Here is a 72,089-nt window from a genome sequence, read left to right as displayed (position 1 = left end):
GTGTGTGCGTGGTGGGGAGGGGCAATTTGTGGATGGGGAAGTCCTAAAAGGTTGAGGAAATAAACGATGCAGCTCTGTGAACAATTGTTTGATGGTGGCAGCGGTCAACCGTGGGTTACACAAATACAGTGAATTGGCTTTAACCAGCTCTTCACTTGGCCTCCTCCAAACTTCCTCCCTGCTTGCTAACCTTCAATTAAGACATATGGGATGTCAAAAAGGTAGCTGAAACACTGAACTAATGTGCTCTTAACAGCTGCTGCCACTGCACCTGCAAAACGAACAAAGGCTTGTGTTGTCCGCATGAATATGGGTGTGCAAAGGGTGAAGGGGGACAGGGCTGACCCTAAGATTTCAAAAGCAGGGGCATCAATATTCTAGGTATGTTGCATAGTGTTGAGAGAAGTGATTACCCATAACTATCAATTTTTAAAGGAGATTTTTCTATAATGGTCAGATACCTCCTTTCAGATATTTTTTGATATGAATGTCTGGTTTCACTTAATGTAAAGATGAGTATTCTGTATTTGTCAGTTTCTTATGATGTAAATATCCTTTGTTTTGAAAGACTGAAAAAAAAGTGGTTACTTTGCTTTTGATAAGGAAACCTCCCAGTTTTATTTTGTTCTGTTTTACAAAGAAGTCAGTGATAATCTGGTGAGTTTTTCTAGGGAAGGACGGAAGTCCTTTAGTACAACTTTTCTAATCCATTCTTCCTCTGGGGACACTAAGGGTTTTATTTTCTAGGGCCGCGATCTCTCCAGAAACTCTTCTGTTGATTACTGGTCTTTGGTAATGGAAATGGGAATATTTGCTTCTGTTGCTTCTCAAGCATAGAAAGTACAGTCCCTTAGGCAGACATACTCCTAATCTGTTCATAACTAGAGTTCTGTCTAGTTCTGACAACCAGTCAGAACTAGTTGTCAGCGCATTCTCAGGGAAAGGAACTTGTACACAGACACCTACCTTTACTAGAAACAACACTGTGAGACATGTCCGATTAGTCTCATTTTATACTTGAAGATTCTAAACTCAGAGACCTGCAGAAACTCATCCAATATCAAATCACAAAAATAAATGGCAAAAATCAGGATCTAAATCCTGTTGTTTTTTTTTTAATTTAAAGAATGTATTTTTCCCTTCATTATAAGATGCCATAAAATACTATTGTTCAGAAAGGCATTATGTTTTCATACTGTTGTGGTTGGGGAGAGGCGTGTATCTTTGCTACCAGTTCAAAGATTCAATCTCTTACAGGACAAAACCAGGCTGAAAAAAATATTCTTAAAGACTGGACTTAATAGCACAGGGAACTCTACTCAATATTCTGTGATAACCAATATGAGAAAAGAATCTGAAAAAGAATGAATATATGTATATGCATTACTGAGTCATTTTGCTGTACACCTGAAAATAACACAACATTGTAAATCAACTATACTCCAATGAAATTTAAAAATAAATAAATATCATACAACATACAGGAATAGCCTCTATGACAAACAATACAGACCAAAAATGTCAATATTGCTGAGGTGGAGAAACCCTGATCTAGACTATTGAGGAATAATATTAAAATTTTTATCTAAAAAATCCCAACCAATCTCTCTTATTTTATAATTATATTGAAAATATTATCTGAAATAAATCTCAATCTTTCTCCATTAAAAAAAAAAAGACTGGATTTAAATAGTGACAATAACATACTGTTTTAAACATCTGAAATAATTTCCCTTGACAACAACAGTATAGATAGGATTCATGCTCTTTTCAATGACCTTAATTAGAATGTGACTTTCATGATCGTTCTTGGAATGTTTTTATCTTTATGTTCTCGGATCCATCCCATTCTAATGGGATATTATTTGTTTTGTTCTTCAAATTTGTGAAAGAAATCCATAAATGATTTTATTTCTTTAAGATATCCAAATAATAGTAGTAATTTTCAACAAATGTATACGATTCCCTTGACTTTCTTGTTTAGTGACTCCCATTTTCTTCACCTTGCAGGCTGTATCTCTGCATAAAGGATCAGTGATATGTGACAGACAAGGTAAGGAATGGAACACATGTCTCCTTTGGTGACTTCATTTCATATAATTCGTGTATACAATACTTCTATTTGAAAATGTCTGATGAAATCATTTTGATATTTTCCCCTGTATATCAACTTTTTTTTAAATAAAATAGTTAACAGCAAAATATAAAAAACTCTTGATTTGAAGGCACATCTCCCCAAATAACTCTACTGCATACAAGTTTTTCCAGAAACTATATAAGCAAAGCTTGAAAAGAGCTGAGTAAATACAGGTCTTGGGTAGCAGGTTAGGATCACTTTCTAGCTAGGTGAACTATTTTTATTTTCCTCCCTTATCTTTTGCTAATGCTTCTATTTTTTGTTGTTGTTGTTGTTAGCTTAGATTGATGTTAAGAAACAGCCTTATATGTTTAGAAAAACGGTCTATTCTTTATGGAAGTTGCAATCTTCTTGCTATTTTCAAATATAAAACAAAAAGTTTTATGGAAGGACCTAAAAGATACCCACTACTTCCTGAGCGCCACCAATTCCAGGACCAAAGATTTTTCAATAATAGAATGTTGCCAAAAAAATATACATCTTGAGAATCACATACGCAATCAGATTTTCTACAACAGTTATAGTCAGATCCATGATCTTTAATTAATACATTCAGTCCTACAATATACTTAGGTCCTCACAAGTCAAAATTCAGTGATTCAGATGGTAATGTTGATTTATAAAATATATAAGAAAATAAGTATGATTGTTGGTTCTAAAATTAAACTTTTAGAACCAACACCCTGATTGCACTTAAAATGTCCTAAAATGCTTTGCCTAAGAAGAATCTGGGACTTTTACATCCATGAACAGACATCATGCATGAAGATGTAAGTTTCCCCAAATCCAAGGCTCACCCAACAGATGAATGGATAAAGAAGATGTGGCACGTATATACAATGGAATATTACTCAGCCATAAAAAGAAACAAAATTGTCGTGAGGTGGATGGACCCAGAGTCTGTCATACAGAGTGAAATAAGTCAGAAAGAGAAAAACAAATACCGTATGCTAACACATATATATGGAATCTTAAAAAAAATGGTTCTGATGAACCTAGGGGAAGGACAGGAATAAAGACACAGATGTCGAGAATGGACTTGAGGACACGGGGAGGGGGAAGGGTAAGCTGGGACGAAGTGAGAGAGTGGCATGGACATATATACACTACCAAATGTAAAATAGATAGCTAGTGGGAAGCAGCCACATAGCACAGGGAGATCAGCTTGGTGCTTTGCGACCACCTAGAGGGGTGGGATAGGGAGAGTGGGAGGGAGACGCAAGAGGGAGGAGATATGGGGATATGTGTATATGTATAGCTGATTCACTTTGTTATACAGCAGAAACTAACACACCATTGTAAAGCAATTATACTCCAATAAAGATGTTAAAAAAATAAAATAAAATGGGAAGCTCATTCAAATACAAATTTATTAGACAACATAAGTATTCTGACTGGGAATGTTGATCACAGTAAGATGGCAGAACTGGTGAATGTCATCTTATCTGCACAGCTAGAGAAGTGTGTTTGCAGTCTGTACATTTTTTTCTTGCTCTATGTGATCAATTCTAGTTCCCCTTGAACTTTCTGCCTGCTAAGGGTTTCACTTTAATTTGTATAAGGTGAGAAGTCTTTTGTGGCATTCCAGGTGTCTGTCCTCACCCTGGCCTGATGGATGGTTTCCTATGGCCTGCCAGGTTACACATGCCTTCCCAGGCCCTAGACTGGGAGCCCTGATCAGGCCTCTAGGTAGGACCTGTCACCAAAACTCCTAAAGAAAATTCCCCATAGAACTTCAGAGAGGAAAAAAGAGCTTCCTGAGTCATTTTCTTCATTGTTTCTAGAAAAAATGTACACTTTAACAAATTCTTGAATTGGGAGAGGTTGAGAAAGCAAACAAGACACTTTTGAAACAGTAAAATATCATTTGTAAGAATAAGATAATGCTAATGAATTTACTAATCTAAAAAACAAGTCATCCTTATTTTTCAATAAGCCTATGAAATTTTTACATGGTGTTTAATTCTTACATATTCTGAAATGTGATTAAACATCTCTCCCACAACACACATGCAGTGGGAAAAGCCTTCTGTGTACAACTGATTAGTGGGAAATGCCCCTCATCTAAGCAACTTAATATCTGTAATTACCTAACTTCTTTCCAGATTTGGATATTCTTGGATCATAGCTTCTTTAAAAAGTGAATTCTCCATTAAATCTTTACTCTGTGTGTGTGTGTGTGTGTGTGTGTGTGTGTGTGTGTGTATGTGTGTGTAGGTGAATATACTTGTTCCATTGGTATCATTGGGATCATGTCTTAGTATTCTAACCTAAACAAGCATGCTTGTTGGAATAGTTGGAAAGAAAGATAATATTCCTGGGAATCGATGGACAGGCCGGCACTGCTATGAGGCATGGCCAACGATGGGCAAAGAATCCAAAAAGGGAAGTTCTGAGACAAGCTCAGCTCTAGGCTGGATGTCCAAAAGTCTCAAGGGAGGTGTGGCAGAAAAGGTGAAAAGGTCCTGATTAAAACCATAGAGACCTCATGAGGCTGAATTTGATACAACACAACTTCATATTTCTTTTACTGGGATGTTTGGACTAGGGGAGTGAGACTACAGAAGGAAATATGACATCACCCATTCTGGTGCATATTTTATAATGTTGAATAATAATGAGTATGCACTTATAAGTTAATCAACTTTGGCATGGCTTAAATTGACTGCTGCAGGTAATTTCCCTAGTATAGGATGCAAATCATAGCTCTTAATAATGTGATTTTGTAACTTCTAAGAGAACTTTAAATGGCAATCTGTTCATTCTCACATAGAGATATTAACAAGGAAAGTAGAATTATCACTTACATGTGAAGCATCCTCAAATTGGAAGAGCTAAGTGAGGATGGGAACCACGTCTGGATGGCAGGATAGTAGATGTTCAAGATGTATCTGATGTACAAGATCTAGCATTTGCCAAAGAATCTGGCCAAGGGAAATATCACTGAAGTTCAGATGAGAGAAAGAGTCAGGGGACTGGGGAGGATGAGGTATGCAGGGAACCACCAACTCGGGACAGGTGAGGTATAATCCCCCTTGCTTTCTGACTTCTCCAACATTCCCCTAACTGGGTTAAACAACTAGGTCTGCAAAATAGAGATCTGGTTTACTCAAAACCAAATAAAAATGTTCATCATGTAAAAGATCAATAACTTATCATTTTGCTTTATGAATTAGAAAGATTGATTCCCAAATCTAACCTCTTTTAATATGGCAGTGCTTGGACTTTTAATTATTAGGGTTTTTTCCTGAAATAAAGAGTTGTTTTTAAGAAAGTGACTTTTTGTGTATGACTGAAATTTTTGTCCTACTTAAAACACAGAATTTATCCTTTAACCCTGAAGTTTCCTAAAGGAGAAAAGAAACAAACAGGAAGAAAGAATGAGAAATTTAACACCCTGACCTAAAATGTGCATGTAATGGATCGTATAATAGTGTAAATCACGATTGCAACTTGTGAGATACATGTGATTTGTAACAGAGTATTAAGCTGGTCTGCTTTGAAGCACTGTCTTTCCTTTCCCTTCTTCAGCGTGACTGATCTAAACTTAGAAGTGGTTTTGGAGCTATGAGTTTTGTTCTTTTGAAACATTGCCTTTTTTTTTGCCCCCATCTCTCAGTTGAGTATTGAAATTGACCTTGATGTTGCTCAGATGGGAATTTCAACGAGGCAAGCCCTGCTTAACTATGACAGTTTGGGGATGCTTTCCTTCCTCTGTTGTTTACTTAGCTTATTATATAGTCTCCCTGCTGTTTAATGACCTGGTTGTAGTTCTGTTTTACCGGCTTTCTTTTTAAATGATAAAGATTAAGAACAAAAGAGGATAAATTTCCTGGGCATCAAACAAAAATATACAGAGAAATAAAAAGACATGGAACACGTAAGAAGATACCTCCATTCAGAGCAGCTGATTACAGTCCGAATTGTCTGTATTTTCATCATTGCCTCACTGGTTGTTACTGAATAAATCACACACTTCTCTCACCTTGTTGTGGACTAAGATTGTGTCTCCTTTTACACCTTAGATAATGCATAGTGAAGTCACTGACTTAAAAATTAATAATATGTTAACACACAAAATGCTTTATCCGCCTCTTCCCCTACCCCCCACCCAATTTTTTTGTTCACTATTTTTTTCTTGATTTCTACCATTGTAGTCTCTGGCACACGTATGGTTAAATAGAATGCCAGGTGCCGTTCAATATATATGCTAAAAAACTTTCAAAACCCCAAACCAGGAAACCTAGTGCATCTCAAAATGAGTTAGAGCTGGAGTAGTAATATAATTTATCCTTTCAGAAAAGGGTCATGTAAGTGAGTCTGTATTGGCTTGTGACCATGTTTCCATTGAATGAATCAGATGAGATAGGTTAGCAAAAGTTTGGCGCATGGGAGAAAATACCGCTGATTGATGGACTGAAATGGGTTACCCAGAAATGCTTTGTTTAGTGGGGTTTTTTTTTGGAGGAGGGTGACAGGGGAGGTGTGGATAAACATTTTTTAGGGGGAAAAGGTATTAATAAAATGTACTTAATATCAGTTGCTGTTCTAAAACATTAATAGCACCCTGTGTTATGTGACATTGATGCATTAAAAAAAAAACTAATGAAATGCCAGAATAAGATTTATGCAATAGTTACAAAACTAAAACTGTCTCATGAATTAAAGTTTGTATAGAAAAAAATTAGCAATGAAAAATACATGAATAAAATCAATTTTCAAGGCTTAAACTTTCAAATGCTCACTTTTATCTAAATGCAGAAAAAACTGGGAGAAATTTTTGGTACAGAACAACAAGAAGAAATATACTAACTTTCTTGAACAAGATCCCGCTGTAGCCAATTCTACCCCACTGTCTCGGCTAGTTACCTCAATCTGAATAAGAATCGCTGTTAAATTTAACAAAGAACATCTGTTTTTCATTTGAGGTGCATTCAAGTGTTCATTAAAGTGTCCTAACTGCTCTTTTCTTTTTCTATTTCACAATGGCTTTCCTTTCTAATACTATTGCAAGTTCAGCATGTGACTTAAAAAACCTCAGAGTCATTGTGGCATTTCCTTTGAAATATGCCAGGAGAAACAAGGGAGAAAGCTGAAATCTCTAAGTTTAATAACATTTTACTACCATTCACCTTTTCCATACTTCCTAGGGGTGTTTATTTTCTGCAATTATTCAACTAGGCTTCACTGAACCTGAATACCCCAGAGGCCTTCAACTCCCGTCTGCAGGGAGGCCCAGGAAAACTGAGCTTGAAAGTGAGTTACTGGTATTAGCCCCTTTGATGGAAGTATTTGGTCACCTTCTATAGGAGGAGAAATCAGTTCAAAATAATTTAAACGCAATGCCTCAGACTGCTTTATTCTGCCAAATTCATTTGAATATATAATTTATCCTGAATGTCAAAGTCATTATTTTTCAAACATTTCCTTTGTTTTCTAGAAGGTGTTAGCCCACTGAAATTAACAAATGAACTTGGATACTTATTTCCTTGAAGAAACAAAATATTTTATGGACTTATAGGGCAGACGCATCAGATTTTAACCAATAAACTGCATGTGAATATAACCCAAATTACTTTCATCTTAGTAAATGATTAAAGATGTTTCATCACTGAAGTACACATCTGGGTTGATTTGGAAAAAAAAGTATATTTTTAATCACACTTTAAAAATATTGCTAAATACATCTCTGTAATAAAAATCTTTGTATTCTAAATAATTTAAGTCAAATTATAATAATATACTACATTGGTAAGCGCCTGGTAATAGGAGAAATGTAGAATTATCTTGTGGTTGAAAAAGCAGCACAGAAATCGTCGATCCCAGTATGAAATAGATCTTTGTCAAAGATCACTTATCTAATATGATGAATTGTTCAAAATGTTATAGATGGAAAAACGAAGCCTGACTCATAATAAGCTCTCAATAAACATTGGGCGCTCACAAATGTTTATCGAATAGAGAGGTAGAGGGGACAAGCCAAGAATCTATCATCATTCTATTTCATGGAAAAGGGACTCATGCTATTTCCTGATAGCACTTCTAATTCCTTGCCCAATTTTTGAAATAATTTTTTTCCAGCTGTATTGAGATGTAACTGACATACAATATTGTCTAAGTTTAAGGTATACAATGTGATGATTTGATACAAAGATATGTTGTGAGTGGGACATTTTGTATAGAAGGGATAGGATGGTTCTCATATTACCACTGCTGCTATACTAGTCCTACTGATTAAAAAGGTGAACTATATGGGACTTTCCTGGCAGTCCAGTGGTTAAGACTCTGCCCTTCCACTGCAGGGGCCGTGGGTTCGGGAATTAAAATCCCACATGCCGCCCAGTGTGGCCAAAAAAAAAAAAAAAAAAAAGGTGAACTATAAATTAGCAATTATTAAGACTTTCCAAATTAAGTTTTTTAGATCATTTGGGCAAAAACCACCCTGTAATTTAATTTTGACATTATCAATATAATCAAGTACTCTATGGAAATTAGTTATGAAAATTGGCTGATTGATATATATATATATATGGCTTTAAAATGCAAGTAAGTTAGTGCTAGTAAAAATAACAAATACTCATGAAGCAATGTTTTGTTGGTATGGCCTGAGTCACTGTATAAATTTGAAAGAAATAAATATATTTTACTTAAAATATATTAATCCTATAATAAAAACCTTACTTCACAGGTTTTATCTTCTCTGAGAGGTTCAATAATAACTAGGCTTTATTGAACAACTTACGTGCCAGCAGCTTTGCTACATCCTTTACAGGTATTATCTCTTTTCCTATAATCATCAGGGAGATAGCATTAAGATAAGATAATTTTTATCCTCATGTTACAGCTTCAGGAGAGTGATGTTCAGAGAGGTTAATACAATGCCCAGAGTCACATACAACCAGTTCACGGTAGGGCTGTAAGCCTTAATTTGCAACCTGCTAACTATACCTGAGTACAAAAATTACCCTGAGAAATCAGTAGAGCAATGGAATAAATTAGGTAAATGAATACTGGGAAACCTATATTAAAATCTTGAAATAGGGGAGATATGAATAAGATGGAAGTCATGAATCAGTACTGTTTGGAATCGTGCCCTGCATCATCAACCCTGATTTGGGCTAAGAACATCCAGTTGAGTCAAGCCTAGAAATAACCCGTGGTAAATAATTAATTCCCTTAGGAGAGGCTGGAGCCAGCCCATCTGGGATGCTGGCCAAGGGGTTGTTATCCCTGAAACCAACTGGGGTGGGAGCTGTAAAGGTTCTTTAAGCAGCCAGAAATAGAGAAGCCAAAGGATAAAAACAGAGTCCTTGTAGAGTGCCGAGTCAAAAGCTACCTAAGTCATTTTCAGATCCAGCCCAAAAAGTGAAGTGGGAGAAGATAAGGAACAACCATAAAGCTGGAAGAGAACAGGAAGCTGAAACAAAACCTGCAGAGCCTAAGAACAAAGGACAAGAGACTTTGGCTTTTATTAAGTGGATAAAGCCTTTGCAGAGTCAAGGTAGATACCCTAAAACCCACAGGATATTAAGAGGAATTTTAGTCTAGCTTTGATAGATATGGATAGCTTAACATATGATGTCTAAATAGTCTTCCCTCTAATATTAACTCAAATACTGGACAAGAAATCTATTACTACCTATTTGTTGTATATGGATCATGTTCTCAGTCCTCTGTTAAGTGCAAAGACAAAGAGAAAGGAAATAAGATACAATCCTTGTCCCTTGGCCTTACATTCTGGCTGGGAAGAGAGGAATAACCTCCCTGCCTCTCTTCCTCCAAACTTTATAATCACTCAGTGAGCATCTCTCTCACTTGACCCACAGAGAGATCATGTCAACGCACTCTGCCTTTGAAATGTCTCTTGAACCCAATACTTTCTTTTACTTTCCCTTTTCCACCACTCCAGTCTGGGCCCACAAGCCTAGACTAGCAATTCCTAACGTTGCTCTCCTGTGGATGACTAATTCCATAGGATATTTAGAGGCATTACTCTGCCAACTACAACAACAACAAAGTTTCAGGGGTAGAAAAGTGTAGGAAACACAGGGTTAAACATAATTAAACAGGTGTCTTTACTGAGGAACTGCTTTGGGCCTTTAAAATATGCTAACTAGCTTTGAACATCCCCAAGAATACACTACAGATGGTCCCAACTTATGATGGTTCGAGTCACAATTTTTCAACTTCATGATGGTGCGAAAGTGATACTCATTCAGTAGAAACTGTCCTTTGAATTTTGATCTTTTCTTCGGCTAGTGATATCTGTACAATACTTTCTTGTGATGCTGGGCAGTGCAGTGAGCTGCAGCTCCCGGTCAGTCACAGGATCACAAGGGTAAACAACTGATAACACTTACAACCATTCTGGACCCAGACAATCTTTCTGCTTCTCACTTTCACACAATATTCAATAAATTACATGAGATAATCAACACTTTATAATAAAATAGGCTTTGTGTTAGAGACTTTGCCCAACTGCTGGCTAATGTAGGTGTCCTGAGCACGTCTAAGGCAGGCTAGGCTCAGCTATGATGCTCTGTAAGTTAGGCGTATTAAATGCATTTTCAACTTATGATATTTTCAATTTACCATGGGTTTATCAGGATGAAACCCCATTGGAAGTCGAGGAAGATCTCTGTGTGACTTAACCACGAGTCCCTTCTTTTGAGGAAAATTTTCTTCTGAGGAAATGCAGGATAACACTTTGGGAAGCATTAGTCTGTATGACTGAAATAGATTCCAAGGAGTGTCCTCCTCACTCCCCTCCCCAAAACGATTGCACACATTTCCACCATGTTTTTCCAAAGGTATTATTTTGGATATATCAGCTACCTAATCACAAATTTCAGAGGCTCCTCTCTGACTACTTAATGAAGTCCAAATTTGGCAACTGGTCAAGATAGGTCCCCTCCATTCAACTCATATTTCCTAGATTATTCCAGCTTCCACATACTTGTGTGTTATTTATATTTCATGGAGTAGAATTATGCCTGCTCCACTAGTCTTGGTCTTGCAAAGTTTTTAAGATTTTGCTTACGTATCATTGGAGTTTCTCATAGTTGCTTCCTTCTTTGAGTTTTTTCCATACTTATTTTAGGAACTACATACATTCTGTTTTCCCTAAATAGATGATAAGCCTCTCATGGTTAAGAAACATATTTGTTTTTTGTTTCATTTTGTGTTGTTTATATCTCAAGGACCTAGAAAAATGCTCTCTACACATAGATGTAAAAGATGACAATATAAGAAAAATAATAAACATAAACTATTATATTTTAGAACCCAGCACAGCTCCTTGCCAAACATCTGCCTAACAAGAAGGCTGATGCAGTGTGCTTTCAGAATGCCTCACCTAGAAGGGCTTGTGGCCATTATATATCCGAATCCAGCATTCATCAATAGGATGTTATATTAGTTTTCTAGGGCCATCATGACAAAATGTCAGAGATTGCAGAGACTTAAACAACAGAAATTTATTTTCTTACAGTTCTGGAGCTAGAAGTTCAAGATCAAGGTGACTTTGCTTCTTCTAAGGCTTCTCTCTTTGGCTTGCAGTTGGCTGCCTTCTTGCTCTGTCCTTGCATGGTCCTCCTGTGTGCAGGTCTGTGTCTTAATCTCCTCTTCTTATCAGGACACCAGTTAAATTGGATTAGGGCCCACACATATGAGCTCATTGTACCTTCATTACCTCTCTAAAGGTCTATCTCCAAATACAGTGCAGTCAAATTTTGAGGTGCTAGGGGGTTAAGACTTCAACATATAAATTCTGGGGGGACAAAAATCAGCTCATAATAGATGCCTTTGAAAAATGGATTCAGATGAGTGGAACCAACCAGACTGAGAGATTGAACAAAGACTAAAAGAAGACAATTAGACATTGGAAGAACCACCACAGTACTACTCAAATTTTCATTTTTGAATTGCCTTAGTTTTCTGTTAACTTATATTATTCTTTACTCCAGAATAATGCCTGGTGTCTGGTCATAAAGCTTTTGAAACTAAAAGTGATTACCTTCTCTGTTTCAGGAAACATATAAGCTAATGTCATAGTTAAAGAGACACAGACTATTGCTAGGATTGATCAGCCATGTGGTCGAATACCAAACTGCCCACACTCGGGAACCCTACACAGAGGAAGCCCATCTTTAGTCCCAACTACTGTAGCATCTGGAAGCATGGAAGGGATATATTTGGAAATTTTTCCTTAGAATTTCACATTTTTTTTAGAGCTCTGGTATCTAGAAAATAATAGTATATTGTATATATGAAAAGGTAGGGAGAAAGATTTGAGGAAGAAAAAAAGAATATGAAAATTTCAGGGCTTTTTAGTTTCTTCTAAGACTTCTTAGATTATTTCAATATGAGGAATTAAATAAGGACAAGAATATACTCCAATGTCACATGAATAGTTTAAAATAAAACAGAGAAAACTCCCTCTCTCATGGAGCTTACCTTCAAATAGGGAGAAAGGCACAAAAGAAACAAGGGAAATACCTAGTACATTATTCTAGTGCAATAGAAACAATAGTTCCCCGCTGGAACTGAGAAAGTTGCAATTAAAATGGGGACTGGGGCAAGTAAAGTTTCATGAAGAAAGTGCCATGTGAGCAAAGGCCAGAGACTGGAGAGGGAACAAACTGTGGGGATGGTAGGGAGAGAGAACATTCTAGAGTATGGGAACAGCACATGCAAAGGCCCTGAGTGGGAGTGTGCTTGGTGGGTCTGGGGAACAATAGAGAGGCCAGTGTGGTTGAAGTAGAGTTAGTGAGAGATTGTGAAGGGCAGGCAGTGATGTTGGAGAGTACCTGGGGACCAGATCATTCAGCGCCTGAAGGCCGTTGTCTATTCCTCTGAGTGATGTGAGAAACCATGGAGGATTCTGAGGAGAGGAGTCACAAGAGGAGACTTGCATTTTAGGTGGGACACCTCTGGCTATGGAGAACAGACTAAAGCAGATGGAACAGGCAATTAAGAGGCTATTTTAATACTCCAGCTGGGAAATGGTGGTGGCTTGTTCCAGAGTCATAGCAGTGAAGTTGCTGAGAAGTGGTCAATTCTTGACTTTTGTAGGTAGACCCAACTGATTTTGCTAATGGACTGGATATGGGGTGTGAAGGGAAAAGCAGAATCAATCACAACTCCAAGATTCAGGGGCCAAATCACCTGAAGGATGGAGTAGCCATTAAATGTACATTTAAATATTTGCACTCCTATGACTCACTCCCAATGATAGTAATAATTTTTTCAGATATTATTTAAGTTGCAAGTTGATACTTTGAGAAATGACATGCTTTAGCACCTAGCACACAATTTCACACATAGAGGCACTCCAAAGTTTCCTTGGTAAATACAATAATAAAATATGTGTAAGTAAGAGCAAAAAGCATTTCAGTTCTCTGTAAACCTGTCTTTCAAAGGACATTCTTTGCACATTACCTCAGTGATAAGAGGATTCTTGCAGCAGGAAAAGTTTTATATAATTGGATAAGTTATGGCATTAATTCAACCTGAAAAGCTATTCACGTTGGTTCTTTTGGTGAAAGATGAGTGGAATAACACAGACTTCTTACAAAAAGAAAAATTAGAGGTTACTTAGAAAGTTGAAGAAGGTTGCCAAGGAAACGAGGTCTTTTAGAAATCTGGTGACAATGCCTCACCATGAATGCTATACATTCTAACTGTGAAGCTGTTCAGCTTCTAACTAAATACAGGTAGATGTGAGTTCTTAGGGATAGTTAGAGGTGAATTAACTCAGCAGCCATATATATAGAGAAAAAACACTGTATGGTGATCAAAGTTTTATTAAATTTGAATAATAAACCAAAACAGAAGAGTTGAGTATAATTTCTAGAAAAAGTATGTGTGCAATTAAAAGCCTAAATGTATTTAAAGAGGCAATTCAAGCTTTCTCAAAGCGATTTTACCAAAGCAAGCGCTATTTAAGTAAAAAAAATTTTGTGTGTATATACACACACACACACACACACACACACACACACACGTATATGTTTTACTCAATAGTATGCATATATATATACACAAACATACACAGACAATACATGCCCATGTAGTTTCTCTTTCATAGAATCATAAAAAACTTCACAGTTCTGAAAATGTGGCAAATTCACCTTTCAAGTAAGCAAAGTCAGTTTCTCCAGATTTATGCTTTCATCTATCTAATTCTTATCTATCATTCAAGGCTCTGGGAAGCCTTCTTAGATTTTTCCAACCCACAAAGGTTCTTCTCTGAACTCACTCTATATGATTCCACTAGCATGATCCGTAATCACATGCTCATGATATCTCTTGTATTGCAAGACTATACTTTTAATGTGCTTTTTTTGTTTGTCATTTTGGTGTTTAACCTGTGCTACCCAAATGAATTGTGAGCTTCCTGAGGGCAGAGTACATGTGGCTTATTCCTTATTAGATAATTATGTAGTGGTATATAGGGGCATTATGATGCTTTAATTGAATATTTAAATTGATTCACATATAGTTGGTAATAGACTCTTTTTCTTCCTTTTAATTTTTAAAATTATCTATGGGAATGTAGGCTTAATAAAAGTCAGCCTCAAAATAAAGGTTTATCTTAGGGATAAAAATGTATATGGAAATGATCCAAACACTTAAATAAGAATTCTGAGGGATAAAAAGCTAATATTAAGTTAACCAGAAGACTATTTAGACTCTTTTCTATGTTTTCCTATCCACATTTATGGTATTTTCCATGCTGCTTAAATCTCAAACATATATTACTAGATATAACCATAATTAAAAATAATATATTTAGTGTTATCCTATAAAGGGGATTTACTGAATTCTATGGAGAGGATCTCTAGTCATTGCTTTTAGTATCAGTCCCTAAGAAAATCTCCTGACTCAGAGCCTTCTCTCAGCAACATTCAACCCACCTCAATAGGGCATGGATTCAAATACAGCAAGAGTCTAGAGGCAGTAGTCTGTAATGCCAGTTTAGGAACTGTCTCTCCACTCCATGGTTAAGAGTTTCCACTAAACTTAGACATGATGGATTTTCAAGTATCTAAATATAGAAATATATTTCTCCCGTATCACTAAGGTCATTTTAACTTTAGTCCTCTAAATCTTTTGCTCCGTATTGTCAAGAGTATTGACACTCAACAAAGCATTTTTTAAATTGTAGTGCCATAAAATTGCAGAGCTGTAGGAATCTTCTGACAAAACAATGGGAACACCTGACTATTCCAACATCTTGACAATAGAACCTAAACATCTTAAATGATGTGAAATAATGTACATGAGAATAGCTTATAAACCATTAAACTTTATGGAAACTCAAGTTCAGATGACAGAGCCCACAGACTACCCAATGCAAGATTTACATTTCATTCATGGGTAGTTACAGTAAGTAAAACTAAAAAAAAAAAAAAAAAAAGTTTAAAATACCCCATTGCAAGGAACATACCCTAAGAGGGAACCATTATTTATTTGCCTGATGTATATATGGTACACTTACACCACGCCATTGCTCTTCCCCAATAGTACCATTTAGTACAAACAGAGAAATAATTTGTTTAGCTATATAATCAGGAGAGGCTGCACACAATAAAAGAAAGCATTCTGGTTTTTAAATGAATAAAAATTGACTGTGTCCCTATAAAAACGAAATTGGCAGAGCGCTAACTGCATTTCACATAAACATCAGTAGCAGGCTGCGCCTCTCCGCTGTGCTGTAATGCAATATGGGACGCAGGAATAAATGCATCCTCCAGATGAGTTCAGTGAGATTTTCTAAAAGCGCCTGATAAGATTGTAAAAATCGGATTAGCCGGGACTGCTAATGACACTTAAAACAAAGGGAAATCTTTCAACAAAATTATTTTGCACTTCTCTCTTGATAAATTATATGCAAATTAGTGTTGATTGAAAAATGTTTGCCTTGAAGGTAAATTCACAGTAATAAAGGAGAGGTCATCCTGCCTCCAACACAGTACCTCTCATCAGGGGGACTTTAAAATTAACCATGTGATGTCCTTTCTGTAAACTATTTCGAGAAACAGTGTGATGATGTTAGAGACATTTATGTTTTATCTTCAGTGCATTCCTGAGTATTATAATCATAATATGCACGATTTTACATGATGTTTAATTCCAGGTGTGTGTATTATGTGCATGTGTTTCAGTTTTTGTGTGTATACACTTTATATATAGTATAAGCATATATCCATATATATATGTATATACACGCTATATATATTATATATATGAATATATACATATACATATATGCTTTTAAGCTAACAAAGTTTTCCATTTTGTTCAGTCCATTAGTTGGAGAAAAAGCTGTTGTTTCAGGATTTCTTAGATTTCTGGATAGTTTCATTCTTGGCACAATTTTTTTAAAATTCAGTCCTGATGGTTCAAGTAAATATTTTTATGTCATTTATCCCCTCTACTAAAATATCAGTGGATTGTGTTAGAAAGAGCAGAGTTCAAATTCTAGCTCTCCCTGTGCCAGACTTAAAACCAAGAACATATTTATGAAGGAGCATCTTTATAACCAGAAACCTGAGACATCCTTGAAGCCTCAGTTTCTCCACCTTGAAAATATGTAAGATAAGATATAGGTCTTTAAAATGGGTAAGATTATGCATTTCTCATAACCAACTCACTTGATCATAATCAAATGGTCTTTGGTGGATTAAATAAAGTAATTTACATAATATATTTGTGTATAATAAACAACTTAAATCAAGAAATGACGTAAGTAAATTCAGACATTTACTACTATATACATAGCAGTGTTGCTGGGCTCTGAAGAACGCCAGAGACATAAGCCACACTCTTGTCCTCAAAGATCATCAAATTGCATGGAAGAATTACAGACACTTAAAATAGTTAATAAGATGAAAGTGAGTGATACAGGCAGGAAGTGCTGTTAGGGTTGATCAATGCAGAGAGATGAGGGGTGATGACTTCCTGAAGGATGTGAGGGTTGTTAGAGTGATGCCTGGAATGTGGAGGGTGTACACAGGTGGAGAGAAAGGAGGGGGCATCCAAGTGGAGGGCCCAAAAGGAGCTGCGGTATGCACGGAGCACGCAGGGATGTGGCTGAGACTGGCTTAGCCACAGTGAGATCTCCAGGCAGAAGGAGAAGAGCAGGAGACAGATCTCTAGCTGCAGCTTATCTGATGACGTAGCAAAACTTGCAAGGAAGGGCCAAGTCTGTGTATTAAGATTTGAAGAATGTCTTCATTCATCTTACAGATCCATGCAGTTAATAAACTAGAAGGAAAACCTTGAGGGAGAAAGGATTGGCCTAAACAGGCAAAGAGTCAAACTCAAACAGCCAGGCTACACTGGATCAGTTGGGCTTCGAGGAGCCAGCTAAGCAGGGAACCAAAGACAAGGTCAGAGATTTTTCATACAAGGATATTCAGTCATTGAAACAGTGAAGCCAGTGAAGGCCTAGACAACTCTGTAAGTCCAGACCTCAGAAAGGTTAACATGTCTTTCCACGCTCACGATAGGAGGTGGCACCAAAGCTAAGGCTAGGACGCAGAATGCTTAACCGCCTGTTCATAGCTCTTTCCCAAGGACCACCTCTCAAGTCCCCTGCTCCCCTGCACTTAGCCGCTTCACATTTTGAGCTTGTTTGGTCTCCAATGAACGGAAAGGATTGTGACCAGGTAGTTACTCCAGCTACTATAAGCCGGAGAAGGGGATATGTGATACACTTAGGAGTGCCTGCTCTAAGCTGAAGTTTGACAGTCATGAATTAGTTAGGATACTGGTCATCCAATTTGTCTCCCAGGAAAACCCTTGATGCTGTTAAATGTCTTTTCCATTAGACCACGATTCTGGAACACGTACTTCAGGGTAGATTCATATTTTCCAATTAATTCACTCAATAAATACTCATTGGGTTCCTCCATCACTCCTTGACTTCATGGAATTACTTGGCTTACCATTCATTCCGGTGTCAGTGGCATGGAGGTAGCATTGTAAAGCGTGATGGCTGTGTAAATCCTTCCCATAACGATACTCAGTTGCAAGAACATTTGTTAATTTATTCATTCCACAAATATTCGCTAAGCACCTATGAGTACTACGGGAAGTATGGTGAGTAGCATTTTGTTTAATGAGCAGGCAAATTCTCAGTTCCTCCACTATACTAGCTATGTGCCTTAGTTCTGTTAGGAACACGTTCATCTCATAGGGTAATTACGAGGACTAAGTGGGTTCAGACATGTAACATGCCTAGAACATGGCCTGGCACATATTACTTCTCAATAAATGTTAGTTATTATGATTACTATTTTTAGAGACTGGGTAAGCCACATCAAAGACGTTTTCTGGAGGTGGAGACACTTGTGTAGAACTTTGAGGTGTTTGTAGGCATTTTCTATTTAGAAGAAATAAGAGAAGGTCATTTGAGGCAGATTAAAATTGACTGTGAAAATAATAGAGGTGTGAGGCCCTAAGATAGGGACTGATCATTCTGCCTGGAGACAAAAGATATGGAAATAGAAGCCAATTGCAAAGGCCCTGGATGCTAAGCTAAGGAGGTTGAGTTTTCTATTTAAAGCTGTAGGAAACCATTGGAAGATTTTTTGATGGGGATATGACATGACCTGTTTTGTGCTCTAGAAAGATCGTTCTGGCAGTGGTGACAAAAACAATCATTCTGGAAGATCTTTGAGAAAAAAGGGCAGGAAGTGGCAAGGGCCCGAGATAAGGGAGGGCTGGTGAAAATGAAGACAAGGGACACAATCAAGAGGAGTTTTGGAGGAAGTCTTTATATGACTTGATAACTAATTAGACCTGGGAAATGGATGAGAGAGAAGTAACAGGATGACAAAAGTTCCAACTCTTGGGCAAGTAGGTCAGGGATGGGCCATTTTCTGAGATGGGCAAGACTAAACATGTGACAGATTTAGGGGTGTAATGATGAGTTCAGGTTCAGACCTGCTGAGTCTAAAATGTGGGACATGCAGGTGAGGATGTGCAGTAGGTACCTGGATATGAACTTGGAGCTCATACATCAAGTTCCTATTGGTCATCTCTACCTGGATGTCACTAAAGATATAAACTTTTGAGTTCTGAGTTTCTAAATTGTAGTTAACACATAATACGGATAAAGTTGCCTAGGAAGTGTATATAGAAAATAAAGGAATGTATAAATGAGAAAGAAAGAAGAAGACCCAAGTTCACGAGATGGATCTCCTACTAAGATCCCTAAAAGTGGAAAGAACAAATTAAGATTGCCCTCCTAGGGACACACACATGCTTAGGAAGAAGCCCACTTAAATCCACATGTGGACCATTTTACAGAGCAGGTTATACTGATTATGAAAGTCAACCTTTTTCTGGCATTCATTGAAACCACTAGTAAGTCCAAAAACAGACCCAGGTACATATGCACGAAGGAGAGGAAAAAAACGGAAAGGAACTTCAAAGATTTGGGGCCTGAGTGACAGGCCCCATATCACAGTCATAACCAGGAGTTTTCATAAGATGTTAATATTGTATATAAACAGCAGAGAGCAGTAAAGAGAGATACACCCGTAATGTGCTTTGGATTTACCTACATATTGAAGACAGTTAAAACCACCCAAATCAGACTGAAAGGCTAATCTCTATGTGTTTCCCATAGAAACAATACTGTAAGAGCAATGGGGGCAAATCTAGTGTTCAAACAGCCCACACTACAGCTTTCTATCAATGGACTTGAAGCAACACAGTACGGTATCTACACAGAGAATGAGAAAAAATATTGGCTTATAAATTGGGTATTTCTGGCTTCAAAATCCAAACCTCTTCTTACTAACAATGTGACTAAGGACATGTTAATGAATTTGTCCAAGTACCATTTTTCTAATACTTAATTCAATCTAATAATATAGTCCACTTATAGTTTGTTGTGCATGAGGATAAAGTTAGATAAATTATAACAGTTAATATTTATTTAGCTCTCAGTATGAGTAAGGCAAAGTGCTAACACCTTTACATGTACCATCTTTTTTAAAATTTTATTTTATTGAAGTACAGTTGATTTACAATGTTGTGTTCATTTCTGGTGTATAGCAAAGTGATTCAGCTATACATGTATATAATAGTTTGCATTGTACCATCTTTTTAATTCTTACAACAGCTCTCTGAAGGAATGGACTGAACCGTTAATCAATGGGTCTCATGGGAAAAAGACATTTCCTTTCAAAGACATTTTCATCCTGAGGCAACTGAACGGCTTCCTAGATAACAAGATTCCTAGATAACGGAATCTTATTTTGTGTTTTTACAAGCTATCATAACATATGTGCACGTGACCTTCTCCAAGTTTAAATAGAAAGTGATTAAGATAGAAGCCTGTATCTCAGAAGTTCTATAAGATGTATGCAACTTCTGGTTCTGCCTCTTGACCAGAGGGTGGCCGTAATACAGTGTGGACCATTTTACAGAGCAGGGTGTTATTGACGGTGGAAAATCACAGGGCTAATACACAGAGTGGGGTCCTGTGTACCCTGTTTAACATGTCCTGGCCAATTATGTCGTCATAATACTTTATCTCTGAAATACTTGTCTTTATGTGCTTACAATTCACTTTTTACTCTCCTGTGCTTTACACTCAGAGGCAAACGAGAGCCAGTACAGGGCACTTGACTATATACTCTCAACTAGTGAGAATTTACCACACAGCAAATACTGTTAACCAACCCAGCTATCTACTAGACTATTTTAGATGGGTTACCTATAGTAGGATCTGTCACAAAGAAGCATAAGAAAGAATATCATGCTAGGTATCAAAAACAGTTTCAAGATAATGGTCCAGGATAGAGAGAGAATGATGAACAAGCCCTCTGACATCACATAGACTGCGATAACTGCTCAACAGTTCTATGATTCTCAGCTGGAGAAATCTATGGCCAGAGACAGGTAAGAGATTTGAAGAAAATGAAAGAATTGTTTTTACTGTGTAATATGCATCTCCAAGAGAACTGTGCTATACAGATGACACACAACCCTACCCAGTGCTGATTTCATTAGCACTCCCATTTCCAAGATACTTCACCCATTGCCCACCTGCCAAACCAAACTGGGTGTGCACGTTTAGTGTTTGCCCTTACATATCACTGAATGATATGACTCTGTCATGTGTCCACCCTCAAAACGTACAAGTTCTGAGACTCCTTAGTAAAAGTTATCTTACCATCTAAGTTTTGCCCTTATGTAAAGGAAAAATTTTTTAAAAGTCTACCAATACTAATGACATTAACTCTGTTTTCTCTAGGAAGATGAGACACACAATCTCAAAATTTGATTCCAAAAGCCTCTATACCCTGGATTCCTAATTATGTGACAAAACTATGTTTTCCATAAATATCTACTGACTAAGTGAATAGTTGGTTTGCTACAGGTATTACTTTCCAAGGAGAAGAATAATTCGTTGTTGTGTTTATTCCACCCATTCTGTGCCCAAGTGACCTCTATCACATAAATTTACCTCAACTTAGGTGACCAGTGTACATAAAATGAGATCTCCTCCAAGCAGAGAATGAAAGCCCAATCTTCCTTCCTAACAAAGGAGAAGTGGCTCGTGAGCAGGATAAGTCAGAATGGGAGGAGAAGTAGACTTCCAGGATTAGATCTAAACATGAGCCCACAGTCAGGCATTCGCTGTTCTAAGGAAAGACTTGTGGGGACACAGATTCAGAAAAGAGGGCAACAACAAGAGAGGTTAGTTCAAAAGCAGAAAACACAATCTTGTTCATTTGCCAAGAACAGAACACATGATCACAGACAAAAAGGCAGCAGAGACAGTGACCAAGAAAGATTTTGGTACTAAAGACATAGATCATGGTATTGAGAATTTAGTCAACTAAGATGAAGATGTAAGGAGGTCCTGCTTCTAGTAGTAGGTGGGAACCATCTGGTACCCAGGTGAGCAGAGAGCAAACTTGGTGCTGAGGACATAAGCATCCTTATGTGTTCCTTGCTCACAGTACTAATTCTACATGGAGAATCTGGAAATATAGGAGACAAAATTATACATTTGAACTTACACCCTTAGACAGGACTATGCCCTTAACCACTGAAGTTGGATTTGAACTGTCTGCCCTATTAACTAGATTTCACATCGTGTGAGGTAGTGATAGTAAAACTATCTTTAGAAAAATATTCCTCAAGATGGCCATTACCAATCTATTTGTGGAAAATATGTAGTTTAAGTGCAATTTTAAAATGTAATATTTTTTTTCCAAGAACTAGAGATGTTAATTCAAACCATGTGTGAAATTGGAGAGAAATGAAACTCAAATCAGACCCTATCAAAAAAAGTCTCTGTGTTTTCACAAGATAATTAACCCACTGTTTTAACATTGCCACTAGTAAAAAAAACCTTTTGTTTGGTTTTATTTTATTTATTTATTTATTTATTATTTTTATTTACTATTTTTTTGGTACGTGGGCCTCTCACTGTTGTGGCCTCTCCCGTTGCAGAGCACAGGCTCCGGACGCGCAGGCTCAGCGGCCATGGCTCACGGGCCCAGCTGCTCCGCGGCATGTGGGATCTTCCCGGACCGGGGCACGAACCTGTGTCCCCTGCATCGGCAGGCGGACTCTCAACCACTGCGCCACCAGGGGAAACCAGGTTTTATTTTATTTTAATTTATAGTTTGTGCATGTGTTTTGAAAGATTTTGCATGGGCTGCTAGAATCTGGCTGAGTTCAGCAGTTCAAAATCCATCTTCGTCATCCAGTCTTCTTTTTTAACTCCCGTTCCTCATTACTGCTTTTACTGTACATTGCTATACTGCATGATTTATTCTGGGAAAAGAGGTTGGATTTTAAACTTTGCCTAGTGATCTAATAGAAGTTGAAATTGATAGCTGAAGTGGAGACTCTATTAAGAGAAAAATCAAAGACTGACTAATAAAACACTTTGTAAGAAAAACTATCAGTGAAGTAAAATGCAAAATTAGACTCAGACTATGCTGAAGACAAAATGATCCTTTTGTCTGGCTTGATATCTAATGACAGTAAGAATGTAAGCATTAGGAGATTATTTTTTAAGTAATGACATTAATTAATATTAATTTAGGCTCTTATTTTGTAGATGTGTATTTTGCTTTAAGATTTTTCTTGTTGTCACAAATCATTCTAAACTTTTCAGAAATCAAGAAGCATGTGAGTGGTACAGGCCTTCATTCTGCAATCGTAACCTCCTTTCTACTCCCATTTAACTCATTTGCTCTCCAGAACTACAGACTAGGAGAATACAGTTGAATGCAACCAGTAACCAGTCTTAGACAGAAGGCCTGAATTTTGTGCTTCCTCCACTAGAAAAGGTAGTAGCCCTATTTATCTTTTGTCACTCACTCACTACTAGGTCTTCCATTTCTTTGGGGTCCTCAGCCTCCCCAACTTTCAACCATCTAATATATATCTTGCCTTACACTATTTGCTAAATGGCTAGTGGTTATCAACCCCAATCCATTCTTTAAAAAGTCTGAAATATAAGCAACTGCAAAGTCTGCAAAAAAACCAGAAGAACCTCTTCAAAAGCCCCCTCTGTGTATGCTCCAGGAATTTCGTGGCATTTCATCTTTTCACTAAAGCTATTTCACATGACTGACATTACCACATGGCTGAATAACTATCCCTGGTTGCCTACATTTCTAGACTATTCAGATTAATCTGATTTGTGTAGCTTGCATTTAAGGGAAAAGTTCTATCTAATTGCATTGAATTAAATTGGAGTAATTCATAGCTCTTGAATGCTAATGTATACAAAAGGAACTACAAAGATTCCCCCAGAGGACTTCACCAGGGTAGAGACTGCAATTTGTGGCTGTTGGATTTACTAGAAAGTTATAACTGTAAGTGTATAAATTAAAGTGGAATTACATTTCTCGAATGCTCTTTTAACTTCCTTGAAATGATTTCACAAGTAAGCAAAGATCATGAACTAAAAATATGCAAAGGAAGACATGACAACTGCCAATAAACAGGAAAAATGTTCATTTGCATTAATCATCAGAGAAATGTACCTTATAATACTATTATCATCCATAATATTGGGAAGAATTTAAACCATATTTTTAATGTGATGAGCATATAGTGAAATTACAGATATTTTTGTTCACTGATGATGGGAATAAAAACTGATAAACTGTTCTAGAAAATGATGTGGCACTGTGTTTTAATAACTTTCAGAGGTTGAGCACCTTTTCATTTTTGTTGGCCATCTGTATGCCGTCTTCGGAGAAATGTCTATTTAGGTCTTCCACTCACTTTTTGATTGGGTTGTTTGTTTTCTTGATATTGAGCTGCATGAGCTGTTTATATATTTTGGAGATCAATCTTTTGTCAGTTGCTTCATTGCAAATATTTTCTCCCATTCTGAGGGTTGTCTTTTTTATGGTTTATGGTTTCCTTTGCTGTGCAAAAGCTTTCAAGTTTAATTAGGTCCCATTTGTTTTGTTTTGTTTTGTTTTGTTTTTATTCTCATTACTCTAGGAGGTGGGTCAAAAAAGATCTTGCTGTGATTTATGTCAAAAAGTGTTCTGCCTGTGTTTTCCCCTAATAGTTTTATAGTGTCTGGCCTTACACTTAGGTCTTTAATCCACTTTAAGTCTATTTTTGTGTATGGTGTTAGGGAGTGTTCTAATTTCATTCTTTTATATGTAGCTGTCCGGTTTTCCCAGCACCACTTATTGAAGAGACTGTCTTTTCTCCATTGTATATTCTTGTCTCCTTTATCAAAGATGAGGTGACCATATGAGCATGGGTTTATCTCTGGGCTTTCTATCCTGTTCCATTGATCTCTATTTCTGTTTTTGTGCCAATACCATACTGTCTTGATTAATGTAGGTTTGTAGTATAGTCTGAAGTCAGGGGGCCTGATTCCTCCATCTCTGTTTTTCTTTCTCAAGATTGCTTTCACTATTCAGGGTCTTCTGTGTTTCCATACAAATTGTAAAATTTTTTGTTCCAGTTCTGTGAAAAATGCCATTGGTACTGAATCTGTAGATTGCTTAGGGTAGTATATTCATTTTCACAATATTGATTCTTCCATTCCAAGAACATGGTACATCCCTCCATCTGTTTGTGTTGTCTTTGATTTCTTTCATCTGTACCTTATAGTTTTCTGCATACAGGTCTTTTGTCTCCTTAGGTAGGTTTATTCCTAGGTATTTTTATTATTTTTGTTGCAATGGTAAATGGGATTGTTTCCTCAATTTTTCTTTCTGATCTTTCATTGTTAGTATATAGGAATGCAAGAGATTTCTGTGTATTAATTTTGTATCCTGAGACTTTACTAATTTCATTGAGAAAACCATAGTTCAAAAAGACACATGCACCCCAGTATTCACTACAGCACTATTTACAATAGCCGGGACATGGAAGCTACCTAAATGTCCATCAACAGAGGAATGGATAAAGACGATGTGGTACATATATACAATGGAATATTACTCAGCCATAAAAAGGAACAAAATTGGGTCATTTGTAGAGATGTGGATGGACCTAGAGACTGTCATACAGAGTGAAGTAAGTCAGAAAAAGAAAAATAAATATCATATATTAATACATATACGTGGAATCTAGAAAATGGTATAGATGATCTTACTTGCAAAACAGAAGTAGAGACACAGAGGTAGAGAACAAATGTATGGATACCAATGGAGATGGGAGGGGTGGGAGGAATTGGGAGATTGGGATTGACATATATACACTGTTGATACTATGTATAAAATAGATAACTAATGAGAACCTACTGTATAGCACAGGGAACTCTACTTGATGTTCTGTGGTGACCTAAATGGGAAGGAAATCCAAAAAAGAGGAGGTATATGTATACATATAGCTGATTCACTTTGCTGTATAGTAGAAACTAACACAAATTTATAAAGTAACTATACTCCAATAAAAATTAGTTTTAAAAAAAAGAAAATAGAAGTTTAAGAAACTTGTATCAGTGGTATTCAACCCTAGTTACACATTTGAGTCACCTGGGAACTTTCAAAAACTACTGATGTACAGGTGAAAACCCTAAAATTTTGACTTATTTGGTCTAAGATGGGCCATGGACTTCGGAATTTTTCTTTTAAAGTTCCTAAGGATACCAATGTGAAGAACAACCGTGATACTTCCTGACACTTTCAATATTCATTATCTGGACAGAAATTCACTAATTATTTGTCTTTTCATCTAAACCTTTAGTGTAATCCTAAGGGTTTCTTAGAGCCCTTTACATGACCAGAGTTTGCCTTCTTTTCTCATTAGTCATATTCCATTAACCACCAAACAGGTAAAACAAAAACAAAGCAGAGAGAGGGAGAGAGACTCATGATTAGCATTGCAAAATCATTTTACGTGTTCTGCCCTCAGATGTGATATGACTTTCTTCTTGACGCCATTGGTTTCTCTCATGCTTATCATGGTTGTGGCGATCATACATATAGTCATGGAGAGTGTTGGCACACTCCTCTATTTTTATATATGCTTTCCAGATGTCTTCACTTAGCATCTAAATATTGTTATGTCAGTCAAATGTTCACTTACCATTGCTTATTTGAGAACTAGGCTGTTATTAGTGAGACTGGTTTCAAATCCTGGTTCTGTCACCAACTGTTGATGGTGATCCTATCTGTAAAATTGCTAAATTGATATCTCAGTGGTATCCTCCAGCTTTAAGATTCCAAAGCAATGACTTTATGTGATGAGCTTGTCTAATACTCTTATATTCACAGAGATTTTGGAGGGGTGAGCAGGGGGCTAGCTTTAAAACCTTTTCCTACTCTAGGCTTAGTAAGACCTTCCACATTTCTCTGACATAGTCTGGGACTTCTTCCAATGTTTTCCAGTGCTCATTATGGCATGCCTTTGCTTCATACCTCAATTCCTATTAACTGACATTTGCTGGAGAAATCTCAAAAATCTGGTAGAATTAGACAACGTGACTAAATCCTTATATGCATTTCCCAGTTCCTTAGCTGTAATTTATGCTTTCAATTTCTGCAAAACCTCTACCTAACTCAATTATTTCCTCTGTTTCATATTTACACTGGCTTTCAAAATATTTTCAACTATTTTATCTTTAAGTTTTGTCATAGTAGGCTTTTTTAACTCCCCCAATCGGCCACCATTGATCTTCATTCTCTTCAACAACATAGAACTCTAAAACATCTATGGATGTGCCTTGATTCTCTCATTTCCATATTAGCCGAGGTCTACACAGGCTTATTATTTATACTTTTATTTTTGCTATTTTTGTTTCAAATGAATTTTCCTTAACATTCCTTGTTTATTTTTCTAATATAAATATTCTCTTTTTAAAAAGCTTTTCCTCCCTCCCTTTTTACTGTTTTCTTCATATTCATGTTAAATACTGTATTATTCATGGTACTCTGACAGTAGAGATTATAGGCTTTTTATTTGTCCTTCCAACACTGCTCTTAATATTTTTTTATATTCCTAGTCAAAATCCTTCTCATTTGTCCACTTAACTTCAGTTATACTTTTTCTGATTATGCAAAAGTAACTTTCAATTTGCATATCCAATTATCTGGCTTTTGGTAAATAAATTAATCCTACAATTAAGCCCATTTTCCAATTTTGCAAGCTTATTCCAGATTATCAGCATATGAAATTAGAGAAGTATCTCTCCTAAGGTTTTTGAAATAGATTTAAATGATTTCCTTCACATGCTACTTTTTGTCACCTCCCTCATCTATTCATTAAACTATTCATTCAAAAAGTATTTGAGCATTTTTTTCATACCCAGTATCTGTGATACAAAGAAAATAAGATGTCCACATTATCCAGGTGCTCAGTTTAAAATGAGGAGACATATGTGAACAAATAATTACAACGTGTGGTAAAGCTCAAACCACCAAATGTGACTCTCAACAGAGGCATCCTGAGGAGCTTTAGAAGAAATAGTCCAATCTCCATGACCTCTCTTAGATCAAGTAAGTGAAAATTTTAGGGATTTGACCTAAGCATCAGGAGGTTTTTGAAGTTCCCAGGTGATTCAAATGTGTGGCTTGGGTTGCACACCCTTGTAGTAGGAAAACAAAGTAGAAAGTACTTATCTCTGCCTGGAGTGAGAAGAAAGTAAAGCTTTTCACAGGGGCCAGCAGTGAAAGGTAAGGACAGCACATCAGGCTTGGCAGGGTCGGGAGGAAGCATTTCAGGTAAGTGGAAGAACAGACATAAACCCAAGGCAGGAAACACTGTAACACGTAGGTCAGCGTAGCTGGAAGACAGTGTGAATGAGGTGGAGAGGAGGAGACAATCATGCAAAGATAGGACTTAACTGGATTGAGAAAGGTTTCAAAAAGTTCACATTTTGTCCTACAGAAATGAAAAACCATTGTGGAAACTTCTTCCTACTGCAGGGTTTGCCATCATGGCCAACAAAGGAGAAGCCCCCAGGAGAAGCTGATTCAGTAGTCTTAGAAGAGGCTCAGATAGCATTACTTCAGCAAATACCTCAGGTCATCTGATGATCCTGTGAGTTTGGGAAACACCAACTTAAATAATACAATCTCTAGGAGATGGGAGAGTAGCTGTAGGGCCGTTAAAGTCTTTGGCTAGAAATTAACTTGGAAGTTTGGATTTTGTGTTAATCATATTATCCGATGAAATCTAGAGCTTACGCAGGAAAAAGAGAATATGCAAATAAAAGAACTGGCTGTAAATATGATATAGACTAGCAATGTCCAACAGAAATATAATGTGAGCATATAATTCTGTTTTTATGTAATTTGAAAGTTTTCTAGTTGCCACATTTTTTAAAAAGTAATGTATTTTATTGAACCCAATATACCCAAAATACTATTATTTCAACATATAATCAATATCAAATTATTAATGAAATATTTTATATTCTTTTGTTTACACTAAGTCTTCAAAATCTGGGGTGTACAGCACATCTCAGTTTGGGACGCACAGCCCTTCAAGTGCTCAAGAGGTCCATGTGCCCAGTGGCTACTGTATCAGACAGCACTGAACTAGACAAAAGTTACATGGTTTTCTGCCCCATGGCTTAAGAAGCCAAAATGATGAGCTATGGTGGTGAATCTCACAAGGACAGAGAGAAATGTGTTTCCCCGTAGATTTACTCACTTGTTTATAAACAGTAGAAAGGACTGCCTTGTAAATCCAATGGGTTCAGTTTCACTGATTAACTCTAAGCAGTGGTTAGACCACAATCTTGGTAAAATGTTGAGGAGGGGGTTCATGTATCATGACACAAAAAGTCGGATGACATGATCTCTAAAGTTAATTCCCACTCAGACACTGCAGGTCTGACACACTGTATTTGCAATCACACATCAGGCTTAGATTATTTCTTGACATATATATATTCTCCCTGTCTCTCTCACGCACAACATATATACACATATATTTACATGTATGTGCGAGTGTGTATCATTTACTCAACCACAATACAATCTCAAGTCTCCTATTCCTAATGGTCTGCCACAATCATCATAGAACAGTTTAAAAATGCCTTGGGGGGGCTTAATTTCCAAAATATACAAACAGCACATACAACTCAACAACAAAAAAAACAAACAACCCAATCGAAAAATGGGCAGAAGAACTAAATAGACATTTCTCCTAAGAAGAGATACAGATGGCCAACAGGCACAGGAAAAGATGCTCAACATGGCTAATTATTAGAGAAATGTAAATCAAAACTACAGTGAGGTACCACCTCACACCCATCAGAATGGCCATCATTAAAAAGTCTACAAATAACAAATGCTGGAGAGGATGTGGAGAAAAGGGAAACCTCCTACACTGTTGATGGGAATATAAATTGGTGCAGCCACTATAGAAAACAGTATGGAGGTTCCTCAAAAAATTAAAAACAGAGTTGCCATATGATCCTGCAATCCCACTCCTGGGCATATATCGAGACAAAACTATAATTTGGAAAGATTAATGCAGCCCAGTGTTCATTGCAGCATTATTCACATTAGCCAAGACATGAAAACAACCTAAATGTCCATTGACAGATGAATGGATAAAGAATATGAGGTACATGTATAAAATGGAATACTACTCAGCCATAAAAAGAATGAAATAATGCCATCCGCAGCAATGTGGATGGACCTAGAGATTACCATACTAAGTGAAGTCAGTCAGAAAAAGAAAGACAAATACCATATGATATCACTTATACATGGAATCTAAAATATGACATGAATGAACTTACCTATGAAACAGAAACAGACTTACAGACATAGAGAACTGACTTGTGGTTGCCAAGGGGGAAGGAGAGTGGGGGAGGGATGCACTGGGAGTTTGGGATTAGCAACTGAAAACTATTATATATAGAATGGATAAGCAACAAGGTCCTATTGTATAGCACAGGAAACTATATTCAATATCCTGTGATAAACCATAATGGAAATTAACACAACACTGCAAATCAACTATACTTCAATATAATAAATTTTAAGAATAAAATAAAAATTAAAAAAATAATAAAATAAAAAATTCCTTTGGACCATGGTTGAATTTGTAATGAACACGCAGTCTTTAATTCTGGCCTTCTTGTCATCAACCCTAATCTTTCTCCCCTTCTTGGAATCCTCTAACCTTTATATTTTCTCTAGTGTGAAGAACATTTCTCTGTAATTTAAAGCTGTTGGAGAGTACTATGTAATTGGGATTTAAACTCATCAAATGTGCCTTTTATGATCACCATCGCTATGTAATTATTACAAAGTCCACTATACAGACCTTCTTTAGGTAGTTATTCATGTAACTTTTTATTTACCACATCTAAATGATCTTCCTCCAGGCAATACTCTCCCCCATCACTCCGCCCAAGCACTGCTCTCTATTATTACTGTGTTCTTCTACATTCCTTATTCTCCTGCCTTCACCTGTGGGCCTCTTTCCAAACTCTTCCCACAGCCATTTTTCTAGAAGTTACAAATTTGATACTGACCTTTATATTTCAAAAAATTCACACACTTTTCTGGTACTGATTTTATGGCTTTTTCCTTCATGTTCTTCCTCACCTTTAGTGACAAATATTCATCACTGATTACATCTTCCACCTCCTTTCAAGAGACACCTTTCTGAGCTGCTACAGTCTATTCAAATCTACTTCATTAGAAACAGCTGACTTTCTCTTTTTTTTCTCAGATTATGTCTCTTACGCAGGTAAAGGGCACTCCAAAGCCAATCCAAATAGGCAGTGCAATGTACCTAGTCGGCCTAACAGCTATAGATAGAAAATAACATTTACAATATGTTTGCTGTGTTGTCATACTCATGGTACCTGGGTAGTAAGCAAATTACATTAATAATTTTTAAAGCTTTTTCAGTGACTTTATTTTTTTTTCACTCCTGACCATTTTCCCCAACTTTATTGATAAATATAATTATAATATATTTAAAGTGTACAAAGTAATGATTTGATACACAGTTAACCCTTGAACAACATGAGTTTAAACTGTGTGCATTCACTTATAAATGGAGTTTTAAAAAATAAATTCACACTACAGTACTACTATAATCACAGGTGGTTGAATCTGAGGATACAGAACTGCAGATACAGAGGGCCGACTGTAAAGTTATACACAGATTTTCAACTACGAGGGGGTCGGTGTCCCTAACCCATAGATTGTTCAAGGGTCAACTATACATATATATTGTGAAAAAATGCCCACAATCAAGTTAATTAACACATCTGTCACCACAAATAGTCACCTTTTTTGTGTGTGCGAGAATGTTTAAGATCTATTCTCTCAGCAAATTTCAATTATACAATACAGTACTAACTACAGTCACCATGCTATACATTAGATTCTCAGAACTTACTTATAACTAAAAGTTTGTACCCTTCTACTATCAACCTCTCCCCATTTTCCCCATCCCTAGCCCCTGGCAACCACAAAATTACTCTGTTTCTGTGAGTTCAATTTGTTTTGTTTTGTTTTGTTTTTTAGATTCCACGTATGTGATACCATGCAGTATTTATTTTTCCACCTGCCTTATTTCACATAGCATAATGCCATCCAGGTTCATCTATGTTGTCACAGATGGCAAGATTTCTTTCTTTTATTAGGCGGAAATTTCTATATATATATTTACATGTATATATATATACATGTAAATATATATATATATATATATTACATTTTCTTTATCCATCTATCCATCAATAGACACTTAGGCTGTTTCCATGTCTCAGCTATCGTGAATACTGCTTCAATGAAAATGGGAGTGCAGATGTGTCTTCAAGATAGTGATTGCCTTTCCTCTGGATATATACCCAGAAGGGGGATTGCTGGATCATATGGTAGTTCTACTTTTAATTTTTTGAGGAACCTCCATAATGACTGTACCAATTTACATTCCCACTGACAGTACACAACGGTTCCCTTTTCTCCACATCCTGGCAACCACTTGTTATCCTTTGTCTTTTTTATAATAGCCATCCTAACAGATGTGAGATCATATCTCATTATGGTTTTGACTTGAATTTCCCTGATGATTAGTGATGTTGAGCATCTTTACATGTACCTGTTGGCCATATGTATGTCTTCTTTGGAAAGCTGTCTATTTGGATACTTTGCCCATTTTTAATTGGGTCATTTGTATTAGTTCCTTGTATATTTTGAATACTAATCCCTTATTGGATATGTGGTTTGCAAAAATTTTCACCCATTCCATAGATTGCCATTTCATTTTGTTGATGGCTTCCTTTGCTGTGCAGAGCTTTTTAGTTTGACATAGTCCCACTTGTTTCTTTTTATCTCATTTGTTTGTGGTGTAAAATCCAAAAAATCACTGCCAAGACCAATTTCAAGGAGCTTATCCCTTATGTTTTTTCTAGGAGTTGTATGGTTTCAGGTCTTATGTTCAGGTCAGGATCCATTTTGAGTTGATTTATATGTATCATGTAAGATAGGGGTTCAATTTAGTAGATTTGCATGTGTATATTCAGTTTCCCAACATCATTTTTAAAAAAGACTATCCCTTCCCCATTGTGTATTTTTGGCACTTTTGTCAAAAATTAATTGACCATATATGCGTGGGTTTATCTGGGACCTCTATTCTGTTTCATTGATAAATGTGTCTGTTTTTAATGCCAATCCTATACTGTTTTGATTACCATAGCTCTGTAACATAGTTTGAAATCAGGAAGTACGATGCCTCAGTCTTTGTTCTTCTGGCTCAAATTGCTTTGGTTATCTGGGATCTGTGTGGTTCCATACAAATTTTAGAATTTTTTTTGTTTGTTTCTCTGAAAAATGCCATTGGAATTTTGATACAGATTATACTCGATCTGTAGATCGCTTTGGGTAGTATAGACATTTTTACAATATTCATTCTTCCAATCTGTTAACGTAGACTCTCTTTCCATTTATTTGCATCTTTTTCAATTTCTTTCATCAATGTTTTACAGTTTTCAGTGTTCAGATCTTTTATCTCCTTGGTTAAATTTATTCTTAAGTCTTTTACTCTTTTTGATGCTATTGTAAATGGGATTGTTTTCTTAAAGTCCCTTTCTGATAGTGTATAGGATACAAATGGACTTTGTATATTGATTTTGTATCTTGCAACTTTACTGATTAGTTTATTAGTCCTAATAGTTTTTAGGTTTTCTACATATATGATCATATCATCTGTAAGCAGAAACAGTTTTACTTCTTCCTTCGTGATTTGGCTGCTTTTAATTCATTTTCTTGCCTACTTGCTCTGGATAGGACTTCCAGTACTATGTTGAATAGAAGTGTCAAGAGTGGTCATTTTTGTCTTGTTCCTGATCTTAGGGTAAAAGCTTTCAGCTTTTCACTGTTGAGTATGGTGTTTGTTAGCTGTGGGCTTGTCATATACAGCCTTTATTATGTTGCGGTACATTCCATCTATACCTAATTTGTTGAGAGTTTTTTTCATGAAAATATGTTGAATTTTGTCAAATGCTTTGTCTGCATCTACTGAGATGATTATGATTTTTATCCTTAATTTTGTTCCTGTGGTGAATTACATTTATTGATTTGTGGATATTGAACTACGCTTGTATCCCAAGAATAAATCCTAATGGATCACGGTGCATAATCCTTTTAATGTACTGTTAAATTCAGTTTGCTAATATTTTGGTGTAGATTTTTCTACCTATGTTTGTCAGGGTCATTGGCCTGCAATTTTCTATTCTTGTAGTACCCTTGTCTGGCTTTATTATCTAGGTAATGCAGACCTCATAAAATGAGTTTGGAAGTGTTCCCTTCTCTTCAATTTTTGGGAAGTGTTTGAGAAGGACTGGTATTAATTCTTCTGTAAATGTTTGGTAGAATTCACCAGTGAAGCCATCTGGTCCTGTACTTTTCTGTGTTGGGAGGTTTTTGATTACCAATTCAATCTCTTTATTCATAACTGGTCTATTCAGATTTTCTATTTATTCATGATTATATCTTGGTAAGTTCTATGTTTTTAGAAATTTGTCTATTTCTTCTAGGTTATCCAATTTGTTGGTATATAATTGTTCATAACAGTCCCTTGTGATCCTTTTTGTTTCTAAGACATCAATTGTAATGTCTCCTCTTTCATTTCTAACTTTGAGTCTTCTCTCTTTTTTCCTAATTAGTCCAGCTGATCCTTTCTTTTGTTTGATCTAGCCTGCTGTTGAACCCCTCTATTGAATTTTTCAGTTCAGTTTTTGTATTCTTTACCTCTATGATTTCTGTTTCGTACTTTGTATTTTCTTCCTCTTTGTTGACATTTTCACTTTGTTCATGCTCTCCTGACCCTGGTGACCATTTTTGTGATCATTGTTTTGAAATCTGTCAGATAAATCACTTATCTCTGTTTCATCAAGGGCAGTTTCTGGAGATTTATCTTTTCCTTTTGTTTGGAATATATTCCTCTGTTTTTTCATTTTTCTTCACTCTTTGTATTGGTTTATGTGCATTAGATAAAAAAGCCACCTCTCCCAGTCTCAACACGCACACCTCATATAGGAGATGCACCTCATCAATATGCCCAGCCCAAGCTCCTGGTTGCCTGTCAAACCTCTGTGATTGTCCAAGCTGCTGTTTCTGTTCTTAGAGACTCCCAGTAGATGAGGGGGTGCCAAAACCCAAGAGTGTCCTAAAGCTGTGAGAAATGTCCCCAAGCCTGTTAAGCCTCCCAGATCACTAGTTGCCTGCTCCTTCAGCTCCCCAATGCAGGCTAGTTGGAAGCCCAACCTTCGGGCGGCAGCCAGGAAAGTCAGGGTGTTGGATATGCAATCTAGTGCCTATCGGAGAAATCCGGAGCTGGGTATTTTGGCCTACTCATTCTGTGCTGAGTCAGAGGGAATGGCCACTGAGAGTGCTTTTGTGCCCAAATAGAATTGCCTCTTTGTTTTCCATGGTCCTTGGGGACTTGGGAATGCTGTGTGCCATTAGGTCCCAGAGCTAGGTGATTTGGGGGCTAGGCCCTCAGGTTGCAGCTGTAACAGTTGGGGTGCTAGACGTGTGGATAACCTTCTAAAGAAAATTACTGTTGGAATAAGCTGGAGAGAGATAGCAGGGAAGATGCCCACCACCCCTTTCAGGCTCCCAGGAGAATGCCAGTCCACTCCAATTCTTACATAAACCACACTCATGATGTATCATCTACAAATTCCACTTTAGAATGGAATTAGAACTTTGACACTCATGAAACAATCTAATGTAGTATGCTTCTAGATTGTACAATTCATTGTTTTCCTTCTTTTGCTATTGTTATGACCACACCTAATTAGACAGTAGCATTTTTAAACTAGTCTTTCCAAAGAATTTCAACATAATACTACAAATAATTCATTTCTTTCATACAATTTCATTGGTTTGCACAATATTATATATATATATATATATATATATTTTTTTTTTTTTTTTTTTGTGGTACGTGGGCCTCTCACTGTTGTGGCCTCTCCCGTTGCGGAACACAGGCTTCGAACGCGCAGGCTCAGTGGCCATGGCTCATGGGCCCAGCCGCTCCGCGGCATGTGGGATCTTCCCAGACCCGGGCACTAACCCGTGTCCCCTGCATCGGCAGGCGGACTCTCAACCACTGCGCTACCAGGGAAGCCCAATATTTAAATTTTTAATGACAAGAAATATAACTGTCACAAACAGGTTTGGGAGCAATTCACTCTTGGTAAGCACACAACTCAACCAGCAGCAGGAAAAGTGTGTGTGTGGACATACTACAGAGTATTATGTCAGTCCGTACATTTCACAGAAGGAATGAAACACATTAGTCCCTCTAGGTAGTCAGATAAATCAGCGGTCCCCAACCTTTTTGGCACCAGGGACTGGTTTCATTTTCCATGGACCGGGAAGGGGGTGGGGGATGGTTCAGGCGGTAATGTGAGCCATGGGGAGCGGCAGATGAAGCTTCCGTCACTGGCCCCCCCGCTCATTTCCTTTGCACAGCCCAGTTCCTAACAGGTCGCGGACTGCTACAGGGTCCGTGGCCTGGGGCTTGGGGACCCCTGAGATAAATGATGATCAGTTAGGAGAGCTTCTATTCCAGCTAACGTTTTAAACAAGATCTTTACTACTCTTTTCCTTAACTTTTCAAAATTTTATGCTGTATGCAGGATACCTTGATGGATTATAACTGCTATAGCCTGCTCTACAGAGTTTTAGTTTCCCTAAAAAGATTGTTAAAATACAGAGAAACTGTTAAATCTTTATGCAGCCAATAATAATATTTAAAACTCCCAATTTAGAGGTAAATTATCATACTTTTTTTTTTTTTTTTTTTTTTTTTTTTGCTGTACGCAGGCCTATCACTGCTGTGGCCTCCCCCGTTGTGGAACACAGGCTCCGGATGCGCAGGCTCAGCGGCCATGGCTCACGGGCCCAGCCGCTCCGCGGCATGTGGGATCTTCCTGGACCGGGGCACGAACCCATGTCCTCTGCATCGGCAGGCAGACTCTCAACCACTGCGCCACCAGGGAAGCCCAAATTATCATACTTTTAATGACTATACAGTCAAATCAATATTTGAGTCAACTATATTTGAAGCACTGTTCCTATTTCATTCAGAAAATTAAAAATAATTTTAATTTAGTCGTTCAGACATAAGATAATTTTTTCAGAGTTTCTATTGGCAACTTTCTATGTCTATTTTATTTTTCTTAAAATTTAAATCATGAAGTTTCTACAACATTATAGAAAATTCATGAATAAGGCCAAAGTGGCTGATATTCCACAACCAAATGAAAAAGTAATTTGATTGTTTATTTTACCTACTAGTCTTTTCATGTGTGTTTTTCTATATAACAATGCACAAGTTGTATATCTTGCTTTATGTCTTCACCTAATACTAAATCACAAGCACTCTCATGTTTTTATGTGGTCTTCATACTTTTATGTATAATTGCTGAAAAGAGTCCAATGAGAAGAACTGGCCCAGTTTATTTAACAGCTTCTATGTTCAACATTTATATTATTTTCAATTTTGAGAAATCAGAAATAATGCTGCAATGATGATCTTTATCATATAACTTTAATTCTTTTTAGGAAAAAAATATATCTAGGATAAATTCTCCAAAGTAGGACTAATAGTGCAAAGGATATAAAGTTGTTTTTTTTTTGCGGTACGTGGGCCTCTCACTGCTGTGGCCCCTCCCATTGTGGAGCACAGGCTCCGGACGCTCAGGCTCAGCGGCCATGGCTCACGGGCCCAGCCACTCCACGGCATGTGGGATCTTCCCAGACCGGGGCTCGAACCCGTGTCCCCTGCATCGGCAGGCGGACTCTCAACCACTGCACCACCAGGGAAGCCCTTAAGTTTTTATGATTTTTAATATTTATTACCAAATTGCTTTTTGTTACGATGGATTTATATCCATAAAATATAGTACCACATATATGGTTTTTTGTATAAAACACTGTAAGAAAGTAGATAAATTTTATAATGTTCAGTAATGTATCATAGAAGGAATAAATGCATAAAATACAATTGTGTGCATTTGATAACATAAGAGAGATGGAAGAAAGTAAGGGCATACAGAGTTTAACTGCAGAGCTATTTTAACACAGCTGCAGTACAATAAATTCTAATTTGTTCCCATCTTAACCAGCATTGGATATTATTTTTATTTTTTGCTAGTTTAAAAATTTAAAAATAAATGGATAAAGAAGATGTGGTGCATATATACAATGGAATACTACTCAGCCATAAAAAAGAATGAAATAATGCCACTTGTAGCAACATGGATGGACCTAGAAATTATCATAGTAAGTGAAGTAAGTCAGACAGAAAAAGACAAGTACCATATGATATCACTTATATGTGGAATCTAAATTATGACACAAATGAACTTACGTATGAAACAGAAACAGACTCACAGACATAGAGAACAGACGTGTGGTTACCAAGGGAAAGGGGGAGTGGGGGAGGGAAGGATTGGGAGTTTTGGATTAGCAGATGCAAATTATTATATATGGAATGAATAAACAATAATGACCTACTGTATAGCACAAGGAACTATATTCAATATCCTGTGATAAACCATAATGGAAAAGAATATGAAAAAGAATGCACATATGTAAAACTGAGTCACTTTGCTGTACAGCAGAAATTAACATGACATTGTAAATCAACTATACTTCAATAAAATAAATTTTAAAAAATAAATAAATTTTTTAAAAGTTAAAAAATACACTTAACCACATAGTTAACATAATTTAAATTAATATGTGTTTATGGACATTTACATAAAGGGTAAAACTTAGGAAAAGCAAAGGGATATTTAAGAGAAAATCAGGAGACTATTTCCCTCTGGGATGGAGGTTGTAAGGGTGAGATGTCATGGGGGGGCGGGGTAAGCCATGATACTGGTAGAGTTCCCTTTCTTCACCTTGTGTACTCAGTACCAAAATTGTTTTTATTATTTTATGCATGCTTTTGCATATATGATCTTTTTCACAATAAAAATAACTAAAAATCAGATGCATGGATAATAGCCCATCATTCTCATCTTTTGTCTGCATTGCTAGTATGCATTATAGAGAAGGTGGCGATGATGGCTCACGCATCCCCTGTGGGTGAACATCACGCAGCCCTCCTGCAGACAGGAGGTCTCACGGGCACATGCACCCAGTCCTTCCTGAGGCTAGAGATGCTAGTCGTATCCCTGATCCCCTGCTCACAGCAGCAAAATCACAGCAACTTTCCTTTCTTTTCTAAATGTCAGCAGTGCATTCTTTACCCAGAAAAAGTTATATTGCTCCTTCACTCATTAAAAGTGAAAGAAAAACAATTTTACATCAGGAAGAGATTTAAACCAGAAAAAAGAACAGGAAAGCAGGGAGGCAGTTGCGGAGAGAGTGGGTACAGCGCTGCGGCTCCCCACCGCCAAGCCTTTGCTGCCCATCCTCAAATTACAAGAACCGCACCAGCAACACAAAGTCCGTGGCTGACATGTGGGAGGTTTGTGAATGCTGGATTAGAACTCACTCTTATAAATTAGATCACTTATTCTGTAGAACATGCCAACTACAGGCCCACTTTCTGGTTAAAATTTTGATCATGCGTGTCCCTCCACCATGACTGCACCACTGGCATTCCTGTATTATGATTAGTTGCATTGATGTCATTTGCCAGACTGTGTTAAGATGCTCAGAAGTTCTTAAGTGCTTAAGCGGTGAGAAGAAAAAACTTACTCACTATTAATACAGTTTCCTTAGAGAAAGTAGGAATTCCATATTTTAGGCTTCACAACTCACAGCAGTATTAGAAAAGCAGTATTCACCTACCTAAGATAATCCATCAAATCTCTTGGCGATTCCAGATACTAATTGTAAAGTTAGAACGTATTTATGAAAAGTATTTTGAATTCAGAAAAAGTCAAGGCAAAATTATTCACACATTTAAATATAATTATCTTATATCTTACGTATTTATCCATTTATTCAAATATTTATTGACCACCTATTATTTCCAAAGTGACGGAAGGACACAGATTCTACAAAACGAAACAAAAGGTCATGTTCATACTTCATAGAAGGAAAAAAAAAAGGATTTACATATGAAAAAATAGTCTAACAAAACATCCTGCTCTAGATGGGTAGCTATAGCCTTGCTCTGAAAAGATATGCCTTTTTGCAGTGAAATAATTTTATTTTATTAAAAGGCTAATCAAAAGATTTTAGACTAGGGCTAGCAATATTTCTAAAATCATGTGGAGATTAGCCACATGAAAAGCTGTGGTGACCTCAGGATGACCATGAAAATATGCAAGCAACAACTTCTTGCCAACATGATATTTATGTCAGAGCACATATGGAAGGATCAAGTTTTTGTGCCTACACAGGCGAGCGCAAAACATACGCAAAGCAATGCTTGTTCGTGGAACATTTGGAGAAGAGGATAGTACTTAATCAAATTTACATTTTGCCCTGAGTGATGTAATTTGCAGTACTGTGTGTACCTAAAGTAACTTGACTCAATTATATTCAAACCCAAAGCCTTCAAAAAGAGAATGATAATAGCATGCAGTGATTGCAAAATATCAACAAGAATACATATCATTTTATGTAAGCAGGTGTAGAGACACAATTTTTAATCAACATAGGATAGCTGCACACACTATAAACTTATGACCTCAGACATATTTCTTAACAAAATGTTTCCCAATGGAGCACTTTAAAAGTAGTTTTCTGAATTAAACATGTTATTGTTTTCCCATTAAAAGGGAATAAAAGTAATTGAGCAAGGAAAATAGATTTTTTTATATTTACAAGCAGAATCTCTGAAGAAAAAGCGAACCCCTGGAAATTAAGATTAGGAAACAAGAGTCTTACAGTGTTGGTCTTCAGAAGTCTTCCATCTATCCTTCTTACCACTGGAGTTTGGATAAAAGCCATTCAGACCCATGGGTTTAAAAATGACTTTTTGCTTAAACTTTGATGCTTACTAGCAATGGGATTCCTACATGTACCTTCAAACACTTATTTACATTATCAGATGAAATACCAGTTGGGAATAAATAGGTACACAGCCATATTCTAAACCATTTCAGGCTTTTTAGGTTAATAAAGTTGTAAATTTATTTCATTCTGGTATGTTGGAGCCCAGTTCTTCTCTCAAAAGTAATAATCAGCTAAATATGGGAGATAGAATTATATCTGCTTTAAAAAAGATATCATGATTTTAAAAATAAACATAATTTAAAATATACATTTTAAACATTCATTTTATTTTTGGAAACCTACAAGAAATTAATGTTTTCCAGAGTCTAATATTTTTAAATATCCCTCGTGTTTAAGACAGTGTCTAAAGAATTAGGCATTAGAGCCATCTTAGCTGTTTGCCAGCTAGGGTATTATTGCAGAGTATTAAATGTTTTATAAGTCAATATCCTTCCTTTGTGGCATATTTCCTTCTGAGAAGGAACAACAATAGAAGATTACTAGTACCTAGGAAAAGGAAGTGAGTTTACTTATATTCTTGTATGTTTTTATTACTTGTATGCTGTATTTACCAGGTTAAATACGTTATAAGCTATTCCCTGCTTCCAAGGAAATTTGGCACCTTTGGAATCACAGATGATCTTTTGTGTCTCTAGGGTATCATTTAAAACTCACTATTTTGTAATTAATTTTGGGAGTTTCTTAAATGGTCCTAAGTGCCTGCTCTTACTTAACTCATCTTGAGACATTAGTAGTCCTCAAACATGTGTGGTTCAGAATTTTATATTTGGTGGTCCTAGTTAAGCCCCAGAGACTAGCAATCCCTATAATAAAACTGATATTTCATAAGACTCACAGGATTCAATTAGCATAGAATCTGAATTGCTTCCTTCTCTGGGGAAAGGGTCAGAATTCAGATCATTTAGATAATGTGAACACAAATAGAAAACAATTGTTGCACAACTGACTTTTACAATTCATTTCAGAAATGACAGAGGCATTTAATCCTTATTTTCTGAATGTATGGAGAGTTTGATATTAAAAATTCTACACAAAGCAAACTATAACATAAGCCAACTGATAAATATTGACATTATACACACACATAATTTTAACATAATGATCGTATATGTGTGTATAAGGATTGTATTTGTATAATATTTTGCGTTTATGTGTATGTGTGTGTGTAAACTAAACCTGGGGGAAAAAATAACTGTTTTCTCATAAATAAAACACAAAAATTATTATCTAGTACTCAGTTTCTAGATTACTTTTGTCCTAGTTATAGTTTTACCCCTGAGTAAAGTATTAATAAAATTTGAAATTGTTTCAAATTATTTGATTATGGACACATTCTCCCATAGCACAGAGCTTCCAACCTCCCAAAGTATAAAAAGAATTTTGTTTTGTTTTGTTTCTTGCCGTGTTGTGGTTGGTTGGATGTTGGGGAAGGATGGGAGAAGAGGATGTTATCATATAATGGAAATGAAGTCTCTGGAGTTGTGGCATACTTGTGGTTATCAAACATCTAAACTTTGCTTTTGATTTCAAATCTTGCAAACCCCTTTTATAGGCCACTATTTCTCCAACATAAACTGGTCATTTAAACTGGCCAATGCAAAATCACCCTCTGTATGCTTATGATAAGTCTTGTAAGGCTCCTCCAAACACAAAAGCAATTCTGCAGAAGGATCCACTACTATTCCCTAGGAACCAAGAATCCTGCTTGCACTGGGAAAATTAATAGAAACAAAGATCATTTAGAGCTTAATATATGTCTTATATTCAACCATAAAAACATTTATCCCACTTTGCAACTGCCTTTCTCTCTTTTATGAAATCGTTCTGTAAGCTTGTACTAGTCTAATGTTTACAGCTTGGTTTCTTTTTTCACTTTAAAACAAGGCATTCAGCCAACTTTAAACACTGCCTACTTCTAGCCAATTGTCCTTTTTTCATTGTCAACATTTTTGTTAAAGAAAAAGCACATGACCTTTAAAAAGAAGCTGTAAGGCTCACTCCAGTCAAGTAGCAGAGAAATTCTATTGAGATGGTGGTGATGTCTAATAGATAGTCACTGCAGGTCATTTCTTGGAATGGTGTTTCCCAAATTCTTAATTTCCTCCCTGTAGTTTTGGTTGCTGATTTAACCCTATATGCAGTTTTGAATTGAAAATCGGGCAAGGCCATGACCATTTAATCATTAATTATAACAGATAAGAGGTATGAAACACTCCACTATCTAAATCCCCTACAATGCATAATCCCATTTAATCCTCACAATAATCCACTTAGGGTAATAATATTATTTTCCTTTTACAATGAAAAAATTGAGGCTCAGAGAAACTAAGTATCTTACATAAGGTAATTGCCAGTCATTAAGTGACTTCATGGCCAAAGTACAACTCAGGTTGCTTAAGTCGTGTACTTTAACCAGTACACTGCATGTATTGAGTACACATGTATTGAGCACATGCGTTTTAGATGTGGCTTCGGAAATATATATGCATGTAGATGTGTATCTGTACATATGTATGTATCCATGAACACATGCATGCATGTATGTATCTGTGTACCTATGCATATATTTTTATACTTATTTATATTGCCAGCTTACTATCTTGACAGAAAAAGTAAAACACAGTATAATGGGGGGAGGGGGAAGAGTACATAATTGTTAAATTAATAGTGTAAAGAAATGGTTTTTATTTTGAAGGAACTGCCAGACTCTATTCCAAAGTGATTGTACCATTTTATATTTTTACAGCTATGTATGACACTTCCAGATGCTCTACATCCTCTAAAGCATTTGGTATTGTCAATCTTTTTCCAATTTGTGTTTTAATTTGCATTTCCTTGAGAATCAGTGATGTTGAACACTTTTTACTGTGCTTATTAGTAATTCATATGTCATTTCTGTGAAGGGTTTGCTTAAATATTTTGTCCATTTTTATACAATTATATATTTTGTTATTATTGAGTTGTAGGAACTCTCTGTATATTCTGAATATAAGTTCTTTGTCATATGTATTTGTTATGAATATTTTCTTCAAAAAAAAAAATGGTCTTTAAATATTTTTCCAGAGAGACATACGTGTGAAACATACTCTCAACCAAAATGTCATAGCTTAGATAAAAAGGAGCCCAGGGCTTCCCTGGCGGCGCAGTGGTTGAGAATCTGCCTGCTAATGCAGGGGACATGGGTTCGAGCCCCCGTCTGGGAAGATCCCACATGCCGCAGAGCAACTAGGCCCGTGAGCCACAACTACTGAGCCTGCGCGTCTGGAGCCTGTGCTCCGCAACAAGAGAGGCCGCGATTGTGAGAGGCCTGCGCAATGCGCTGAAGACTGGCCTGCGCTTGCCACAACTAGAGAAAGCCCTCGCACAGAAACGAAGACCCAACACAGCAAAAAATAAATAAATAAATAAATTACTAAAACTCCTACCCACAACATCTTCTTTAAAAAAAAAAAAAAAAAAAGGAGCCCAAATAATGTCCAATTCCATCTTGATGACTTTAAATAAAGGAAGGCAGATACAAAATAATAGCATTATAATATGAATTGATTGATTCATTTATTTATTCAATAAAAATTTATTAAGCAAGAGAAATAATGATGAAGAAAAATATATTAAGGCCCCTGCCTTAACAGAATTAACAGTCTAGTGGAAAAAACAGATATTAATCAAATAACCCCATATGTGAAATTCCAGCCAAAGCCAGTGCCATAAAAGGAGCCAGCCGTAGGGGAGGTACTTGTCAGGAACGTCAATAAAGTTTCCCTTGAAGTAGCAGTACTTGCTTATAGATCTGAAAGATGAGGAAGCAAAAAGGAGCTGGAATAGTGCTTCAACCAAAGAGGACAGGCTGTTCAAAGACTCTGGTGGAAGGAAGCAAAGCAAATGGGAGGCACAGAAGATCTGTGGGGCTGTGAGGGGATCAGGTTCCTGTGGATGTTGGGGGGCTGGGTGGTAGAGAGCACAGCATTAGAGAAGGCAAGAGATAGACAGGAGTAGCTTCCAATCTGTTCCAATCCATAAAAATATTAGTACAAGTCACTGGAAAGAGCAACAAATTATATGCAAATATCATATAACTGATGCTATCACAACACGCAAATTGAGAACGATTAGTATATAATGATTTCACCAGAATCAGAGAAAGCGTGTGCACCAAGGGTCTCAGTGGGAGGGTGTGTCTTCATGAAGAGAATGGGACTTCCCTAGCCTTACAAGAATGGGTATCCATTAGACAGATGGAGAAGAGGAGAAAAGTAGGGAGTCAAAAATGACCAAGGGGGGGGAAAAGAAATGACCAAGGAGTGGTCATTTACTGAATGAAAACCTGATCATCCAATGCCTTTACTCAGAGTGGACCGGTGCTCTCTCAACCTGGCAAATGCCGGTATGAAGGCTGTTGAAACTCCAGTCTGCAGCTCCTTTGTTCATACTTGGTTATTTGGGCTCCAGCCCATCATATTTAGTTCTGGACAAAATCCTGGCTGCTGGCTCCATCTACCAGACCTGTCCAATAGTCTCTGTGTATGTTGTGTTGGGGGCAAGGGGTTTAGGAAAAGAGGAGCTCAGATTCAAATGCAACTTCTCTAGTACCTTTCGGTTGGGAACCACTTTCAAGATGAATGCACAACACTGAAGGGCTCCAGAGGTGAAGATGAACGGAACATACAAGCAAGAGCAACAGTAGAGGACTACATATTTTAAGCAACTCCACCCAGCAACTGTGCCATAAAGACATCCAGCCATCCTACAGCACCATGTTGTTTTACAGTATGACAGAATAAAGCTTTTTCCTAGAGAAATACATTATCAAGATCACAGCTATCATACACACTCACTGTCAACTTTACAAGCTGTTTTCAATAACACCCACAATCAACCTTAAGAAACTATCTATTAGATAATGATATATTATATAAATTTGTGAAAATGATCATGTACATAAAACACTTCACTATAGAACACAGAGAATAATTTTTATAGTCAATGAAAAGACATACACTATTTTTTATTTCTCTCTTCTACATCAAAGATATGTAAAGATCATTTGTAATTAAAAAGAAAACCTACATGTTTAGCAATAGGTGACTGGCTAAATAAATTACAGTCCATCTGTACAATGAAATAATCTGTAATGGCTATTCAAAAAATGAAATAGATATTTATGTGTTGACATGGAACCAACAAGAGACTATTTAGTTTAAAAAAACAAGGTACATATAGTGTGTATAGTTTGGGTCAAACAAGGTTAGGTATACGTATATGTATGAAAGTGTTCTGAAAGGTAAATAAGAAACAGTTTGAATGGTTGTCTGAGGTGTGGGACTGGAGGTTTAGAGCTAAAGGAAGGTTTGATTTTCATTGATCTATTGTCCTGTTTGAATAATTTTCAACCATGTGCATATGCTTTTTTAAAATAATAAAAAAAGCTAAGCTTGGTTTCAAATGTTAACTATTTGCTATAAAGACATAGGCAAAATAATAATAATAATAATAATGTAAAACCAGAAAGAACTAGGTAGTAAATCACAGTGAACTTTCTGTTGTTATATTATTGCTTCCTGCTCTCATCTGTCTCAAAGTCTAATTCTATAGACTCAAAATAAGCATGACAGTAAAATTGTTGGCAGGCAAAGACAAAAGTTTTGGTTCCTCCTCCAATTTCCTTTCATGGCCATTAAATTCCTCCTTTCCAGTTTGCATAGCTGGGCAAATGGTTAGAGATTGGAAATTTTTTTTTATAAACAAAAATCCTTGCTGGCTATAATTTTCATTTGTTTATTTTATTACTCAGTCTATCCTGAAATAGAACCTTAAATTATTACCCATTTTGTTGTTGACATAACTAAATTTCAAACTGATAAACAAATTCTTCAAGACTTTTTTAGTCTTCACTAGATATACTCTTAAGGGTCACAGAATAGTTTGAAATTTGGTTTCCCAATTTAAAATAGCCATTCAACAGAATGACTGCTCTAAGTCATGATTCACCTGAAATTCTCATCCAAAACTTCATGGTTAGTGAACTGATATGGGCTCAGCTGATCTTACAAATAACTATGAATGAAAAAACCTGAGTCTTTGGTCCCCTCTTCCTACCCCAACCCCTCAATCCCTCATACCCACTTTAACCACATGATGTTCTCCAAGCCTTATAAATCACAACATTCTTTGCATTATCTGTTGGTCTCAGAGTACAGAGCTTATATAGAAAATTTACAAAACTCAGTTCTTCTGGGACAAACGTGACAAAAATTCAAAAGTGCTTTTATCTTTAAATCACCGTGACCTTCCTATAGCCTAGATAAATTCTAATTAAGGGATAATTATACCCAAATCTCCAGCTACATTAATTTACCAAAGATCAGCAACACAGGTGTATTCATTTCTCAAATATGTTTGAACTGTACACTTAAGATCTGCACATTATCTGAAAGTGAAATTAAGAAAACAATTCCATTTACTATAGCATCAAGAAAGAATAAAATACCTAGAAATTAATTTAACCAAGAAGGGGCAAAACTTGTATACTGAAAGCTACAAAAAAACTACAAGTCTTTGAACTTGCTTAGTAATAGCAAATTTTAACTGCTTTCTTTACAGAAATGGACAAGCTGATCCTAAAATCATATGGAAATGCAAGAGACCCAAAACAGCCAAAACAATCTTAAAAGAAGAGCAAATTTGGAGGACATACACCTCCTGATTTAAAAACTTTCTACAAAGTTACCACACATTTATGGTCAACTGATTTTCAACAAGACTGCCAAAGCCATTCAATGAGGAAAGAACAATCTTTTTAACAAATAGTGCTGAGACAACTGGATATCTACATGCAAAAAAAAAAAAAAAAAGAATTTAGAACCCTGTCACACATCATAACCAAAAATTAAAATCAAAGACCTAAATGTAAGAGTTAAAATTACAAAAATCTTAGGAAAAAAAAACATAGGAGTAAATCTTTGTGACCTCAGGTTGGCCAAAGATTTCTTAGATACAAAACAAAGGCACAAGCAATAACAGAAAAAAATAGACTTCATCAAAATTAAAAACTATTATGCTTTAAAGTCCATCACCAAGAAAGTGAAAAGACAGCCTACAGAAGAAAATATTTGCAAATCATATATTTGATAAGGGAATAGTATCTAGACTATATAAAGTCTATAATTCAACAATAAAAAGACAAATAATCCAATTCAAAAAGGGCAAAGAATCTGAGTAGACATTGTCCAAAGAAATATACAAATGACCAATAATTACATGAAAAGATGCTCAACATCATTAGTCATTGGGAAATGTAAATCAAAACTAGAATGAGATACCACTTCACTTGCACTAGGATGGCTATAATTTAAAAATTAAAAAATAAAAGAGGAAAAGAACAAGTGTTGAGGAGGATGTGGAGAAACTGGAATGCTCATATATTTCTGATGGACTGTAAATTGATGCACCCTCTGTAGAAGATGGTTTGGGTTTTCCTCAAAAAGTTAAATATAAAGTTTCCATATGGCCTGCCATTTCCACTCCTAGGTACATACCCAAGACAAATGAAAACATTTGTTCACACAAAAACTTCTTAAAGAATGTTCATAGCAGCATTATTTATATTAACCAAAAGGTAGAAACAATCCAAATGTCCATTAACTGATGAATAAATAAGTAAAAGGTGGTATACCCATATAATGGAGAATTATTAGGCCATAAAAAGGAGGGAAGTACTAATACATGATACCACATGGATAAACATTGACAATATTATGTAAAATGAAAGAAGCCATACACAAAAGGTCACATATTTGTATGATTCCATTTATATGAAATGTCCTGACTATGCAAATCCATAGATAGAGAAAGTAGATTAGTGGTTGCCAGGGGCTAGGAGGAGGGAGGAATTGGATGTGACTACTAATGGTTATGGAGTTCCCTTTGAGGGTGATGGTAATGTTTTAAAATCAGATAGCGGTGATGGTTTCACACACTGTGAATATACATAAAACTAAATTGTACACTTTAATATAGTTAAAATGGTGGGAAAAAAGATTTGTGCATTTCACTCTATGTAAATTATAACTCAATAAAGCTAACATGGGGAATAAAGGTCAGCAACAATTTTTTTTTATTTTTTTTCTTTTTTTTTTTGCGGTACATGGACCTCTCACTGTTGTGGCCTCTCCGGTTGTGGAGCACAGGCTCCGGACACGCAGGCTCAGCGGCCATGGCTCACAGGCCCAGCCACTCCGTGGCATGTGGGATCTTCCTGGACCAGGGCACGAACCCATGTCCCTTGCATCGGCAGGCAGACTCTCAACCACTGCGCCACCAGGGAAGCCCACAGTTATTTTTAAGAAAGGTGAAGAGGACTTCCCTGGTGGTGCAGTGGTTAAGAATCCTCCTGCCAATGCAAGGGACATGGGTTCGATTCCTAGTCCAGGAAGATCCCACATGCCGCGGAGCAACTAAGCCCATGTGCCACAACTACTAAGCCTGTTCTCTAGAGCCTGTGAGCCACAACTACTGAGCCTGCATGCCACAACTACTGAAACCTGCGCTCTAGAGCCCGTGCTCCGCAACGAGAAGCCACTGCCATGAAAAGTCCATGCACCACAACAAAGAGTAGCCCCCGCTTGCTGCAACTAGAGAAAGCCCTCACGCAGCAACGAAGACCCAACACAGCCAAAAATAAATAAATTAATTAATTAAAAAAAAAAAAGGTGAAGAAAAAAGATCAACATCCAACTTTATAAACAGAGGTATCTGCAGACATCATTTGGTATAAATGTACCAGTGCAAATCTATCACTGATACTACATTGAAACAGCACAATTAGTGATCGTCCAATAGAGCTATCTATATAAACGAAGAGGTGAGTAACAATAAGTGTAATAAGGAAGAACAAATCTGACTCCATATTGGATCTGTTTCTTTTACTTTAACCTTTGTATTCTATTGCTTTGGCTACAAGTTAAGAATGTTGCCTGTAGCCTGAAATATACAGGATAGCTCATTCTCAAGGCTCTGACCATTAAAGGTATAAACACTTTTCCATTCATATAGAGATAAAAAGTTGCAGAATAGAGAATAACATTTGTCTTGTTGGAGGTTTACAGGAACATCAGGACCTGACCTACACGGACAGCTGCAAGAACAAAGGATTCCAGCACCAAAAAGTCTGCAGCCACCAGCCACACCCCCTCCCCTTTTAGAATAAAAGAAGGCTGCATTCTAACTCGCGTATGATGGTTCTTTGGGACACGAGTCCACCGTCTTCTTGGTCTGCTGATTTTCTGAATAAAGCCACTATTCCTTGCCCCAAGAACTCATCTCTCAATATATTGGCCCGTCGTGTGGTAAGCAACATAAGCTTAGACTCGGTAACACAAGGGAGTAGTATGATCATACTTTCTACAACAGTCACTTTAAGAAATGCTGTCTTGGGATGTGGAGAATGGACTTGAGGACCCAGGGAGGAGGAAGGGTAAGCTGGGACGAAGTGAGAGAGTGGCATGGACATATATACACTACCAAATGTAAGGTAGATAGCTAGTGGGAAGCAGCTGCATAGCACAGGGAGCTCGGTGCTTTGTGACCACCTAGAGGGGTGGGATAGGGAGGGTGGGAGGGAGATGCAAGAGGGAGGAGATATGGGGATATATGTACACATATAGCTGATTCACTTTGTTATACAGCAGAAACTAACACACCATTGTAAAGCATTATACTCCAATAAAGATGTTTAAAAAAAAAAAAGGGACATGGGACACAGTCAGGAGTAGATCACTTTCACTGAATTTCCTTGTCCAAGGTTCACTTAGGAAGGCAAAGTGTGCTATTTTGAGGGGCATTTGAAGAAAATGGTAACTTTAACATTACCATGGAAGACTATGTATTAAATACTACAAATAATAATTTGTAATAATAAGTAAAAAGAAATGCTGCCCTTGGGGAACCCATGGATACCATGAAAATGATGGAGTGAATGAACAGGGCTTTATACAAATTAAGGTCTTACTTTAATGACCTCTTCCTATTAACAGCCAGAGAAGGAGCTAGCAAGAGAAATACTGTCTGCAAGCCGTGGACACCAGCCACATAAAGTGCTCTGAAGATCCTTCTCCAGTTATTGTGCTCTGACCTCCAGGAACAGCTCTGCCAAACCCTGCGCAGGCTCATGGCCGGGTGAAAGGAGGCATGTGAGGCCTTCCACGGAAAGCCTAATTAGTCATAGCGTCCTGGGCAGAGAAAACACAACTATCCCACAATGTGGCACTTTATCAGCAGATTGATCAAAACCTGTGAATGGGTGGGTCACTATCTTCATTCATCCATTCGACAAATACTCACTGAGCACTGCCACGCACCAAGTACTGTGAGGATACAAGAAAATAGTTATTTTTGCATAACATTCTTTTGTAGGTATCCAGAAAAATGCAAAACGGCAGGGTCCTCCACTTACAATCTTGCAGTGGCTCCTCGTTTTTCTAAGAACAAAAGCCAAAATCCTTACAATGGCCTATGAGCCTCCATACGATACTGGGCCACTCCCCACTCCAGCCACCCCTTTCACCTCTCTGGCCTCTGGCCTCACCAACTTGTCTAACTCTCTCCCCTCCATGACAGTCAGTGGCCTCTTTGCTAATTCTCCAACACACCAAGCATGCTTCTTCATTCCCTCGTGTTCCATCCACCTCAAAAGTTTTCCCCTGGGGCTTCCCTGGTGGTGCAGTGGTTGAGAGTCTGCCTGCCGATGCAGGGGACACGGGTTCGTGCCCCGGTCCGGGAAGATCCCACATGCCGCGGAGCGGCTGGGCCCGTGAGCCATGGCCGCTGAGCCTGCGCGTCCGGAGCCTGTGCTCCGCAACGGGAGAGGCCACAACAGTGAGAGGCCCGCGTACCGCAAAAAAAAAAAAAAAAAAAAAAAAGTTTTCCCCTGATTTCCTCATAATTCACCTTCTTTACTTCCTTCGGGATTCTGCTCAATTTACACCTTCTTGATGAGGCCTAGCTACTCTGTCTTATTTAAAATTAAAGCCCACCTGCCCCATCATTTCCTATTTCCCTTACCCTGCTCCAATTTTTTTTTCTATGTTCCATTTTCACACATTATCAAATTTCCTTATTTACTATGTTTATTGTATTGCCCCACTCCCTACTGAAAGCTCCACGAGGGTAGGGAGTTATCTGTGTCTGGATTGCTCCCTGCTGTCTCTCCAGCACCTACAGTGGCACAGGCTCCGTAAATATTTGCGAAACGAACAGAAGTGATCGATTCCAATACCCTTAGAACACTTTCATTACAAGAAAGTCCCCCTGGACTGGCCCTCTGGGGACACTATTTTCGTGCATCTGAAATCATAGCTGTATTCCCATGGCACCAGCCACTACACCCAGCCTCTGAGATACGAAGATGAAGACACCCTATCACTCAACAGTGGATAGCATTTCCCCAGATACCTGAACACCACTCAACTGTGCTTCCCATCTCCCATTAATACCTGTCAGTGAGCTATGTGGGCCGACAAAAATGATTTCTATGTAAAATGTTTCTTATGTAATGGTCTGCATCTTCCACAAACAGATCTAAAGAGACTGGAAACAATGAAATGGAAGAGAGTTGTTTTTACTCTTTTTTCCTAAGTCGTCTCTGATTCTTTATAATCCCTGGTATTTCGAGCAAGACATGCAGTCACTTACAATTTTCATTTCCTCCTCTTGTTCTTATTTCTTTCACTCTCAAAAAAAAAGAAGAAAAAGAAAAGAATCCCTGGTGCTTGACTCCTAAGTAAAGTTTATCCATAATGTATGGTTAAAGTTTCCTTGATTTTGTTTGTAATTCTTGTCTAATCTCATACATTCACAGGCTAAAAAACCCTGAGGCCATTTAATCACGACAGTTCTAATCAACAGGTAAGACTTCATTATTAAAATGTTCATTTAAAAATGTGTGAAAAATGTAAATGGGGATTATCTGTATATGACATGAGATTATCAGGACACAAAATGGGGCAGAATAAGGCACCTTTGTTTGCCTTTATACAACAGAACAAAAGCAATACCTTAGCTGAAAGCAGACGCTATTTTCTATTCTCGTCACCAGTTAAGTCACTTGTAGATAGGCATTGTCTTGAACCATTTCAACTAATCCCACTGATTTGTCTGTAAAATTGAGAGATTAAGATTAGCCTCTGAGCATTTTATTTACCTTCTAAAGTGAAAAAAAATTCAGGCAACTTCAACCAAAAAGTAAAAATCCCATGAATGCCTTTCTTGTTTTCAAACGGGAGCTTAATTTCTCAGTCCTGTGGAGTCCAAAATAATGTATGTCAATGGACTCAGCACTAAGGAATTGAAACACTATACCTGGTTCACTAAAAAAAAAACTCAGCAGAAGGGATAGTTTAAGCTTCAATTTTAAATAGATATTTAAGCAAAATATCAACTTGTTTAGAATATTCTAAAGCAAACATCAGTTATTTATAGCTACCCAATACAAATTCAAAGATTTTGACTCTATGCATATATTAACTATAAAAGGTCTGATGAAATTTCTTTGAGTAAAAATGGCTTTTCTCAATGGGCAAGAAAATTAGATTTATTTTTCTGATGAATGAACTTTCAAAAACCAATGAGGCAGCAAATGTACACAATATATATTTGCATTTGAATGAATAGTATTTTTTGTTAAGAAAAAGAGGAAGCATATGCTAACCAAGGCTGTCATCAGTTTTAAGATGAGAGTCACCGAATGACCAGAAACGCAGTTACCCCATCTCCCATACTGTAGTGGAAATAATGATAACTTCTAAGCTGTTATACTGACTACAAGAACCTAGTTCTTGATTTTTTTCTTCAGAATCAATTCACTAATCCTCCAAAAAATATTTTCTGAGTGCCTACTATGTGCTGGGGCTATGCAAGATGCTGGATGTTGTAAGGAATAAAATCAATACTGTCTTCACCTTATGGCGTCTACACTTGGTCTATGCATAACTGAACCCATTCCCTTTACATGACGAGCTTAATATACAATTGTAAAGCAAGTTGATCAACAAGAGTCCTCTGTTACATTCTGCCGCCCGCTTCTCCTGTAATCCAGCTGGGCAGGCCTGCACACGGCCTGGAAATGACCAGCAGCAGGTGCTACATGGGAAATGGAAACCAGGAATTTATCTTCTGATGCAGGAAAAGGGAGGAGGATGAGGAAATGGAAGAAGAGATAACGAGGAAGAGAAGGCAAAGAAGGACAAATAAGGAGAGGAGGAGAAGGAAGACGGGAAGGAGGAGGGAGTGGGGAAGAAGGAGGAAGGGAAAGGAGACAGGAGGAAGTGGAGGGGAGGAGAAGAGACAAGATATTTTATTTATTTATTTATTTTTATTATTTATTTTTTTGCGGTACGTGGGCCTCTCACTGTTGTGGCCTCTCCCGTTGCGGAGCACAGGCTCCGGACGCGCAGGCTCAGCGGCCATGGCTCACGGGCCCAGCCGCTCCATGGCATGTGGGATCTTCCCAGACCCAGGCACGAACCCGTGTCCCCTGCATCGGCAGGCGGACTCTCAACCACTGCGCCACCAGGGAAGCCCGAGACAAGATATTTTAGTGGGTGGTTTAGTCTCAGACCTGAAAACTGGGTTAAACCAAACAAAGTTGCTTCCATTTTTATAACTTTCTTGTTTAGACAGTTAAGAGAAGATCATACTTTCTTTATCAGGGCATAGAAAGGATCCATGAAAGAAAATATTAGTAAAATAGACTTCATTAAAGTTCAGAGCTTCTATTTGTCAAAAAAAAAATTGTTAAAAAAGTGAACAGGCAAGTGACAGATAGGAAAATGTATTTACAAAATATGTATCTAACAAAGGACTTCTATCCAGAATTTATAAAGAACTCCCACAAATCAATAACAAAAAAGATGGACAATCCTATATAAAAAGTGGGCAAAGGAACAGATACTTCCTCAAAAGGCAGTCTAAATGACCAGTATGTACATGAAAAGGTGCCCAACATCATTATTAATCAGGAAAATGCAAATTAACCCATAATAATTTACTCAGGAAGGTCGAAGTTACCTACCAGGAAGGCTAAAATAATCTCAAGTGTTGTTGAGGGTGTGGAATAATGGGGAACTCATACGTTGCTGGTGGGAATTTAAACTGGTTCAGCTACACTGGAAAACTGTACCATACACCTGTACGTTTACCTAGTCTATCACCCAGTAATTCCACTTCTAGGTATGTACTCAAGAAAAATGAATGCGGTTGTTCACCCAATGATACATACAAGTATGTTCACAGCAACTTCATGCAGAAAAGCCAAATATTGGAAACAATGAAATATCCACCAACAATAGAATAAATACGTTGTCGCCTATTCATATAATGAATATGAAACAACAATAAGAATGAACTCCTGACATATCCAATACCATGGACAACACTCACAGACAAAATATGGAGCGATAGACACCAGACACAAAAGAGAATATACTATTGATTCCTATTTATATGATAACAAAAAGAGGAAAACAAATCCATTGGTCAAAGTAGCTGTTACCTTTGTGGATGAATATCAACCGGAAAAGGGGATACAATGGAGATGCTGAAAATATTTTATCCCTTCTTAGTGATGTTTATAGGTTTGTATATAAAAATAAAAATCCATGCTCCCACCATGATTGTACCTCCTAACCGGTCACCTGGTTCTTTGAAGCCATAATCCATAACAGGATGTTCCTCTGCTCAGAACCCATTGGTGGTTCCCATTTCACTCAGGGTACAAGTCAAATGCTTTATAATGGCTCACAGTAACCTACACCATTTGGCCCCCACTACTCTCCTCATTTATTCTGAAATAATAAAGCCCTGTCTGTTCCTTCTGCCCGGAATGTTCTTCCCTCAGATACAGAGAGCTACAAAGCTCACTCTCTCACCTCCTTCAAGACTTTATTCAAATGTCATTTTCCCACTCAAGCCCTACCTCATCTCACTCAAGCCCTGATCTCTTCCTGGTTAAAACTTCATAGACCTCATTTAAGTTTGTGTGTATGTGGCAGGAGGGGGAAGGGGGGAGGGGGTTGGTGGGATTGGGGGGGTGGGGAGGTGAAGGGGGAGAAGGATTGACTGGACCCAATCACAGTCAGATTGACAACAGTGGAGAAGAAATGGAAAAGAAACTGAAGATTTTTGAGTTTTCAAGAAACAAATATATTTAGGTTTTTCTTAAAAAATGCAGTTTTTTTCAATATGCAAAATCCACTCACATTCTTTCCCCTTTAGTCTTCAGCAAGTATGTAGAATATACAAGAAAACTTTTTATATGGCCTCTGGGGAAGCTGGGGAAAACCAGCAGGATGTGGGAAGAATATGACCATATCCTCAGTAGTGCTAGTGGTGTGTGTGTGTGTGTGTGTGTGTGTGTGTGTGTGTGTGTGTGTGTGTGTTTTCCTGAGTATGCAAACATATAGGATAGAAGGCAAGGATTGAAAGTAGTGATGGAACACATAAAAATGGGCCCGGATGCTAAGTTAACAAGAGCTTTTCCTTCATTGTATCCTTATACTGACCCCCAGACACAACAGAAAGATTGCTTCTCATTTCTCCTTCAAGCTGAGGAAACGAGTTTGGCTAAGTAAGTTTGAGGTACTGGATTGGGTGCAGGGAACAAAGGGTGAATAAGAAGCAGAATGAGACAGTGAATTGTTTTCTTCTGTCATGGGATAAAGTTTAGCAAAAAAGAGAAGGGTGTCTCAGCCCTAGAATTCCCATATATCTGAAATTTCCACAGGGTCTATCACAGACATGCAGGGGCAACTTCTGAATGAAACTTGAGACATACACTTCAGTCCACTGGTCGACCCCACTGGTCCAGGAAGATAATTCTGCATGACCTGATTACCCATTCCTACCGGGAAACAGGAAAAGACTGATACTTGTCTCAAGAGTGTTTTAAGAGACGAAGGTGTGGAAAGACCTTTCTGTTTCAGAAAAGCCATGTCCTGTGGAAAAAGACAAACAAGAGAGATAGCACGTTGTAGTCAGAAAAGTACAAGAATCAGTTCTGCTGAAGTGTGCACTGCAGAAGAACAAAGGACAGGAAAGTGAGCATCAAATTAGTCAATGAAAGAGAAAGTGCATACTAACTGTAAACTTCCAGGCAAAGTGTTCCATATTTCTTTTATTAGCTACCGCAGAGGGTGGTCGTGAGGACCACACGAGTCAATGCACTGGCTGTAATGGCTTGGTTTTGCTACTGTCATAAGTGACTCTCAGCTTGATACTTAGAATGAGGGGACTCCTGATCTAGGCACCGAGCATGTCCAGGCATGGAGGTTGAAGTCCCTTGGGGGTCGTCCATCTGCTGCAGGGTGGTGGACACACGGGAAGGGTACAACGGCTTCCCTACCCCTGTGCGTGCTCCACACTTTCGTTATGCAAATGATGTAGCCAGCCTGTAAAGTGAACTGGGCATGCAGGGAAATCCTCTTCACTGGATGGGAAAAGTTATATTCCTCCTGCCCCCAAGAAGGAAGCACAAACCTTCCCAGCCCTCAGCAGGGTTTGGAGGCAACATATTCTACACAAAGGGATCCGTTTCCACTCACTTCTCAGGTACCTTGCAAACAGAAGGTGATGCCAGCAGTCCTTCCAAATGGGCTGAATGACCCAGTGGGTCTATAGTATTAGTGATATCTGTAGTGGGAAAAGATGCTACATGGAGTATATGGCCAGCATCAGCAGAAGAATCACAGCATAGAGCCCTAGTATTCTGAAGAAAGGCCATGCCACCTGTAGCAGGGAATTATTTATATATCATTCAAAAGCAGCCCCCCACGTTCTGCTGGGCCAGGCAGAGACAAAGCCCCTGACTGTGGTGCCTTGTCTTCTGGAGCTCCAGAAATTCTCCCCGGTAACCATACGACAGTCTAGTTTGCTTGTCTACAAAGAAGACCCTTAAAGAGCTGGATTTGCTGTCCAGTAGCAAATACTGACTCTCCATTGTCACCTTATTGCAGACTCCTGGGAAAGCCTCAGGGATCTATTACACCTCCTGCCATCAGGGGTCATCATGCTGCCCACCTCGCCAACCCTGAGAAGCGCCATCTTACCACACCCCTCCCTTCCATTTACTGGCTGAGAACACAGGCCTTGTCTCCACAATGACCTGTCCCAGGGGAACTCTAGAGTAGAGAACAAGTGCTGGGCTGGGAGCCATGCCTGTGAATTCTTCACAGGCCACACGTAAGCCATACGCAAAGCTCTGTGCCCCTTTCAGCATCCTTCAACTGTGTGCGCCAAGCGCCCTAAACAGCCTCATAGTCATTCACAAGTGGGACTGGATTCCAAGGATGAAAATTTGGGGAGGATCTCGCCGACTGTTGTACATTTCAATCCAAACTGCTTGTTGATACATTTTAAAGTTTGTGTATTTACTGTTGTGAATAAAACATAGCTTTTGAAATTCAACCTTAGCAATGTTACATAAAGTGTCAAGATGGTTTCCTCCAATGAAAGATTCATGTAAATATTTAAATGATCAGATATTTCATGTTGAGAAAAACTTGTGATTTTTCATCTATGTGTAAGTAATAAGAATTTTATTTTCATATTTCAAAACATTTCCATTTAGTTTGGCAAAAATCAATCCATTAAATACAAATAATGGGTTCATTCTAGAAGTCGTGGGTGACATAACACTGACAGAAAGAGCTTAGGAATGAAGAAACATCACTGGCTAAGAATTTCAAATCCCAAACCCACTGTTTTCTCAGGTCTCTAAGTCATGTAAGAACTTTTAAACAAGACAAGAACAGACTTTAGAACAATAAAAGTACAAGTGAACAGAAGAGTAAACCAATTGAAAAAAAAAGAAGTTACTGGTTTTGGAAGCTGCCATCCCAAGTTCTTAATTAGTGCTGGATAAATGGATTATGGTTTTTATTTTTCTTTATACTGTATTTTTAAAGTGTATTGGGTTTTAAATTAAAACCTGCAGAGTTATTCTCTTAATCCAATTACAGGGGTTTTTCACTGAGGTCCAAGGCACCCTAAGGGCTCTGTGTTTGAGTTTAGGGCTTTTATGTGTCTCCTGAAACAGGTAAAAAATTCTGTTTGATGTCCTTTTTATTGAAAGAAGAGTCCATAACTTTTGCCAACTTTTTAAGAGACCTGTGAAATTCCCATCTTCCCTCCAAAGATTAGGATCTCAGAAACAGAGTTTAATTAGTGCGAGCGGTTTGGGGGGGAATCACTGTAGTATCGGGTTTCGTGGTTTGAGGGGTAGGGCTGAGCCATCGCAGCAAGTACTGAACGCCTGCTGTGGTTAAAGACTTCGGACTACTAGACCTGGTACTGAAGCACCATGCCTGACTTGGAGAAATTCTCTTTATAATGGTGGAGGCAAAGTCAGAATTCTAACGGTGGAAAAAAGTGCTATGCAAACACAGTGCGTTTCCTTCTGATGGTGAGACCCTACACCTAGAGGCATTCTTGGGTTGGTGCCTCCGATCCCTCAACAATCCTGGGAGGTACACAGAAGAAACTAAGGTGTAAGGAGGAATCATTCTCTTTCCCTCATGCTCCTACTATGATCTTTAGATCATGAAGCTTCTGCTTCTCTCCCCCAAGGAATACGTTTGGGAAGAACCTGCGGGGTCCTTTCTCTGCTGCTGGGTCACGTCTCCTCTCGCTAGCCGACGGGTCGGGAAGGAATTGGCCACGCGCAGAGCATCTTTTACTCAGCCTCTTCCCTGCTGCTTTGTTCCCATACTCCTCTGTGCAACCCTGCCTGGGTCAGAGCCCAGATGCCCCCAGCCCAGGCCAGGCTCTCAGAGGCAGGTCTGCAGGGCTGGCGCTCTTTCTCTTTCTGTCCCCAAAGGATGCGAGGGTGGGGTTCTGGGTAAGCACATCTGCCCTGCAGACACAAACTCTCCCTCCTCAAGAGGGTTGTCTCGAGGCCATGCTGGGGAAGGGGAGAGAGAGGATGGATATTAGCGACACCAACTGTGTCAAGTGACGTCCCGTTTTCTAATTCAGCCTGGTTGGTAATAAAGGTACTATTTTATAGCTTTATCTTCGTGACCCTATGTTACTTCTCAGGGAGTTCCAAATTCAGGGGTGGGGAATGAGGTCTGACTCCTTGTTGTCCCTTAAAATTCCAGCAAGAGTTTCACAGACGCTAAATGATTTTTTTTTTTTTTTTTTTTTTGCGGTACGCGGGCCTCTCACCGCTGTGGCCTCTCCCGTTGCGGAGCACAGGCTCTGGACGCGCAGGCTCAGCGGCCACGGCTCACGGGCCCAGCCGCTCCGCGGCATGTGGGATCTTCCCGGACCGGGGCACGAACCCGCGTCCCCTGCATCGGCCGGCGGAATCTCAACCACTGCGCCACCAGGGAAGCCCGACACTAAATGATTTAATCAGCATCACATACCTAGTAGGTGGTTTGTCAGGAGTAACCACATTTTCTCAATTCCCTTCCTTTGGAAAAATTTAATACCAAGAAACAATCTTAGAAATTCAAGTGTATTATTGGGATAACGTGACAAATTATTTGAAGTGAGGACTAATCCAGAAAATCTTCCCAGGTGTAGTTCACATATTCTTTAAGAAGCAGCTCTGATTTCACTTTCTACATCAAGTCTAATTACTTACTGTGGTTAGTTAACATTCTTAGGCCTCATTTTCATCTGTACAGTGAGGAGTTTAAGTAGATGATCTTCAAACATACTCCCAGTGTGAACATTCTCTAAGTCTTTGAGCCCAAACCAATCTACAAAGATCTGTAACTTTTCCTATACTTGTCTACCATACAATTACGACCTTATTCTTCACTGTTCTATTTTCTACCTGTACCTATAATTTAAGCATTTTACCGTAACATTATACTGTACTATAGGTTCTTGCCAGAGAATATCATTTGCATCCGTCTCTTTTCCACCCAACTCCTCCAAAAGCTCAGAATCTTTTGTTCATCTGAAAACAGTAAGGAAGTACAGAGGCAAGACACAGACTGGGAGAGGGTATTTGTAATTCATATACCCAACAAAGGACTCATATTCAGAATGTATAAAGATTCCTACAAATGATTAAGGAAGAGACAAAAAATCCAATTTTTAAAAATTGGGCAAAAGAAACTAACCAAATGACCTAAGGCCTAAGAAAAGTTATTCAAAAGGTATTCAACTCACCAAGAAAATACAAATTAAAATCACAGTGAGATAACACTACACAACCACCAGAACTGCTAAACTTTTTAAAGATTAACAATACCAAGGGTTGGTAAAGACGTAAGACAACTGGAAAGCTCCAACACTGCTGGTGGAAGTGTACGTATAATGGTTTTGGAAAACAGTTTAGCAGTATCAGCTAAATCTAATCATGCATCCACCCTATGACCAGCAATTTCAGTCTTGGAAGAAATGAGTGCATATGTCCAACAAAAGACATGCACAAGAATTTTCATAGCAGTTTTATGCATTATTTTAAAAAAGAGAAACAATCCAAATGTACATCAAAGGTATAAAGGGTAAATAAATTGTGATACACTCATATAAAAGAATACTGCATAGCAATGAAAAAGAATGAACAATCTCTAAATATTCAAAAAAAAAAAAACACAGGGATAAATCCTCAGACAATAATTGAGCAAGAATCAAGAGAGTAGATATTATATGATTCAATTTATATGAAGCTCACTGAGAGGCACAATGAATCAATGGTGCTGGAAGTCAGAACAGTGATGGGTGTTGACAGGGCAGGAGGACAAGGGACGTTCTGAGCTCCTGGAACTGTTCTAAATCTTGATCTGAATGATAGTTTTAAACTAATGTGTACCTACGTAAATATTCACCAAACCATGCACTTGAGATTTGACGTTTACATACTTTACTACGTGTATGTTATGCCTCAATTTTTAAAAGCCAACAAAACAGTAATAAAAGCCCAGATTCACAAAACAACATTCTTGAGAATTAACTGAAGAGTATCCACCCACTGACTTCTTGATAGTCTAAATTTTACTCTTGACTAAAAGCAGATCTACACACCTCTTCAATTGCACTGTGTACGTTTAGCTTCTAATTCGAAGTTTACTGAACTAAACTTTAGAGTTACCTCCTATCCATGTCAAGGGCTTTGTAAGAAACCAAGTGAAACCTGATGCTATTTTCCTATAAGGACATTGTCTGAGAACATTTTCTACCATTTCCCCTTTATGGAGAAGTACTGGAGGAAATTCTGTCAGTGCTCACGTCAAGAAAGCTGTTTCTCTTGAGCAATTGGTATGTTTTTATCTGATGGATGCTGTTAATTCTGTAGCTGAATTTCCTAGTAGTCAGAACAAAAAGGGAAAATCCCCATTGAGTTGCTAGTCACTCCTGACTTTCCACCTACTGTTCAAGCCATTCTCTTTTTGAACTTCCTGGAATGTTCATCTTTAACTTCTTTTATCCTTGGCTTCATTCTATCTCTATCCTTATTTTCACTACACCTCAGTTTCTTTATATTTTTATCTTACTGGACTCTTACTGTACTATGTAACAACCACTACAAATGTTTTGTTTTAAAACGAACAAAAACAAATACCTAGATGCATACATAACACATACATAAGGACATTACTGTTAAATACTGTTCTCCCCCTCACTAACCTTTTCACATAAAGCCTGTCTTACCCCTTCAGCTATCCTCTAAGCTCCATGTGTGAGTTTTTAAACAGTTTCAGGTAGAGAGTAGGGGCATAAAAGGCACCATTTGACTGCTTCTGTGCAATTAGACCTAATGGCAATGGTTTCAGATCATGTGGTGTGGGGCATGAACACATTTTCCAACCATGAAAGAGCTCTTGCTCTAAGCCTGCAAAAACTTGCACACTATTTGGCAATTGGGTTATTTTAATTACAGTGTCATAGAAAACGACATGTATTTTAATCAACTTCAGTTGACAACGCTGCAACCACATCATAGCTGATGCTGACTCCAAAGCATCTCAAGAATTACTTCCAGGTTTGAAGAACTGGCCACTTAACGAGGCCAGTTAGGAGCACAGCCTGCCCAGCTGCTTCCCAAGCCCGACCTTGCAGGATCGGGGCCTTGTCATTAGGAAGATTTTGAGGACCAAGGTGCGAGACCAAGCGTGATCTCTAGGACTGGATCCCAGGCCCTGGGGTGTAGGCACCTCCCAGAGGCTACCCTCTTCCTGGCAAGAATTTAGCTTCTCTGCCCTTCAGCACAGTCAGCAAACAGCACCAGAGTTTTGCTTGGCAGTTCCTTTTGACAACATCTTGCAGTTTACACAGCTGGTCCTCTATTATAAAAGTTGTGGGTGACCTTTAGTACATAATAATGCCTTCAACTTTTGAGAAGCTGGTTGCCATTTTTGCCCACTGACCACAAGACTTCCTGAAGGGAGATGTTTCTGCACCATCAAAACTGACGGACAAGATTTCTTGATCTGTTTAATGAAGTAACCATGGGGTAGCTAAGGCTAGAATAGTTATTTCAGAATTAAACCTTACTGGTTCTTTGTGTGAATGTTATTCTACACAGTAAACAAAGCCATAAAAGCTTCTATAATTTATGTTTCTAATGAAATAATTAGAAAATTGGTTGTTTATAAACAGATACTTCACATATATTATAAATGTTGGGAATATTGGATACACCAATACCAATGTTTATAGAAAACACAGAAGTACTTTAAATAAAATATTTGATGGGCTAGTATATAGATATGATTATATATATGCGTATAATATATATGTATATATGTAGATTGTAGAGCATGTATATGAGAGAAGGGTATGATTTAGGAAGTTTACAAAGTAAACCTCCTTTGGGAAACTATTGTATAATTATGTTTTAAAACGTGTTTTAAAACACACAGTGAAAAGCTTTAACAGCTTTAGGAAATAACTTTTTTTTTTTAGGAAATAACTTTTAGAAGCAAAAATCAAGTGGAAAAGAATCCACAATATGAAAAGTTGTTTAGCAGAGAAGGTTGTAACCTGTGAAAACTTAAAGATTTTTCATTGAGGAAGTGACTTGCATGCTATAAAGAAGCACTGACTAGAAAAGAGTACAGTTGTCCCTCAGAATCCCGGGGGGGGTTAGGTCCAGGACCATGTTACTCCCCGCTCCACGATACCCAAATCTGCGGATGCTCAAGTCCCTTATATAAAATGGCATAGTATTTGCATATAACCTACACACATCCTCCCATATACTTTAAATCATCTCTATATTACATATCTAACTAATACAATGTAAATATTACGTAAATAGCTGCCGGTGCACAGCAAATTCACGTTTTGCTTTTTGGAACTTTCTGGATTTTTTTTTTCTGAATATTTTGATCCCTGGTTGGTTGACTCCATGGATACGGAACCCACAGACACGAGGGCCAACGAGAGAAAGGGAATGAGTAGCTAAAACACACGTAGAGGTCTGGCTACTTCAATTGGATACTTCTGAGGTATCCTCTGATACTTCGGAAGGATTGATCCTTCTTGAGAAGGTCATACAAAGTGAGTCACGCTACTGACACTCAAATAATTGGAGAATGAATAAATTACTGACTGAATAGAATTCTAAGTAGAGTCTCAAAATATCAGGTCTAAGGGAAACCTAAGCAATCATCTGGTCCCATTTCTTCATTTTATAGAGAATATAGAACACACATGTAGCCAAGTGGCATCTGCAAGACTGCATAGCTAAGTCGTGGCAGCAGTAGGGCTAAAACCCAGGACTTCCGCTTCCCAGGTCACTATTTTCTGCATGTCACTGTGTTATCTTTTTATTTTTAAAAGAAAGCAGTAAGATAAAAAGAAGTGTTGTCTAAGAAAGCTGAACACTGTAGTTATTTGCTGGACCTGGAGAAAATTAATTCTTCATTCTGATAGAAAAGGCTCAACAAGAAGAGAGCTCTTAACCAGAGATTAAAACAGGTTGTCCTGGGCTGAATTGTGTCCCTCCAAATTCATATTCCAGAGTCCTAACACCTAGTACCTCAGTATTTTGGAGATAGGGTTTTGAAATAGGCAATTAAGGTTAAATGAGGTCACATGGGTGGGCCTTAATCCAATATGATTGGTGTCCTTATAAGACAAAGAGATTAAAACACACACAGGGCTTCCCTGGTGGCGCAGTGGTTGAGAGTCTGCCTGCCGATGCATGGGACACGGGTTTGTGCCTCGGTCCAGGAGGATCCCACATGTCGCAGAGCGGCTGGGCCCTTGAGCCATGGCCGCTGAGCCTGCACGTCCGGAGCCTGTGCTCCGCAACGGGAGAGGCCACAACAGTGAGAGGCCCGTGTACCGCAAAAAAAAAAACCCCAAAAACCACACACAGGCATAGAAGGAATACCATGTGAAGACACAAGGAGAAGATGACCATCACCAAGCCAAAGAGAGAGGCTTCAGAAGTAACCAACACTGCCAACACCTTGATCTCAGCCTCCAGAATTGTGGGAAAACAAATTTCTGTTGTTCAAGGCACCTAGTTCATGGTACTTTGTTATGGCAGCCCTAGCAAACTCATACACAAGTATTGACAACTACTGCCCTTAAGAGTCAGAATGAAACCTGCAATCCCGAATTCAGTTGTGTGGTGATTACTAACAGTAGATGAAGGTGTGAAACATGTGTTGCTTCCTGTGACTGTATTTAGCTTATTAAACGTATAACCAATTTATAGTTATTTTAGTTATAATTTGCATTTCTATTTAACAAGCAAATTTGACTTGACTGTACCCAGCATCTAGTTCATGCCAACCAGCATGTTATGGGGAAAGAACTACTGGACTTATCTTACTCTGGATGGCAACTATCAGTCTTGCAGGAGCTATGATCCCTAAGCAGGATGGCACTGCGTTTCAGGTCAAGTGCCAACTCTAATCCACGCAGTAGGGGGCTGGCTGGGAATGCCTGTAGCAATAACCACCATAGGCACAGGAGGTGTGACGGCAGCACGGATGCCCCAGAGAGTGGAACATCCAACTGCAGACCTGTTAACTGCAGGTTGGTTCCCTTTTATGTTCAGCTATTTTTTGAAAATTGTCTTAATAGACTAATAATGAAAACAACATGTTTTCAGTGGAGTAAGAATATGTAGAGGCCACGCCACATAAGGAACAAGCTCACCACCCCCCTCAGGGAGCGAGCGAGCAAGGGAACCTGTTACTTGTTCTAGCTCCCCACTGCTGCAGCAGGGGCTCCAATAAAGCCTTGCCTGAGAAAAAAAAAAAAAAAGAATATGTGGAAGAGATGGCCGCAGGAGGAGACAGGAATGATGTGTCCTGGGCAGATGACACCTCCTGACTGAAGAAGGATAGTTTTGACAATAAACCAACACATACACATGTTCTTTAGGAACAGCTATACCTCTTCCACTACCCACCATCTTTTTTTTTTCTTCCACTAACCGGCCTCACCGCTCTAGGTCTATGGCTGAATATACTCACTTAACAGCTAAAAGGCCTGGAATTATACCATTGTAGGTTATCAAGTAAATAGTAATGTAATAGCTATTGGTATACAAACACTAAAACTGTCCATAAGGAATTTGCACCTTTCTTACTACATAAAAATACCACGGGAAATTAACTACTAAGAGAAAACTGTGTCATATGAGCTTTCTGAAATCCTTCTTATTCAATACCACATGTAAAGATCACTTTATTCCCACTGGGAGAGAAACGTACTTTCATTCTTTGGAACATTTTAAATACTGTGAGTTTCATTATATATTATACATGATATTTTTTCTGAGTGAAACTTTCTGTAGCGAATTTCAAGAGACCACTTCTGTTTACATAGGATTGGACTGGATCAATTATAGAAAATTTCAAAATAAAATTCAGTTTAACTTTTTGAAAGTTTCATTATATATTATAATTATAGTATTCCAGCAGAATAGCTTTGCACATAATTTCAAAGCTTGTCTTTGTAGATCTGAAATTAGATAGTGCTTCATTTCACAGATTCCACACAAACCTCAGAAACAACAAAATTATAAGACAATCATAAAATTATAAAAACTGTTGGTTTCTTGCAAACAAAAATGCTTTACACTGTAATGTGAATTCACTTAAGAGTTCCAGTTCGCTTATTTCTTTAGATTATACAACTTCTCCTCCATTTAATCAATGCATTATTTTAAGCAATTTCAGCAATGTAACATAATGCTGTATTATCCAAATGAAGACATAATGAATAATAAGTTAATAAGAAAAATTCATTTTACTTGTGCATTCAACTTACTCTTATGGCCTCAGCAATGTATAACCTAGCCAAAGTCAGTATTCTTTCAAGTAAAGCATGGAGGCAAAAGAATTTTAAGAAAAGTAGACCATTAGCTTCAGTCACCATATAACATTTGTGAATAATTTGCTCGGTTTCAAAAAGTGCAAGAAAAATGCTGCACATTTGAAATCTGGTGAAAGGTAAATGAAGACAAGGCCTAGAGCAAGCCTTCCATGCCAAGGGTTAGAAAGGAAGCGAACACACAGCTGCTTTAAGTCAAGCATTTATAATCTAAAGTATGTAGAAGGAAAACACCCTGTAAATAACAGAATTAAGCATGAGAAACACATATGTGAATATGTTTAAGCCAAAGTCAATAAAATATCCATTAAACAAGTTCACAGAAAAAAAAATTGAACCGTAAGTTTTGAAACTTGTATAAGGTTCATTCCACTTCTTAAGGCCAAAGCAATACTGTATTTACAAACACAGCAATAGCAAACTCCCGAGTAGCTTATGAATATTTTCCGTGCTTCTGGAAGGTACTACAATACAGAACATACTCAGGCAAACCACCAAGTTGAAGCTGATGACCTTGCGATTTTCTACTTTAAAAAAAGAAAGGAAATTGAGAAAAACAAAACCCACGTATTAGAGAGGTAAACATTGGTGGTTCTCTAAAATTTAACTGCTGTGAAAGATAATTCTTTTCTGCAATAAAATGCTTGAAATATTCAAAATTACTACCACAGTATGGCTACAACGATTTTTTTCTCTTCAACAATAAAAACAATAGCAAACAAGCTGTGGCGATAGCTCTGATTTGATGTGAAATTTATTTTGAGAGTTCATTAAAATTAAATTCTAGGAATTATTGGAACTACTAGCATTTATGTTTCGTTTTAAGTCAACATTCTGTACTGGTTATTTTTTCTTCTCTAATATAATTAACTCCTCAGAAGTCCTCTATTTTTAAAAAATCCATCCAAATGACACGCATGATTCAATAAGTAGTGGCCTTCCCCCGTGATGGGACAATATCTTGCAGCTCCCTCCCGACTCTCACTGTGACAGGGGATGCCCTACCAGGGCACTCTCCCCAGCAATGGCCCCGCAGGCACTGTGCGCACATTGTTTACTTAAAAGTAAAATTTTGCGATGAATGAAAAGTGAATTATTATTCCTAAACACTGTTTTTATTCTGACATAACTCAAACCAAGATTTTTACATTTTTAAGTCAAATTAACTGTTTTTTTAAGCTCACGAATTAAGACACTCTAATTTTTTTAAAATGTTCCAGTGAATGATTTTTAAGAAAAGGTCATATAACTAAACTGAAATAATGTAGAGGCAAATCTGATAATCCCCAATTCCCATAAAACTCAACACCTGCAGTCTACGTAATAAATCAGTTTGTGAATCTAATTGCTCTTGTTCTGCATGCTTCCATGAGCCTGTATAGCTAAGCTAACACCATTGTCATAGCCTTAATCACAGCCGGGTTTATTTTTTTGGCAGCCTTATGCAAATCATTGTATTATGGGTCTTTGCACTTAATTCACTCAGATTATACCCTGATACCGAAAACAGGTTGTAAAACAGGAAGGGATCTTCGAACTGTTTAATTAACTATGAGTTGTAATTTCTATTTATGTCTAACTGAAATGTTATAGCTCAAACTGTGGTAAATATTCATAGGCAAACAGATTATTCTGTTTCTAATTTAAAATACTTAAGCTTGCTGTAATTTAGAAGTTACAGTTACCCACAGAGAGAATATATCAGTATTTCTTCAGTGTTTTAAGCCAATTTCTCTTATTCTGTGAACTAACCTCTGAAACTAAAATTCATCAACAAAACACTAATTTACTAAATGGTACCTTAGTGACCTAAAAGAGTTGCAGCAACTTCAAAATGGCCGCAAATTCTACCCTCTGTCTTTAAACCTTTTACCACACAGTCTTTTCAGGGAACCACAGGGAAACCAGTTGTATCAGTCAATTACCACCAATTATTGTTGGTCCATTAAATTCTCAAGAGCCAGAAAAATCTGATATCTATCCCACATTGTTTACCTCTTTCACTTTTTCTAGTATAGTAAACTTTCTAGAAAAGATTCAAAAGGAAAAAAAAAGGTAGAAGGCCCACCAATTAAAATTCAATCACAGGACATTCTTTTTCCCATGAAGGAGCCATTGCACATCGGCATCAAAATATGCTCGTATTTAGAGTAGAATTGCTTTCAAACTTTTCCTTTTCCCATTGTGACTAACCTGGGGTCTCAGAACTTTTCTGGATGCTGTTTTCACACCAAATGAGAAGTGGTGGGTAAAAAAGGAACAAGAGGATAGGAAAACACCAAGGACGTTCATTCTGGGAACGTTGATCATTCAGTGAACGTAATGCTTATGAGCATTAGCTACTGAACCATACTCTGTCCACCAGACCACATGGCTGGAGAGGCTCAACACGGGTACTCTCAGGATCTCTCTGCATGTGAGAAGAGAGTCCCAAAGACCAGAAGAGAAATCACGGAAGACCTCTTCTACCACTGGGCAATCAATCGCCATGTCTGTTACAGTATATGGAATCTACATTTATGGTAAAAAGGTAGCTAAAGGACTCGGAAGGTCACTTGAGTGAATCACCAGAGACTACATTGTGGTCACAAGAAGAGCTAAAAAAAAAGTATCAAAAGAGAGTGATCTGTAAAGCAATTATACCCCAAAAAAGATGTTAAAAAAAAGTTAATAAATAAGCCAGAAGTATTGTATATAAAAAAAAAAGAATGATCATTCATTGGACTCCAAGTGTCCATCACCTTCACGCCACTATTGGGTCATGACCTTGGAAGCTTCCTGCTGATAACAGTATCCATTATCCTCCCAAACAGGAACCCAGTTGTTGTTCAAGTTTAATTTAGATAAAGACAAGATGTCTTCCTCTGGCTGTGGAAGGAGAAGCATATTCTACATAGAAAGGGCCAGGCCTCATGGATACTGGGATACTAACTAACCAGTGATAGAGTATGGAGTCGGGGATTAGGGATTTCCCTCACACCCTAAATTAATGCCCACCAGCACATATGGCCCAACTCCACTTCCAAACGAAAAGTAGAGAGTAAGTCAACTCTCATCACTAGAGTCAGACCCTCATCAAATCCCAAGTGGTCTTTCTCCCACAATGACTTCTCTTTATACACCTTCAGTTTTATAAGATATTGAGCATGTTATCTATAATAATTTATAACAGTGGGTTGCCTACTGTATGCCAAATACTGACTGTCCCGAATGCATGATATTTATGTCTCACAACAAGACTGTGAAGCAGGTACTATTGTCCCTATTTTATAAATGCAGAAACTGAGGCACAGAGCTGCTAGTAACTTACAAGAGACTGCTCATTCCTAAATGATAGAGCGATGATTGAATGCAGTCTGATTCCAGGGCCTGCTGAGAGCCATTATGCTATGCTGAGCATATGAAAGTGAATGAGATTCTGTCCCTGTCCACTGGGAGACCATCGATGTTTTGCCTGATTGTTTATTTGCTGGTTTGCAGGAACACGGGTGAGTTGAAGGCTAAAGAAAGCTCAACAAATTATTTAAATACAGAGTGATATGACTGTAACAGATTTATGAATGGGGCATTTAACTCAATCTGGATTATAAAATACAGAGTGAGAAATGGGCTGAAGTGTTGCTGAATAGTTGAGATGGTCAGGCCATGAAGAACATCCTGTGCGAAGGACCTTGGGATTTTTACTGTAGTTTTAGTAAAACTGTCTTTTAAATAGACCATTCTGGCTGCATGTGCCAGATATAAAAGGGGCAAGAATGAGGACAGATGGATAAACTGGTAATTACTGAAATAATCCAGTCAGGGAAATGTAAGGAGCAAATCCTCTGAAATAGGGTGGTGGTAATTAGGATGGACTCGACAGTAAGGATTGAGAATTATTTTGAAAGTCAAATTAGCAGGATTTGATTGATTGGATTTAAAAATGAGGAATTGGCAGGGAGCAGTACAAGATGACTCTTAAGGTGAAAGGGAATAGAGCAGAAATACACAATGAGGTCAGTTTCAGGTATGTTGCATATCTCTCCACCTCTTGTGTACAAGGGATAGGGATGCCCAGAAAGCATCTGAATGTATGAATATAACCCTCAGGGAAGAGGTGTGAGCTTAAGATAAACGTGTGAGAGTATTAATATATTTGTTCTGATCCATTGCAACCATCTTAAAAGAAAAAAAAAAAAAGATCACATATGTTGCCAGGAAACTAATATGCATAAAAGCAACCTAATTTGAAAGACTGACCTCCAGGAATGAGGAAAATAGAAACCAGACATGGTTTACAACTTCTACTGTTGTCAGAAGCTACAACAACACTTAGTAGCTAGGAGACGACTTCTTGGGATATTACCAGAATGATTCTTCTGGATTTTTCATCCCCTCCTCAAAGAGCCCTCTTCCCTTCTCCACTGTGTTTCAGACACTGTTTTGTCCTTTCACTCCGAATTTGCCAGTGGTATCCCGGTATTCCTCCATTTGGGATCTTCCTACTTGCTGGAGGAGTCGGGTGTATACACTTAGTAAAAAGAAGAGGAAATCACCTGCCTTCAATTGGTTTTTACTCTAAGTAAGTTGCCAAGTGGCTACTTTAACAATAAATGTACGTGCTTTCTTCAATCTTGATATTTCTATATTTTTGCTTCAATCAAGTCTGTGATCCAAATGAGGGGGAATTATCTATATTCTGCATTTTATTACTGCTTCGCTATACCATA

The sequence above is a fragment of the Aethalodelphis obliquidens genome, unplaced genomic scaffold (assembly GCF_003676395.1).
Source record: "Aethalodelphis obliquidens isolate GAN/ISIS:26980383/991018 unplaced genomic scaffold, ASM367639v1 scaffold33, whole genome shotgun sequence".
Taxonomy (NCBI): domain Eukaryota; kingdom Metazoa; phylum Chordata; class Mammalia; order Artiodactyla; family Delphinidae; genus Aethalodelphis; species Aethalodelphis obliquidens.
This window is presented reverse-complemented; position numbering follows the sequence as displayed.